Here is a 72,089-nt window from a genome sequence, read left to right as displayed (position 1 = left end):
AAATTCTAAATAATATAACAATTGATCATTAAAAAAAAAGTATTCCTGATTTTATATTCATTATCAAATTTGAAAAAATCAGTAGACAAAATATCTTTGCTTTAACAAATGTACTTTTATGAAGTCGTCCATTTGTATTTTTTTAGACACAGGAGAAACGACCATATGTATATCTTGTAGTATTATATCCGTACACTGTTCACACGCATGACTTGACTTCTCACTCTATTTATTGCAAGGAGCTTATTTTATCTCTTATGTCCCTTTTTATTCACCAGGGTGTATGTATCATGCATTAAACAGCTATATATATTTACAGATGAATGCAGCTACCCATACCGTCGTGTTGGTAAAGGATGTTATCTTATACAAAAAGATAATATATCAGGCGATGATGCTTTTGTAAGTAATTAAGTCATGTGCATAAAGACCTGTAAGGCGAAGTATAACAGCTTTGGTGGTGTAAAATGGTTAAAAACTTTATAGAAATCTACCTTTATATCGCAATTTTCAGTGATCACGAACACACTCTTCATTTTTAGAAATCATATAAGTTTGGGATAATATGCATGCAGTCTCTGTTATATTTTGAGATATCTATATGACAAATGTGTTAAATGTTTTAAACTTTGATATCATTACAGAATTTTATTTTTTTAAATGTTTATTGACCTTTATTGTTCTTATCGACTGCAAAGAGTTTGTGCTATAAGACATATACAGTCATGGAATATTATATTTTAAGGCTAAATGCTTACGACGAGGCGTCTATCTGGCGAACTTTGAAACCCTGAATGAAGCATTATTAATGGAATATGAACTAGTAAAAATGAACACAGGTAATGTATATAATGTAAAGATAGTTACTGTAATAAACTGTAAAAGGTAAACATAAAAGCAAAACGCATACTGATTGTACGCTATGAATAAAATAACAGTGTACCTCTCTCTCTCTCTCTCTCTCTCTCTCTCTCTCTCTCTCTCTCTCTCTCAATCATCCCAATCATTTATTAACATTCTAGATAAGTTTTGTAATAGAAAACCCCTAATGATGTAGTAATTTTAGAGCTTAAATAGATATAAGAAGATGTGGTATGAGTGCCAATGAGACAACTCTCCATCCAAGTCAAAATTTATAAAAGTAAATCATTATAGGTCGCAGTACGGTCTTCAACACGGAGCCTTGGCCCATACCGAACAGTAAGCTATAAAGGGCCCCAAAAAATTACTAGTGTAAAACCATTCAAACGGGAAAACCAACGGTCTCTGTAAAGTATATTTATATTTTTATTGAAATGCATAACTTACTCGTCATACCATGGAGGGAAAAGTAATGTATGACAGTCTTACTTATATTATCAACACTTTTTTGTTTAGACATATGCGCACAGAGTTAAAACAGCTTTTTTTCAGATATTCACAGTTTTGTTTATCTTAAAGGTGTACACTATTATATCGGCGGACGTAACATTAATAGATATAAGCCCGGTGGTGATTGGAGATGGATCAAGAAGGATGGGGACATGGTCAAGATGACATATTTTGCATTTGATACAGGGGAACCTAATGGATCACTCAGTGCATCGGAAGATTGCATGTTTTTCTATGCTATTAGAGGATACAGGTTCCACAATGTTCGTTGTGCAAACGCTGGTTCATATGGAGGTTATATTTGCGAAAAATAAATTTATTTATAAAATATTGAGATTGTTTTATATTTTGCTCTCCATTAGCTATCCATTTTGATATCTGTCAAATTTCTAGTCCTCAACATGTCTGGGACTGAAACTAATTTCGTTAAATAACCCAAATGACGTCTGATGAAAAATTTCATCATGACCATGAAGTCAAATAGTTAGGCTCTAGATGTCAAGTTTGGCATCAGACTTTTCGAAAAGGTACATAGTTTTTGTTAAAACAGAAGGAAAGTTCTATTTGGTGTAGTCACAATTATTTTCCTCGGTTAAGGTATCACCTAATACGACTTATAACAAATAGGTTTAACTTGTAATGAGAAACACAGCTGGTGCCTCTAGTGGAGCAGGGCCTGCGTACTTTTCTGAACCACCTGAAATCACCCAAGTTTGTGTAGTTGGTCAGCCTTGAGTTTTGGTAAAGTGCTTTTTAGACTTTTGTTTGTCTATTTATGAAAATAAGAAGATGTGGTATAATTACCAATGAGACAAATATCCACCAGAGACCAAATGACGTAGAAGGTAATAGTTATAGGTCACCGTACGGTCTTCAACAATGACCAAAACCCATACCACAAAGTCAGCTATTTGTCGTTTTTCTTTTTGTTCATGGTTTTGTCTGTCTTACTTCGACTTGTGATTTTTATTTTCCCATTGGTATCATCTGTCTCGATCTTTTTCATGTATACAATATAAACTGTATACACATTAATTGTAAAGATGAAAAACTTCTTCCAACTAATCATATAATAACATGAAAAACTATATCAAAATATAAAAGATGTACTTCTACAGCTCAGTCGGTAAGAGCGCTCACTTGCTATGTAACACAGAGGTCCCAGGTTCGAGTGCCGGAGGAGACAACGTAATGTTGTACTGAAAATCATGCTCTCCGGTTACACACACATAAATCAAAGGTTTTATTCCAATTTCAGAATATTGTTTTTCATTAAGTGCTTTTTATCGGTTAAAAGCCCATTCGATGGGTTAACAACCGCAGCAATAATACCATTTATTAAACTCCATGTCAAAATGCCAGATTTTGATTGGTTAATACGAGGGAGACAATTTTCTCTATCCCATGGCAAAAACTCTATTACCCTTCACGGAGACGCTTGCTCAAGTGTGCGCTTTAATAAATACGGATGATTGTTATGTACAAGACGGCATAGTTTATTACTTTGAAATTGAAATTTAATAGACAGTAATAACAGAACATTCAGTATAATAAATTAAATAACACATATCTGAGAGGGTGATAGAGCAGATTGTTACCCCTCGAAAAGACATTGTCAACCTTGAAAAGCGCTTCGGACGCATGAAATTATTAAACCTGTTGTTTTCAATTTTTTACATCACTGGGTCGATACCTCTGTTGGTGGACTATCAGTCCCCGAGGGTATCATCAGCTCAGTAGTCAGTACTTCGGTACTGCTATGATTTATAACAAATCTTTCTAAAATTGTCCGTTGTTATATTTTGAAATTATAAAGAAACTAAGGTTTCAACTCCCTCAGGCCACGTTGACCTTAGATGAATTTGGCTTTTTTTTTAGGTATTTTTGTCATATAGCTCTTCGACTGTTTCGGTACTTATACATCCCTCGGATTTCAAATGTTTGGCTTTGAGGTGTTCCTGATGAAGGTAAATCCAGAAAAGCGCTTCGGACGCATGAAATTATAAAACATGTTGTTTTCAATTTTTTACATCACTGGGTCGATACCTCTGTTGGTGGACTATCAGTCCCCGAGGGTATCATCAGCTCAGTAGTCAGTACTTCGGTACTGCTATGATTTATAACAAATCTTTCTAAAATTGTCCGTTGTTATATTTTGAAATTATAAAGAAACTAAGGTTTCAACTCCCTCAGGCCACGTTGACCTTAGATGAATTTGGCTTTTTTTTTAGGTATTTTTGTCATATAGCTCTTCAACTGTTTCGGTACTTATACATCCCTCGGATTTCAAATGTTTGGCTTTGAGCGTTCCCGATGATAGTAAATCCAGAAAAGCGCTTCGGACGCATGAGATTATTAAACATGTTGTTTTCAATTTTTTGGCTTCTCCTCAGTTGACAATGTTTTCTCGGGGTAACCATCTGCTCTATCACCCTCTCAGCTATGTGTTATTTATATAATGACCCTCTCCGGAATAAAGAGCTTTTTGCTTTTTTTCCAAATTCAATATTAAAAATATCTGAATAAGGTTTTATCTCCAAAGCATTAATTTTCGTTCAAATCAACTCAATAAGATTTTTTTTCAAAGGCTATCGCATGACACTCATACCTTTTATCCATGAGTGAAACAAATAACAAACAAAAGAAAAAAGAGTTCAAAATTTCAGATACAGTAAAATATGGTACTGTATTTCAATAACTTAAAATATTTCATTTTAATAAATCAATAACTTTGTGATTTGAGACTTCAAAATGATGGAATAAAAAAGAATCTTTTTTTTTAAAATTTGCCACTGATTTTAAAAGAAGTTGAAATAAATGAATTCTTTGGCACACACTTCTGAAAAAAAAATACATCATAAAACCATTTTTAACAATTTAAAACACATGCATTTTAATCCTCATATGCCCCAGTACCGTTTACAATAGATTCAAAAGAGAATGTCGTCGTTTAGCTTCTGGGCAAATGCATATTGTCAACAGAATATTCGCTATGCCTGGAGCAGATCCGGATTTAGGAAATCGTTATTGCACCCGGATATGTAGTTCAGCGAGATAAATAAGAAGGCGATGGGAAAACCATGACACGGGGATAAATATGTGTGCCGTTTGGTAAGCTAACACGGAGAAGACTTTTCGTCCAAGGTATGAAACTTTGTATTTTGAATTAATTTTTTCCTGTCATTTGAAATAGAAATGTAAAATCAAGATTCGCTTTTATATATTATATTTCAATGGTTTGATTCTCAAAACTGTTCTAGCATTTTATTCAATGTTTTAATTGCTGTAATCTTTCATAGTTGTTTCATTTCACTTAAAATGATTAATATTAAATGTGATAGAATTTGTTAAAATAATAAAAGTTACAATTGTAAAGATAAAGCATTATATATTAGATTGTTCTACAGGCAATGCGATATAAGAAACATTAAATTGTATGGACTTTTGAATTTTGTTGTTCAAAGGCAAAGTATCTAGTTATTTGTTTTCTTTACATTGACACACATACAGAGGTTTAAACTCAATGACTAAATGTAACAAGATAGACAAAAAACTATCCACACAAAAAGGTTTTGATTTTGTGAATTATACACACACTAAAAAAAGAGTATTTGAAAGTGTGATCGTTGGTGGAAAATTTACTGAGGATAACTCGTTGTATGATATATAGATCAGGTCAATTTGAATTTAATGATATATTTAGAAAATATCATATTGTTTCGATTAATAACACAAACAGTACCAATTTTGTCATTTCGAAAATAAACGTCGCCTCAGTGATGGTAAAAAAATAAATGTATCTTCGTTGAGGCGAAAATATTTGAAAATCCAAAATCAACTTAAAACGTTGAAGAGCTTATCAATAATTGTTGTTAATTGGAGATATTTAAAAAAAAAATGTTCAAGTAAAGTATTTTTTACTTGACAGTGAAAATAGTATTTTTCACTCCTTACTGATATTTTGACTATTTTTCAGATGAAGATATTGCTATTTATAGTTTTATTATGTTTCATTGTTCGGAATACACATCAACAAGGTAAAGTTTTATAATTAAGAGAAGGTGCACATTTCCAAAGTGAGATGAATCTCATATGTTATTAGAATAGAAAATGGAAACCGGGAATGTGTCAAAGAGATAACAACTCGACCAAAGAGCAGAAAACATCACAAGACCGCCAAAGGGCCTTCAACTCAGCGAGAAAATCTTGCACCCGACGGCGGTCTTTAGTTTGACCCTAAACACTAGTGTATATTAGTTCAACGAAATGGACGCCATACTAAACTCCGAATTATACCAATGAAAAAAAACAAAAAAACAATTAAAACAACCAGTCTTGAGGTGCCTGATTTTGAATAGGCACATTAATGCAGTGGGGCTAAACATGTTTTGTAAGATCTCAACAACCCCTACCCCTTATAGCTCTGTCGGATGTGGAATAAACCAACACACAGCAATACCAACATTAAAAACATCAGTTATAATAAGTCCGATCTAGAGTACACAATTATACTTACCATTATTTACACTACAGGAGAGGAAAAGGAAATGCCTCATTCCAAATTACACGAGATTAACCTTCGTGTATGTTTTGAAGCTAGCCTAAAGGTTCAGGTAGTCTGTCTTTATTTTAACATTTTATTGAAATGTTTTATATAAAACATGTTTAAGTTGCTAACATCTAAGTCATTTTGTCTGTGGTGGATAGTTGTCTCGTTGGTAATAATTATACCACATCTCCATATTTTTTTATGATATTCTTTTTTTCATAATTATGATAAATAAGAACTATGTTGCTACTTTAATTCATCTATCCTTTCCCTACGACAATATTAACTATATGTATAAGACACAAGTGTGGACATTTACATTCATCTGCACGTTGCAATTAGAAATAAATCATGCATGGGCAAAGTGTAAAAATATTCATCAAAACTGCAGGTTTAACGGAAAAAGATCATATATTTGTGTAATACATTTAAGATTTGTGTTTAACTATGTTATTGAGCGCTACTGAAGACAACGACATTTCACCTGTAAAAAACTATTTTAGGGTGCCGCCTTCCAACTTACACATATATAATAAACTAATAATGTTTTTAACCAAACGCATCACCCAAACTTGTGAGGACACAATTACGAAAATTGCACAAAAAAGGTCTTCTGGCAAGAAGGAACTGCTTATTTATCACACGCAAAAGTTTTCAAAACATTTCGGGAACTTTTATGAAAATACAATTGAAGAGAGGCGAAAGCTACCAAAGAGATATTCAAACTCATAAGTAGAAAACAAACGGACAACGCCATGGCAAAAAAAAAGACCAAAAAAAAAACAAACAACAGTATACAAAACACATCATAGAAAAATAAAGACTGAACAATAATAACCTCTACAAAAGGGGGTGATTGATATCAGGAGCCTCAGAAGGGTAAGCATATCTTGCTACTCATGTTGCATTGAAGTGAAACTAAACAGTTTTAAATCGTTGCTTTTTAGTTTGAAAAAATATTAGAATAATGAATAAATTGAAAAAGAGTATACTGAAAATAATGATCAATAAATCAATGAACTAAAGCATAGAGAAAAAATATTAAATATAGAAAGTAACTTCCCTCTATCATCTTGACCAGCAACCTCATTAAATGTGTACCACTCTAGATAATAATCTTTGGTTATCGTTTTGCCTTCTTAAAACCTTTAGAATTGTGTTTTGCAGGTAATGTTTGTAATGTGACTAGGGACATTATTTTTTTAATTGACGGATCTAACAGTATCACCGATGCGGACTTCCGACAACAGAAACATTTTGTGGCTAATATGATAGATAATTTTAAAATTGGGAAAGATTTTGTACGTGTTGGAATTGTGGTATTTAGCAGTACCATAGGTGATATTGTTCACCTTCAACCATCAAAATCAAAAGATGTATTGAAAAGTTTAGCAAACAATTTACGACATCCAAAAAAAGGGACTAATACAGCATTGGGAATTAAACGCGTTCGACAAATGATGCGAGAAGAAGGACGGTCTTTCGCGTCAAAAACGATGATCGTTGTTACCGATGGTCTATCAGCCTCACCATTTCGCACATATTTGATGACTTCTTTGGCCAAGGCGGAAGGAATTATTGTTATTGCAATTGGTGTAGGAAACCCAACATTGAAGGATGAGTTGAAAATTATTGCAAGTAACGGAGAGAAAATGTTCCAGGTGACCAGATTTCAAGATTTGGAATTGATTAAAAATGTTGTGGGAAATTCTATTTGTCAACGTAAGTATGTTTAGAATTGGTCATCAGCAATACTTTTTTGTAAAAATAGCCAGTCATATACTATATTTCATAATACACGTAAAAAATGTGCACCTGTCCTAAGTCAGGAATCTGATGTTCAGTAGTTGTCGTTTGTTGATGTGGTTCATAAGTGTTTCTCGTTTCTCGTTTTTTATATAGATTAGACCGTTGGTTTTCCCGTTTGAATGGTTTTACACTAGTAATTTTTTGGGGCCCTTTATAGCTTACTGTTCGGTGTGAGCCAAGGCTCCAGTGAAGACTGTATCCAAATACACACAGCGTATTCATGATAAATGCCAAAGATAACGACAGAAATCAAAAGGATGATCAATGTAAAAGCAATACAACTTGATGCAATTGACCAAAACAAACGAAACTTGTAACTTTAATGGAGAGATAGCAAGGATAGGGAGACAAAGGTGTCTAACTGAGTCACCAAAATCTCTTACAATAGTAAACCTTTTTTTTGATCTGACTCGGTTATTTTGATCTGAACACGTCTTAAAAGACTAAACAATACGTTTTTACGTCCTTTTAAGTCTTTCATGCTTACCCACAGCGTTGAATTCATAACTGTTCAGATGATTTGCTTGTAGTAAGTTAAGATCTGTTTTCAGACTTTTCAGTAGATGTTATTTACCTGTACAAATCAACAGCAACCGTGATTGTCTCAAAAGTTACTTAACAGTACTGAATTGACTATAATCAATTTGTTTGAACAGAACTGAATTTATTGCAGTGGAGAAGTCTTACAATTGACGTTATAATATAGTGTTCAGACTTTTCAGATAATGTTAAGGATAAAATGAACGTTTCAGACTAAAACCTGTTCACTAGTGTAACAGTAACATCACACTAGGATGTTCATTTCTTATATCTTAACTTTTTGATATTGTTGAATATTTTCTAGGCTATGCGCAAAAAGGTTTTTGACAATATTTTTCTTTATGCTAGGTTTTCGCTGTCGTGCGATCCGTTACGAAGAAAGAGAAACATTTATCATTCAGAAACGTCTCGTGATTGTGCTAATTAATCCTCATCCTGTCTGAATATGCACTGTTTGCAGTACAAAATGTGTTTTAAATGTCACCTTTTGAACTTAGTTTTTTGGTTGATTAATGACGACAGGAAAAGTGTGAATATTAAAAGAAAACGGATTATTAGGAACGTTGTAAGTCACGTGTAGTCATTACTATAAACTATATTTGTAATTAGCATGTGAAAGATAAGAATGTCAATTGAGGTAGACTTGTACACCTATTTTTGAATATTGCACAAATAAGACTGCACTCAGACACTCCTGGATTATCATTACATGACATCCTTGACTGTCACAACTTCGTTCTAAAGGGCTTTGATAAACAATTGTACGATGACACAACAGAAAACAAATATCATATATCGACATAAACTTACAACACCACTTATTAAGGATGTTCGCTCCTCTGGTTTTTGAATTTTTGCCAGATTTTTGAAATCCTCTGGTTTTATCCATGTTTTGCCATTAAATAATTTTGTCTACTGACCTCTACTTTTCTTTTCATAATTTTATTTCATATAGTTTTAAAAGCCATATTTGAAAATCTAATAAAATCCTTGTTATTTTTCATACTTTTTAAAAGAGAAAAGCTGACAATGTTAAAAGTATGAAAAATCTAGAGAGAATCATTTCCCGCCAAATTTTCAATGGCTTATATCTCAAAAACAAGCACATAGACCCTTAATTGTTTTCTGCCTCTTTAGTTCCTTTATTTATATACTAACAATTTATAACCTTCTTTTAAAAAGCTTGTTATTTTAAAACAGAGTAGCAAACATCCTTAATGCAAACATATGAACCAACAAACATCAAACCACCAAAACCTATAATGTACAAAGACAAATAAGGAAGATTACAAACGTCACCAGTGTAAAACGTCACCAGTGTCTGAGCAGAAAGTTGATGAACCAGGGTTATGTCAAAGAACGTCTCGTCCTTTTTCTAAAAAAGTTTATCGGAAGATACCAAGACCTTGCTGATAAATATTCCGTATCAACTTCACTGACGTTGTTTATCATCTTAATTACTTGTTATAGTGTTCTTTTATTTGTCTTTGTAAATTATTACCTTTACTGTTTAGTCCATTTTTTGGTAATATTCCTTTGGCGTGGCTCGGTGACAGTTGTTGTCCATTCGTTTGATGTGTTTTGTCATTTGATTTTGCCATGTGATTATAGACCTTCCGATTGAATTTTCCTCGGAGTTCAGTATTTTTGTGATTTTACTTTTTTCGGTACATATACATCCCGTCATTGTGTTATTGTGCTATGGTCAATTTTTGTATTCTTGTCTTTCATTTTTGCTTATGTGCTTTGTCTATATGCCATTTTGTTTTTCTTTGTTGACATATTTGTTTGTTTTTATAATGATTAAGATTATAACACGATGTTGACTGCTGTACCCCTATTTTTGACATTTTTACCTATCATGTCTGTTGGTTTTGTTCACACATTTTTGTCAAAATAAAGGAATTAATGCGACTTTCATACAAGTGAGAGGTTTAGCTAGCTATAAAACCAGGTTTAATCCAACATTTTCTACATAAGGAAATGCCTGTACCAAATTAGGAATATGACAGTTGTTTTCCATTCGTTTGATGTGTTTGAGCTTTTGATTTTGCCATTTGATAAGGGACTTTCCGTTTTGAATTTTCCTGGGAGTTCGGTATTTTTGTTATTTTACATTTTACCGTAAATTTCACAAAACACCTTGGGTGGTTTAAGATGCCCTAAAGAGGAAATATGTTCGACGAAAATTTATAATATAGTCAAACATAGAGGGAACGCTTCAGATAATTTAATCAGTTAAATTATTCAGGCAAATGATATGATAAATGATCTCTGTATAAACTTCAGGACTAGTATTTGGAATGATAAATAATTGAAAACATTATGGGAATATGTATGTAAAAGGCCTAAAATTTAACGGTCAACTCGTCAACAATTATCGTTGCATATAGGTAAAAACGCTGAATGGTTTAAATGAATAAAACTCTAAGAAATACATTTTTAAACTGTGAGAGAAGTAATTTTGAATGATGTTAGTGCCGAAACAATTAGTACGCGTTTGGTCTCATATTGGCACAAAAGGCTTACGAAACAATTTAAAGGTCTCGAATGTAATGGCAATTGATATTGGTGGTTGTATATTATTTTCAGTTTATAAATTATGTTATCATAAAATAATTAATTTAAGCATCCATCCGGCTAGTTTTATCAAGATTTGTTGATTCTTAATTAATTTGTGCATTTAGGTTTTTTACACTTAAATATGGATATTTAATATTGACGTTAAGGTAACAACGATGAATCATTTAACAATAACTTTCTTTTAAGATAAACGCAAAACTGTTATGAAAACATATCATTCAAAAGTAAAATAACAAAAATACTCCAATGAAAATTCAAAACGGAAAGTTCCTTAACAAATGGCAAAATCAAAAGTTCAAACAAATCAAACGAATTGAAAACAACTGTCATATTCCTGGTACAGGCATTTCCTTATGTAGAAAATGATGGATTAAATTTGGTTTTATAGCTACCTAAACCTTTCAAAATGAGACTAGAATATTCAAACTTAAAAGCAGCATACTCATGGCAAATAAACACAACACGGTGGCATCGCCTGCGCAGAAACCAAACAAATGAACAATGCAAACAATGTATTCCACTTAAAACAGCGACAAGCATCAATTTATCACATTGTATGAGACAAAATACTATCGTCATCCATCATTATATACTACAAAACACTAGACTGGTACCCCTTTGTATATCAGGATCCTGGCTAGATAATTGAATAGAACAAAACTTGACTCCAGTTCAACCTAACTTCCTCCGGAAAGAACTTTTCATTTCTCGCAAATATAACCCCTAAGCTAGCCTCCCTTTGCGCACCTAATAGAATGGAACTTATATCTTCTAGCAGCATAGAAGAACATAAATCGTGTGCCGCCTTCAATGTTCCATTTGGTTCTCTATTATCAAATACAAAGTACTTCATCTTGACCATTTCACCATCCTTCTTGAACCATCTCCAATCACCACCGGTGTTGTACATATTGACGTCGCGTGCGCCGACATATAATGCACACGTTTGAAATAGGAATAAAATAGAATTGCAAGTAGATAAAATTTGATAAGCATTTTGAATGGATCGCTTAATGTATGTCTGAACATGGTCGCTTTTAACTCTGAAATCGTTAAGCCTTCGAATCAGTTATTGCTAGGACATTTCATATGTAGTCAATACAAACTAACTTGCTCAGAAGCATTTAGGCACATGTAACCTATTTTAACTAACGCTGTATACATGAAAGAACGGGTTTGAGTTAATTCGTTAATGTAAATAGCATAAGTTACAGGCGCTTTTACGACATTATCTTCATTTAACTATGACTTATAGAAAAAACAAAGAATACGTTGTATCTATCCATGACACATCAAAAACACACAAAAAGCAAAGGAACAGCGCTTTTTTTGCCGTTTTTCATCTCAAAGTCACAGTATTGATCACAATAACAAGCATAGATTAATTTACTGAAAAAACCGTTACTTGTATGTTAGTTTATTTATTACGTTGATAGTTAACACCATATGCAATATATAGATTACCTGTGTTCTTTTTAAGGTTTCGTACTTCATTAACATTGCTTCATTTAGGGTTTCAAAGCTCGCGATGTACGCACCTCGTTGTTAGCATTTTGCATGAAAATATAAAAGATTTTGAACAAAATAACATCTAATCAAATGATAATCATTTAAAAACATGTCAATATAAAATAGTTTAATTATAATACAGGTGATTCCGCACGTGATTTGAGAAAATTGCAAAAAAGAGGTAAATATATATATATATACTTAAGAAAACAAAAGGGCGCCACCTCCGTGATTTGTTATTTTATGTTAATGCTTACATCAATATTTGTTAATAAAGAAAGGCTTTTAACTAGCTGTCAGTAACTGCGAGTACTCTCAAATCGTACTTTCTTGTTTATTTGACCTGTTGATACTAATTGTATTGCTTTTTTGTTATTTAATGTTATTCAGGGTTATATCTGGTCTATATACCATCTTTGATAAGTGTTTGGTATAACTATAAAATTTTCACTTCGTACGATGAACATCAAAATTATTTATTTTGTAAAAATATTTCCTTTCTCTATTGGTACTGTACACGTATACCTAACAACAAAATTATTTTCATTTACCTGTGTTTAAAGTTATTACAAATGGCTGATTTTATTGTTCGAGCATATTGTTTTTCTTTAATTGTTTAACATTTCTTACCGATATAACATGTTACTTTTATTATTCTACCCTTAGTTTATTTATTTTGTATTAACATTGTGTCATAGGTCAAATTTATTTGTTCAGTGTATGTTCAATGGTGCTAATATGTCCTTTGATTGAGTTAAGCTATTTCAGTTGATATTTTATAGTGTGTCTTTCTATGTTGTGATGTTACACTATTGTTTCAGAAAAAGGGTGAAGGTTTGGTACCATTAAAACGTTTAAACCCGCTGCATTTGTTTGCACCTGTCCTAAGTCAGGAATCTGATGTTCAGTAGTTGTCGTTTGTTGATGTGGTTCATAAGTGTTTCTCGTCTCTCGTTTTTTATATAGATTAGGCCGTTGGTTTTCCCGTTTGAATGGTTTTACACTAGTAATTTTTTGGGGCCCTTTATAGCTTACTTTTCGATGTGAGCCAAGGCTCCGTGTTGAAGACCGTACTGTGACCTATAATGGTTTACTTTTATAAATTTTGACTTGGATGGAGAGTTGTCTCATTGGCACTCATACCACATCTTCTTATATCTATATATAAGCATTAATTGGAAATTAATCTATAGATGACGGCCCCAAAGTTTTTAACAAAATGGTTGAGAAAAAAAGTATTAACAAAAATGTTGAACTCCAAGATAAATTCAATAAGGGGGGAGTAGATAAAAACTGACAAAAAAGTAAACGTTAGACTGTATCAACCAGCGGAATGTATGGAAAACAACTGTAACATTCCTGACTTGGTACGGAAATTTTCAGAGGAAAATAACATCTACGTTTTTTGGTCTCTGGTGGATACATTATGTAGTTGTCTCATTGGCAATCATACCGCATCTCCTTATTTTACCATAATAACAAAACAATACACAGAAAACTAAACATTGAGCAACACAAAATCCATCAAAACCCGGATGTGAACTAATGGCACCATCGTGTTACTCATTGAAAGAAAAAATACGTACGGTTACGATACAATCTAGGGTAAAAGACGGATTTGTGGTAAAGACGAATGGAACATACTCATCTGTAACACAGATATTCCATAATGGTCAACCAAAGTCTGATGTTATCAGTACACATTTTAAATGGATGACTTCAAGCATTTGAGAGACTTTGTGGAAAAGCTTTCTTGTGAGTATTATCAAGGAAATCATAAAAAGAAAATAATTGAATACAATAAATCTGCTAGAAAACGTTTTGTTAACTCAAACAAGCAGGTATAACATGTACTGAATGCTTTATTACCTACTGCTGCAATGCATAAGAAAAGGTTGAGTTAAACATCTTTAGATATGTAACTACCAGTTACTATGTTATATATTCATAGGCATACGTTCAGATGCTGCTGCTGCTGCTGCTGATGATGATGATGATACTTTTGATTCTGATTTTTATGATGATTTTAGTGATGATTCCGATGATGCTGCTGATGATGATTGGGTTGATGATGGTGATGATGATGATGATATTTTTGATACTGATTTTTATGATGATTTTGATGATGATTCTGATGATTCTGATGATGATGATTGGTATTCTGATGATGATGACAACGATGCTGCTGCTGCTGCTGCTGCTGATGATGATGATCCTTTTGATGCTTTTGATGCTTTTGATGATGATTTGGCTTTTGATGATGCTAATAATGATGATGATGACTGGTATGATGATGATGATGATGATTGGTATAATGACGACGACGACGACGACGACGACGACGACGACGATGATGATGATGATCATGATGATGATGATTATGATGATGATGATGATGATGATGATGATGATGATGTTTTTGAAAAGGTTTTTGATGATGATGATTATGATTAAAAACATTATAACCAGCAAATACTATTTTTCACACCATCATGACCATATAACTTGTATTAAAAAAAATAGATTTGGTAAAATAGTTTGTAATTCATGTTATTTTTATGAAATATGTTAAGCAGTTCAATATATCAGTTCTTCTTTTACGTTTTGTTAAATGTTCTGTGAATTGAAAAGTATATCCGCAAAAAGTTATGATTGTTCAAAGGCTTTTAATATGGATGCAAGCACATGTAAATATCGATGAACTTCCGATGAACAGTTTTAAAAAAAGGACGAGATGTTTTGTGACATAATCCTGGTTCATCAACTTTTTGCTTAGACACTGGTGACGTTTTATAAAGTCTGAGTAGCAGCTGCAAGCTCTTGAATACCGTATGAGTTGGGAAATGAATATCCTATATGCAGGTGAAGTAGGTATATTTCCTAAAACCAAGGTTCATTCAAAAGACCTGCAGTTCTTTCAATATTATCGGCCACTATGTATGGTTATCCTCATGTCATAGATTTTAAGTGTGTGTGTTGTATAAGTCAGGTTAAATATTGTATTATTATACGTTTTTTTTTACACTGTATCTTTTAGTTCTTTTTAGTTATTTATGTACAACTAAAATATACTACTTAAGGGCTTGCTTATAACTTATATTGCTCTAATTTAACTCTTATGATGTATGTGCATTTGGTTGAATGATGAACGTTGTTACAGAAACCTGTCTCTGGGGAAAATAAATCGGTTTAATACATTTTACGATTATTTTGGTCACTAGTGAACAATTTTTTATCCGAAACGATCATTTTAATCCGAACATCTCTTAAATTACTGAACAATGAATTAATTAGTCATTTAAAGTCTTTCAGTCAATTTTCAGACTTATTCACAGCGGTTAATTCAGTACTGTTTAGAAAATGCGCTTGCAGTCAATTAAGATCTGTTCGGACTATGTTCAGAGAATCTAGTAGTCGTTATTTACCTCTACTCATCAACATCATACTGAACTGCCTGAAAAGCTACTGAACAGTACTGAATTGACTGCAAATGAACTATCTGATCAGTACTGAATATACCGCAGCGGATAGGTCTGAAAAGACTGAACATGGTTAAATGATTTATTGTTTAGACTTTTCAGATGACGTTAAGATCAAAATGACCGTTCAGGCTGATATTTGTTTACTAGTGGGTATAATCTGCCTTTTTTTATGATAAGTACGATATCATTTGTTACTAGGCGAATGGTACGCTCGAGGACTGATAGTGAACAAACTATATGACCAAAACGAACCATAACAGAATAGTAAATTAACTAAAAGTCAATTTTGCCTAAGTTTCTTAACTATATACAATACGACAGTACAAACACATCTGAATATGCACCAGACTACCTTTGAATGAACGATTCAGGCCACACTTTGTGGCCAAGTTTTTACTCATAGCAAATGTATTTGCTGTAACTCGTTTAATGCCATTTTCTGTAACGAAAAAGGAAAGTAAGCTAGATACACTTACTGGAATGTGAAGATATGATTGAAGCTTTAAATTTTCTCCTGGACAACATATATGTACGTTTCGGCGATACAGTGTATCGACAGGTAGTAGATATTCCTATGGGCACTAACTGCGCCCCTTTAATAGCAGATTTATTCCTGTACTTCTATGAAACTCAGTTTATGACCAAACTCAGTAAAGACACGTCATTGTTACATTTGGTTGATACATTCAACAATACCTACCGTTATCTTGATGATATTTTTTCGTTAAATAATCCAGAGTTCTCTAAATATACTACCAAAATTTACCCAAAGGAACTTACTTTAAATAAATCTAACATAAACAGGAGTAGTTGTCCTTTTTTTAGATTTAGACATTTCATTTTTTAAAGGGAATCTCCATACAAAAATTTACGACAAAAAAGAGGATTTTTTATTCCTTATTGTTAATTTTCCCTTTTTAGACTGCGATGTTCCTTTGGCTCCATCATACGGTGTTTATATATCCTAACTCTTTCGTTATACCCGTGTGTGTAGTGATGTCATAGATTTTAACGAACGTAATCAATGCATCACTGGTAAATTATTGAGTCAGGGATTTCGTTACCATAAATTGCTTAAAGCTTTTACTGAATTCTTTCATAGATACAAAGATTTGATTAGTAAATTTGGCTGTACCTGTAGAAAACTTATTAAAAACGGTATTTCACATCATAAATTTTACGGTAATATTGTACTTAAAGCGCTGAAATCCGTGTAAACTCATCGAACCTTTAAACAAACTTATAAGTAAAGGTTATCTTACCAATGTTGTAATTAGATCTTTGAATATAGTTTACATTGGCACAAATATCGATTTTGTCATCAGCAAATTAAAACATAACTAAATTTGCATTCTTTTCAAACGGTTTTTTGAGAAGTATAAATAAACATCCACGTTCATTTTCTATATAGAGATTACTCTATCTATATATTACATTATACATATTTATACATATTTATTAACAGGTTTACTCCTAGTGCATGTAACTATTCTACTGCCTGTCGATACTTTTATTTTGGCATTGTACATGTTGCACAAGGCATCTCTTCTTTGACTGTCAATGACGTTAAAATACCAAATCCCTGGGATGTGTTTTAATTGATTTTAGTCTCTGATGCATGATTTTTTATAATTAATTGATTTTGTCCTTTAACTAGCTATCAGTAACTGCTAGTACTCTCAAATCGTACTTTCGTGTTAATTTGACCTGTTGATACAATTTGTAATGTTTTTTTGTTATTTAATCTTTACTTATTCAGTGTTATATCTAGTCTCACTATTTTTAATATATACCAAGTTTTCAGTATGACGATAAATTTTCACTTTTGTTCTCGTAATAGGAACAACAAAAATATTTATTTTGTAAAAATTATTTCCGTACTCTATGTATACCTTACAACAAAAATATACGTACGCTATTTTATTTGGCGGCATTTTGTCCAAGGTTATGGTTGTCTTTCTGATATTGTTTTAAATCTGACCCCCTTGTTTTATTAATTTTGTATTTACATTGTGTCATAGATCAAATTTATTCGTTCAGTGTATGTTCACTTGTTTTTGTTAATAAGTCTTTTGATTGAGTTAAGCCATTTCAATTGATATTTTATAGTGTATCTTTCTATGTTCATGATGTTGTGATGTTACACTATTGTTTTAGGAATAGTGAAGGTTGGCGCCTATTAAAACGGTAAAACCCGCTGCATTTGTTTGCACCTGTCCAAAGTCAGGAACCTGATGTTCAGTGGTTGTCGTTTGTTGATGTGGTTCATAAGTGTTTCTCGTTTTTCGTTTTTTTATATAGATTAGACCGTTGGTTTTCCTGTTTGAATGGTTTTACACTAGTCATTTTTGGGGCCCTTTATAGCTTGCTGTTCGGTGTGAGCCAAGGCTCCGTGTTGAAGGCCGTACTTTGATCTATAATGGTTTACTTTTACAAATTTTGACTTGGATGGAGAGTTGTCTCATTGGCACTCAAACCACATCTTCTTATATGTACTTAACGTGTTTTGGCATTATACATTTTTCATTTATAATTCCCCGCTATAAACATAACTCAGATACTAGGCTGATAATTTTTAGCGCCAGATTGGCGTTTCGACTATAAAAGACTCGTCAGTGACGCTCGAATAAAAAAGTGTTAAGGCCAAACAAAGTACGATGTTGAATAGCATTAAGTACAAATAATTTCGAAGGTTTTGTCAAATTCAACTAAGGTAATCTATTTCTCGGGTAAAAAAAATCCTTAGTGTTTCGACAATTCAAAAAGTTTTGTAAACAGTTAATTTATATATATGACAATATCAATCATAATTCACGTCAACACAGAAGTGCTGAGATATTCTATGAAAGTGTTAAATAATGGTATGATATTCTATAGTGTGTCTTTTTATGTTGTGATGTTACACTATTGTTTCAGAAAAATGGTGAAGGTTTGGTACCATTAAAACGTTTAAACCTGCTGCATTTGTTTGCACCTGTCCTAAGTCAGGAATCTGATGTTCAGTAGTTGTCGTTTGTTGATGTGGTTCATAAGTGTTTCTCGTTTCTCGTTTTTTATATAGATTAGGCCGTTGGTTTTCCCGTTTGAATGGTTTTACAACAGTAATTTTTGGGGCCCTTTATAGCTTACTGTTCGGTGTGAGCCAAGGCTCCGTGTTGAAGACCGTACTGTGACCTATAATGGTTTACTTTTATAAATTTTGACTTTTATGGAGAGTTGTCTCATTGGCACTCATACCACATCTTCTTATATCTATGATAACTTTTTCATCATATAATTTCCATGAGATATTATATGAAAGTGTTATATAATGGTTTGATAACTTTTTCATCAAATAATTTCCATGAGATATTTTACGAAAGTGTTATATAATGGTTTGATAACTTTTTCATCATATAATTTCCCTGAGATGTTTTATGAAAGTTTTATATGTTTGTAAAAATTAAAACTAAAGGTCATTAGCCGCTGCATTAACATCAAAAGTTGCTCTCTTCAAGAAATGGCTGTGCGTGTCAATGTTTTAATAAATATGATCTCGAAGGTATTAATTTTCTATAATAAACGCTTGGAAAAATGTTTAAAACTATCGCATATTCACTCAAAGGAGAAAACCGCTTTTACAAAAAGTAAAACGGACAGACATTCTTAGCAATTATAACAACGTTCTAAGCAAAAGTTCAAAGATTTGGTGGTGGAATCTTTTTCTCTAATGATTTTTATAAAATTTGCAGGAAAACTTATTCCATCTTTTCAAATGTTCTGCAAAAAGATATGTTCTTTCTATGTGACGTCCTCAGGCATGGTCGCCTTTTTTCTTGACGTCACAATAGGAAATTTAGAGGAAAAAAAAAAATTGACGACATAATTGAATTTTGACCAATCAGTAACTGAGACCAAACAAACCACACGTTGATTAAATAAAAACAATAAAAAGCAAAGGATACATCGAGTTAGAATTAGAGAAAATCATGTAATATGATATGAGAAAGAAAAAATATAAATGTAAGTTAAATTCATTTTAAGCTACTTTAAATCTGATAAAAAAAACTCCATGCATTGGCAGTTCATTTTCGTCTTTTGAGTTTGAATATCCCGTTGGTATATTCCGCCTCTCTTTTACGTGTTTCAGTACTTACTTATCCGTCTTTAGTAAAACCTCATCAAAGATACCAGGCATATGCTTGTGTACGCCAGACCCGCATTTCGTCTTCAAATGACTCATCAGTGACGATCGTATTAAAAAGTTGTAAAAATAAAGAAGTACGAAGTTGAAGAACATTAAGGGCCCAAATTCAGATAAGTTTTGCCAAATACAAATGATTTATCTAATTTTTGGATTTGATTGATTCTGATGAAGGTATATTCAGAAATGCGTATCACAATAATTGATGTTTCTTTATTTATTTACATCCAGATCGGGTAATGAAAGTTAAACTTGACTAAGAACTTAAATGTTTCTCTGTATAAAGCAGACTGCTTGAGATAGATACATTAATATATCTTATTGCCAAAATAAGTCCGACTCTATGTTTTGTTTGGGGATCTTTTTAAACACCCTATCTCTCATCTCATCAACAAAATCGTATTGAATACCAAATATGATTTCTGCAGCCGACCGCCGTGATTTCTGATTCCAATAACATAGATTCCAGTGTCATAAAATTCTTTATAAAAGATTTTTGTGTATTTATATAATCTTTTTTTAATCAATCAACTAAATTTGATTTAAAAACAAATTGCGTTTAGATCAAAATATGCAAACTAAATTATGTACATTGGAATAAACTTGTAATTTACTTCAAAACAATGATAATGATATTATACTCGTTGTAGGTATACGCTGCATTTGTTTGCACCTGTCCTAAGTCAGGAATCTGATGTTCAGTGGTTGTCGTTTGTTGATTTGGTTCATAGGTGTTTCTCGTTTCTCGTTTTTTATATAGATTAGACCGTTTGTTTTCCTGTTTGAATGGTTTTACACTAGTAATTTTTGGAGCCCTTTATAGCTTGCTGTTCGGTGTGAGCCAAGGCTCCGTGTTGAAGACCGTACTTTGGCCTATAATGGTTTACTTTTATAAATTTTGACTTTGATGGAGAGTTGTCTCATTGGCACTCATACCACATCTTCTTATATATATCTACAATTTCACTGTGTGCTACCATGATTTGAAATGACATTAACACGTTGAATGAATTAAAGAAGCTTTATTTCTCTGATTTATTCTACAATATTTCCTTTATATATTTGCCATGTATGACAATATTTTTTAAGACTAGGACTTGTTTTTATATAGAGGTTTACTGTGCGTATTGCTGTGTGTGTGTTTATTCCACACTGGCTAGATGTATAGGGGGATGGTTGAGATCTCACAGAACATGTTTAACCCCGCCGCATTTTTGCGCCTGTCCCAAGTCAGGAACGTCTGGCCTTTGCTAGTCTTGTATGGTCTTTTAATTTTAGTTTATTTATATGTTTCAGAGTTTAGTGTGACGTCCATTTTCGCTGAACCAGTATACATTATTGATTAGGGGCTAGCTGAAGCCCGCCTCCGGGTGGAGGATTTTCTCGCTGTGTTGAAGACCCATTGGTGGCCTTTGGCAGTTTTCTGCTCTTTAGTCGGGTCGTTGTTTGACACATTCATAGTTTCTATTTTATGTTCTGCATAGGTTGGCTTGGTACAGAACGTTTGCATCAACGGATGAATAAATAAGTACTAGACACTTTTGGAGCTATATGAACAAAAGGGACGCAAAAGTAAAACACGCGTAACAAACGACACAGTATATCTTCAAGCAGGACGACACATACTTAAAGTATGAAATAAAACGAGATGACTATTCAGTATTGGCTGTGTTAATTGTTGAAGGCCGTACGGTGACCTATAGTTGTTAATTTCTGTGTCATTTGGTCTCTTGTGGAGAGTTGTCTCATTGGCAATCATACCACATCCTCTTATATTTATACATAACTTTGAAGGCAGGGTCAAATTGTGCTTACACAAAAAGCTTCTCGTTAAAATCGATAACCACCGCTTAAGTAAAGAGATACTAACGCCCCCTGAAGGGTTTCATTTAGTCTTAACATAAAATTCAATTGAAATCAGCAGTTTCTGTGCGAGGTCATTACGTGTTCAAAAATCATCAAACGATTGGATGGGGGGACAATTCTAACGAAATAATTCAGTAAATAGAAACGGTTGAAGCTACATAAACAAAAGAGACTACAAAAGAATAGCCAGAACTTTCAAATGTTAATCGTGTTATAAATCATTTCAGTAGCAAAACATGATCACTGAGCTTGTGATATCATTTGGGACTAAGAGTCCACAAGCAGCTGCATAAAATTTTGCAACAGTTAAATTATAGACATGAGTTATCAAAACCATAATATTTGTTTACCGATTTAAAAATAATATGAGAGGAGGTATGATTAACAATGAGACAGCTATCCATGCTATTACAGGACACATATGTTTATAATTACTGGTCACTTTGTGTCTTTAACAATGAGCAAACCCATATAGACTGCAGTAAGCTTAACAATACTCTAGATGAAAATGTGGAACGGTTCAATAACTAACTGTTTGATTATACAAGTGAATTTTGATCAGAAGAGCAGTGTATAAAGTAGAAACAGTGTTAACAGCACGCCCGATATTGTAATCTCTTTATGGTTTCGACATACGACTGTACATGTACCTTAAGAGGATTTTGTGCGCCACCAATGTCGACAAGAAAGGACAATTGTTTAAGATATATCAGAACCCATAATGTGGATTTGATATGGCACTTCTTTTCTTTTAACAGTAAACTTTTTAATACATGCAATCTAAGCTTAAATTTGGGTGAATGATAGTGGACAGCACACATTGAGCAGGTGGAAATGAGAAAATAATCATAAGCTATAGTGTAGTCGCAACAGTTACGTAGAAGGTCAATATCAGTTTTAAAAAATCTGTTTTCATAATTAAAATCAGTGGTATAAAAAGAAAATCTAGTATTTATTTTCATTTGGGAATATCTGCAGTATTCAGTATGATAATACTGAATGTTTGTACTTGTTTTGGTTCAATGGTATGCTGGTATGAACAATTAATGTTAGGTTTGTTTAAGAAAAAAATTACACTCAATCGCATATTTAATCTTAAATAATGTATGGATTCGTATTACTTTCTTAAACGCACAACCATTTAACTATTATACCAAAGAATGTACAACATGTAATAATACTTAAAATAAGGAAAACCAGATATTTCTTATTCTAGAATCGTTATCAAATTTTCCAAAAATCAGTAGGGAAAATATCTTGCTTTAACAAATGTACATGTTCCAGTCCATTTTATTTCCTGACGGATTTTCAGTACTGACATTTAAAATAGGTTACAGATGACGTCATTTTGAGGAAATAATTATAGTGAATCTTTATTGCGAACAAAAGAATAGAGGCCAAAGTCAATTTGCTTGTTTTAAAAGGATAAAAAAACATTTGAAAAAAATCGATTAAAATATCTTTTGAATCTCAATTAAGTGAATTTGAAGAAACAATGGTTAAACAGTTTCAGGAATATGATGGCTTTAACAAAAAAATTAAATAATTTTTCCAGTGTTTTATATGATGCCTATCCCTATCCAAGGAAAAGCCAGTGAGTCACTAAATATTGAACAAAAACTGGATACAAGAGAAGCAATGACCTTTATATAATGTAATACATTAACCCTGTTCATACCCTGTTAACATGTATAACTTTTCTTCGTATTTGATACACAGAGTTTATGTTTTGTCTTATTTACCATTGTATCTACGAAAACGTTAGCATCAATTAAGCTATTCTATAATTATAGATGAGTGCAGTTACCCATACCTTTGCGTTGGTACAGGATGTCATCTTATCCAAAAAGATAATGTATCGGCTGATGATGCGTTTGTAAGTGGAACGAACACAGCCTCTTGTTTGAATCTTATTAGACTGCGAAGCTTTAATTTCACGATTTAGAAATGTATATAAATGATGTTGATATATTTACAAAAAGTACATAAATTATGTTAAATGATTTGAAAAATGTAAAGTACATGTGTTAGTTGTTTTGAAAGTTGTATATCCTTTCTTAGATTTCTCGTTGAGTACAAAATTTAATCTTTAAATCTAATTGACCTTTTCTGGTTTGAGACATATACATTCATATACAATCATATAATGATATGCTTTCAAGCTAAATGCATACGACGAGGAACATACCTAGCGAACTTTGAAACCCTGAACGAAGCGATGTTAATGAAGTATGAACTTTTAAAAATGAACACAGGTAATGTGGATAATGTAAAAAAAGTTACTGTAGGAATGAAAAAAATACAAAACAAACTTTGATTGTACACTGTAAATAAATTAATAACATTGATCATGCGTCTCTCTCGATAAATATATTAGAATACATCATTATTGAAATGCATTTATCACTCATCATATCGTGAAGGTAGCAGAAATGCATGCCAGTCTTACTCACTGCATATAAAAGCAAACGAGAATGTTGAGACATTAGCGCATAGTTAAAACAGCGTTTTCAGATATTCACTTTGAGCTTTGTTTACTTTAAGGTATTCATTATTATGTCGATGGGCGTACAATCAACAGATATAAACACAGTGGTGATTGGAAATGGATCAAAAAGGACGGAGAGACGTTCAAGATGACGTATTTCGCATTTGATACAGGAGAACCTAATTGATCACTCAGTGCCTCGGAAGATTGCATGTTTTTCTATGGTATTAGAGGATACAGGTTCCACAATGTTCGTTGCGCAATGAGTGGTTCTCTTGGAGGTTATATTTGCGACAAAATAAATTGAATTGTAAAATATCTAGATTCTTTATATTTTGCTGTCCATTCGTTATCTGCTTAGATATCTGTCAAATTTATAGTCCTCGACATGTCTTGCGATTGAAAGTTATTTCGTTAAAAAACCCAAATGACATTTCATTTTGACCGTGTTGTCAAATAGTAAGGCTCTGGATGTCCAGTATGGCATCAGACTTTTCGAAAGGGTAAACAGTCTTGTTCACACAAAAGGATAGTTCTATATACCGTAGTCAAAGTTTCTTTTCCTCGTTTATGCCATCACCTAATGCGACTTATCGTCGTATTTAACTTGCAATGAGAAACACAGCTGGTACCACTAATAAAGCAGGGTCTGCGTACCTTTCTTTTCGGTAAAGTGTTTTTTAGATTTTTGTTTGTCTATTTGTCGTTTTTCTTATTGTCCATGGGTTTGTCTGTTTTGCTTCGACTTGTGATTTTTACTTTCCCATTGGTATCATATTTCTCTTTTTTTTGTATATAATATAAACTGTATACACCTTAATTGTAAAGATGAAAAACTTCATCCAACTAATTATCAAATAACATGCAAAACTATATCAAAACATAAAGATGTACTACTACAGCTTAGTCTGTTAGAGCGCTCACTTGCAATGTAACACAGATGTCCCAGGTTCGAGTGCCAGATGATTCAATATAATTTTGTAATGAGAATCATGCTCTCCGGTTACACACTCATAAATCAAGGGTTTTATTCAAATTTCAGAATTTTGTTTTTCATTATGTGTTTTTTTTTATCGGTTAAATGCTCAAACGGTGGGTTAACAACCGCAGCAATAATGCCATATGACCCTCTCCGGAATAAAGAGCTTTGTGCTTTTTTTCTCAATTCAATATTAGAAATATCTCAGTTTGGTTTTATCTCCAAGGCATAAGTTTTGGTTCAAGTCAACTCAATAAGATTATTTTTCAAAAAACTATCGCATGACAATCATACATTTTATCAACAAGTGAAACAAATTACAAAAAAAAAAGAGAAAAGAGTTCAACATTCAATCTTTCAGATACAGTAATATATGGTACTGCATTTTAATAACTTTACTTAAAAATATTTCATTTTAACAAATCAATTACTTTGTAATTTGAGACTGACTTCAAAAAGAAGGAAAACAAAAGAATCAATTTTATTTTAATTTGCCACTGATTTTGAAAAGAAGGAAATAAAAAAGTTCCATATAACAATAACATCTTCAAAACTACTTGTACAATGAGATTAAGAATATCATTGATCGTTTATTATCAGATAAATAACCAATGTGAGTAGATTTTACACTTTGTTTCTAATTTTCAATGTAGATTAGACGAGTTTTATTGTTCACTACAGCTAATGTTTTCTTTGTCATTTCTGTTTGTTTCACCGTCAATTTTTTTTTCAGAAAAATTACTGTACCAAGTAAGGAATACGACAGCTGTTGTTTCAATTCGTTCCGTTTGTTGATAAAGTAGATCGTATGATTTTATCAGATTATTTTTCGGCCATCCACGCCACACATAGTGGCAAAACTTCTTGACAGTATATGTTGGATCCATATCACAGTATTATGATATGTTTTTGTGATTAATTTAAGTCATGGTCTTTCAATGATATTCTTAAACTCGTTGTACAGCTTTGAATCACCAATGGACAAGCAAAGTTCAAAGTTTTAAGTGGAACGCTTGATTTCTTATGACGCATAGACTCGAGTGTTAAAAATTATTTATAAATGAACTTTCTTTATTTATTGCCTGGGTTCTTTTTTCAGCAATCAATTGACTTTTGTTTAAAAAAATGCGTATGCATCATTATTTGCCAAAAAATGTGTGTATATATTGGAATCAACTAGTAGTAGACTTTTAAACAATGATAATTATAATATTATTACATTAGGTATATATACACAATTTCACTATGAACTACCATGATTTGAAATGATACATCGTAATGTTAAACAAATAGAAAACTCTTTATTTTTCTGATTTAGCCTTAAATATTTCCTTTACCTATTCACTATGTATGACCATACTTGAAAAAGAGAGGCGAAAGATACCAAAAGCTCATTCAAACTCATACGTCCAAATTAAACAGACAACGCAATGGCAAAAAAGAAAAAGACCAACATGCAAACAACAGTACACAAAACACTACATAGAAAACTTAAGACTGAGAATTACGAAACCCACCATAAAACTAAGGTGCTTCGGAAGGGTAAGCAAATCATGAAAAGGATATCAATGCAGCGCAACATACAAACCCCTTAAACCAAAAACATTGACATCATCAACATATGTTCGGATAAAGGTACACTTGGTAAAGGCAGAAAATGCAAATCAGTTGACCAATTGTATTTTAGCACAAACACCCCCGCTTGCCTTTCTAAACTATTTCAGTTGATATTTTATAGTGTGTCTTTCTATGTTGTGATGTTATACTATTGTTTCAGAAAAAGGGTGAAGGTTTGGTACCATTAAAACGTTTAAACCCGCTGCATTTGTTTGCACCTGTCCTAAGTCAGGAATCTGATGTTCAGTTGTTGTCGTTTGTTGATGTGGTTCATAAGTGTTTCTCGTTTCTCGTTTTTTATATAGATTAGACCGTTGGTTTTCCCGTTTGAATGGTTTTACACTAGTAATTTGTGGGGCCCTTTATAGCTTACTGTTCAGTGTGAGCCAAGACTCCGTGTTGAAGACCGTACTGTGACCTATAATGGTTTACTTTTATAAATTTTGACTTTGATGGAGAGTTGTCTCATTGGCACTCATATCACATCTTCTTATATCTATTTGTCGTAAATGAAATAACACTTCACATATTTCGTGCGTTGGAACAGTTTTTTAAGGTTTAACTTCAACAGGAACGCTTAAGACGAAACATTTTGAAACCCTTAGATGTATAAATACGTAGAAACGTTATGTGCTTTATAACCAAAAGGGGACAAAAAGGTAAATTTAACGCACGTAACCAAACAGTCACAGTATATCTACCAACAGAAAGACAGAGCATAAAAGAGAGCATATAGTTCTGAAATCCGTGTCAAAATGTGCTTTTGCATGGAGCTGCTTGTTAATGTAGACAAAGCTTCTGGTTCAAAACAGTACCATCCGCTTATAATGAGTAAAAAAAAAAACTTCATTATTGATTGGTTCAATAATGTCACAACATAACATGCAATGTAATCAGCAGTTTTTAGAGGTCACTATGCATTGTATGAAAAAACTATTGTTTCGGAATTATCATGACTGTAACCTTTGCTTTTCTATGATGTTAGGTTTCTGAGTTCGATTTTTGCTTTTTTTATTTTTATTTACGGCATTACCTTTGTAGGTAAGGTTTGAGATAATACAAAGACATCACAGAATACCAAAGTCATCGGTGCATGTTAATTTTCTAATCCTAAAACGTGGCCGAATGTTAAAGTTTAAATAATGAACAAAGTTTTCTATGACTAAAGATAAACGAGATACGTACCGGTGAAGATAGCACAGACATTAACAAATTAAGAAGTACACAATACAGCGCTGAACATTATATCAAATTTAAAGGAAATACGAACCTCTTATAAAGTAGAAAGTCATTAAACACGAAAACAATATGTTATAAATTTCATGCGTCCGAATCGCTTTCCTGGATTCACATTCATCAGGAACGCTCAAAGCCGAATATTTGAAAGCCAAGGATATATAAGAACCTAAACAGTTGAAGAGCTATACAAACAAAAAGGACTTCAAAAATAGCCAAATCTATATAAGGTTAACTTTGCCTGTTGGCAGAGTAAACAATAGAATTTTCTAAGAATGTGGAAGTAATTGTGTACTCATGAAACATTTGAAGCCCGGGTGTTCTTTCTCTTGAAAGGCTAAACTATATCTTAAATGGTACAAATTTTACTATTATCTAACCAGCATCTGATTAGTTGAACGGTAATAATAATAGTGTTTATGTCATTTTATAAATTTAACATGCAATTGAAGGTAAACTTGAGTGAATATAAGTAAACAGCGCACATGCGGCAGGTGAATATGATAAATTTTACCTAAACTGTAATGAAGTATCAAACGTATGTAGAAGATTGATAACAAAATTTAAACCTGTTTCCATAATTAAAATGAAATTAAATATCAGTTGTATAAAAACAAATTTTATTATCTAATTTCATATTGGATGTATCTGTGGTATTCACGATGATAATCTTCACTTACTGCTTATTTGTTATTCTTTTGATTCGATGTCGTGCTGGTATGTGAAAATATTTATTTGTTTATTTCTGCAATAAATCATATACACACACAAACACATATATATATATAAATATATACTCACATACTTATTACTAAATAATTACATATTTTCTAGATTCGTATTAACTTTATAGATTCATAATCCTTTAATTAAAATAAGACACAATGTAATAGTACTTGGAATAGGGAAAATCAATTATTCGTAATTTCATAATCATTATCAAATTTTTAGAAATCAGTAGATAAAATATTTTTGAATTAACAAATGTACTTTTATGAAGAAATAATTAATGTACAAATTGCAATGTGAATAAATAAATATAGGTCGTCGTCCATTTTTATGGTTTTGGAGTTGCAAGAGAATCGACTACTAGTATCTTTATATACCAAATGGACATAGATATGGATATGTCATACAAGTGAGATGTTCAGCTAGCTATAACCAGGTTTAATCCACCATTTACTACATAAGGAAATGCCTTGACCAAGTCAGTAATATGACAGTTGTTATCCATTTGTTTGACGAGTTTTGTCTTTTGATTTTGTCATTTGATAAGGGTCTTTCCGTTTTGAATTTTCCTTGGAGTTAAGTATTTTTGTTATTTTACGTTTTTCTTTATATAATGTAGCATTATATCCATACTCTGTTGACGTACATGACTTTTCTTTCTACTTGATAAGTAGAGTTAATTTCTCTTTTGTTTAAATTCTCCCTCATGAATTCGTCCGAATTTAAAACATTTCTATACTAAATACATGGCTAAATAAGAGACAAGTCCTAATTTAGGTTTGTTTGCTCACAGTAACTTTCTTATTTTCTCAGCGAAACAACATTTGATATCTTGTAAACATTTTACAAATTACAAAAATATACCACAATTCCATCTATATACATTCACAATGTCCTCTAAATACATATCAATACAAACATAACTGTAATATATTATGCAGAGCTTAACGTTAACTTCGTCATCAAAGTTACTGGAGCACATCGATAATAATCAAACGTAATCAGGACTTATATATGCCTATAAAACCCCACCCGTACTACCGCCCTCGAAATATTCGTGCAGAAAACAACAGTAACAACAGACCACTTCTGATTTACATACTAGCCAAACTTGTACCACAAGTCTAAAGATATAAATAGAATAGGGAAATTCCAAATATAACGGAATAGAAATAAATTTCTCTCTTTATTCACTAGGGTGTATGCATCAAACAATAAGGAATTTTCTATTTATAGATGAATGCAGTTATCCATACCGTCGGGTTGGTAAAGGATGTTATCTTATTCAAAAAGATAATATATCGGCCGATGATGCTTTTGTAAGTTTTTTAGTCTTCTACATAAAGACAGGTAAGGCGAAGATTAACAGCTGAAGCGGCATCAAATTGTTAATTCTGTATAGAAATCTACCTTCATATTGCAATTTTTGGGATCACGTACACACTCTCTTTTTAGAATCTTATAAGTTTGCGAAAATTTGCATCCACTCTTTAAAAAAAAATATTCATGCAAAATATTTTGGTATATTTACTTTAATTTAAAAAAAAACGCGTTTTGTAAGGACATGTATTAGTTGTTAACTTCTATGCTATTTGGTCTCTGGTGGAGAGTTGTCTCATTGGCCATTATACCACATCTTCTTCTTTTTGTTTTATTTTGTAAGTATTTGTTGCTGACATCCATTTTCTTGCATACATTTTCTGTTTTGCTTATGATTTGTATTCCAATAACTGTTCTGTCATCATGCTGATAAGACATATACAATTTTATATACAGTATTAGAATGCTATACTTTTAGGCTAAATGCTTACGACGAGGCACACACCTGGCGACCTTTTAAACTTTGAATGAAGCCATGTTAATGAAGTATGAACTCTTGAAAATGAACACAGGTAATGTAAATAACGTTTAAGTAGTTACTGTAATAGCAGTACTGTAGGAATAACACGTTGATAAATAGACCAAACAAATTTTGATTGTACACAGGAAATAAATAAATGACAGTGATCATGCGTCTCTCTCTCTCTCTCTTGACCTTGTTCGATTGATCGAGCGATCGATAACAAGATAAGGGTATTTAAGGATATACTTAGGTGAAATAAAAAAATCTAGAAATCAAAATTAATACTATAAGTCACAAGAGCATCAGTTAAGGAACAAAAGCAGCTAAAAATATTGATAGGTTTTTGCGCTCCTTTTCGAGATATTTAATTTTTTAAAAATGGCGTGAAAAGGCTGACTCGGACTTTTACCTTATATTTGCATTGGTATTATTTTGGTCTCAAATCGAAAGAAAAAAAATCTAGAATCTGCTTAAATTTTGGCAAATGACCTTTTATGAGCTATTGAAGCCTAATATGAAAAGAAAAATGGGGGCAAAATATTTTCCACTGTATCGCAGGAAAAAAACCAAGGAGTCCGAAAATTTGACAGAAATTCCTAAATCTCACCTAAGTACATCCTTAATTTGCGACTTAACATTAAAATACATCTCATATGCTAGTAAGACTGGCATGTGAGATGTAGTCCCTTCAAGGTGTGATGAGAGTTATATGCATTTCAATAACAATTAATAACATACCTTGAAGGGACCAGAAATACATGTCAGTCTTACTAGCATACGGGACGTATTTTATTGTTGAAACATTAGCGCTTAGTTAAAACCTCGTTTTCAGATATTCACTTGTTAGTTTTGTTTATTTTTAAGGTGTGCATTATTATGTTGGTGGACGAAACATCAACAGATATAAGCCCGGTGGTGATTGGAGATGGATCAAGAAGAACGGACAGGCGGTCAAGATGACCTACTACGCATTTGATACAAGGGAACCTAATGGATCACTCAATGCGGCGGAAGATTGCATGTTTTTCTATGCTACTAGAGGATACAGATTCCACAATGTCTGGTGCGCAATGGGTGGTTTACTTGGAGGTTATATTTGCGAAAAATAAATTGAATTATAAAATATTGAGATTTTTGTATGTTTTAGTGTCCATTCGTTATCTATTTTGAAATCGCTTAAATATGTAGCCGTCGACATGTCTGCGAACAAAACTAACTTCGTTGAATATCCCAAATGACGTACGATGAGTAATAACCTTTTAGCCTTAAAGTCTAATACCTTTGCTCCAGATGTCAAGTAATGACATTAGATGTTTTGAAAGGGTAAATAGTTCCTATTTTACTTGCAATTATTAACTCGATGGGTACCATTGTTGTAAAAAATTATCAACCTGGAGCACCTGTGATCAATCCCTGTGTCTGGTGTTTTACAGTCTTTAGTTTTCTGTGTAGTGTTTTCTAGACTGGTGTTTGTCTGATTGTCGGTTATGTTTTTGACCAAGGTGTTGTCTGTTTGTCTGTCCGTCGTTTATATTTTGGCCAAGGTGTTGTCTGTATATCTATCCGTCGTTTATGTTTTAGACAAAGGTGTTGTCTGTTTGTCAGTCCGTCGTTTATATTTTTGACCAAGGTGTTGTCTGTTTGTCTATCCGTCGTTTATGATTTTGACCAATGTGTTGTCTGTTTGTCTGTCCGTCGTTTATATTTTTGACCAATGTGTTGTCTGTTTGTCTGTCCGTTGTTTATGTTTTTGACCAAGGTGTTGTCTGTTTGTCTGTCCGTTGTTTATGTTTTTGACAAAGGTGTTGTCTTTTTGTCTGTCCGTCGTTAATGTTTTTGACCAAGGAGTTGTCTGTTTGTCTGTCCGTCGTTTATGTTTTTGACCAAGGTGTTGTCTGTTTGTCTGTACGTCGTTTATATTTTTGACCAAGGTGTTGTCTATTTGTCTGTCCGTCGTTTATATTTTTGACCAAGGTGTTGTCTGTTTGTCTATCCGTCGTTTATGTTTTTGACCAATGTGTTGTCTGTTTTTCTGTTCGTCGTTTATATTTTTGACCAAGGTGTTGTCTGTTTGTCTGTCCGTTGTTTATGTTTTTGACCAAGGTGTTGTCTTTTTGTCTGTCCGTTGTTTATGTTTTTGACCGAGGTGTTGTCTTTTTGTCTGTCCGTCGTTAATGTTTTTGACCAAGGAGTTGTCTGTTTGTCTGTCCGTCGTTTATGTTTTTGACCAAGGTGTTGTCTGTTTGTCTGTACGTCGTTTATATTTTTGACCAAGATGTTGTCTGTTTGTCTGTCCGTCGTTTATGTTTTTGACCAAAGTGTTGTCTGTTTGTCTGTCCGTCGTTTATGTTTTTGACCAACGTGTTGTTTGTTTGTCAATTCGTCGTTTATGTTTTTGACCAAGGTGTCGTTTGTATTTCTTGGACTTGTGATTTTTGATTGTCCCGTTAGTATCATCTGTCTCTTATTATGTTTACAATGTACACTGTATACCTCTTAGTTTAAAAGATGAAAAACTTCATCTAACTAAATATAAAATAACGTTTATATCTATATCACATCCATGAATAATAAAACACGTAAAAGATATTCAACTTATAATTTGTACGCCAAACTCCAAGGAAAGTTCAAAATGGGAAGTCCTTTTTCAAATGGTAAAATCAAAAGCTCAAACACGTCAAACGAATGGAAAACAGCTGCTATACTCCGGACTTGGAACAGAAATTTCCTTAAGTAGAAAATAATTAAAGGCATATATTTTCATTAAATAATGAAGGAACGAAGTCTATGTTTTCTGGGTAGTGTCTTGTCATCTGTTAATGGTCTCTTCGTGTTTTGTGGTTTATTGATAATGTAGTCTGTCGATTTTAATCATCAACCATAGTACCGCCTGTTTCAGAAGGAGGTGAAGGATATTAATCCGGCAACATTGAATGATACAGAAATTTTAAAAAATGGTCTAAGTACAACTCAATCTTAAGTCTAACATCCATGAATTAAAGAAATATCCCTACCCCTAAAAAAACAATACCCCTAAAAAAAACCCAAATCAAAATACAATCCAATCAGCTTTAAAACATAAAAAATGGAAGAAATAAAAGTAAGTAATGTTAATATATTCATTACCGTATCACAGATTGACGATGTACTTATTATTAATAATCCGTAAAAGCAGGTATTGTATTCATCGTACAACAATATAAAAGAGGGACGAAAGATACCAGAGGGACAGTCAAACTCATAGATCGAAAACAAACTGACAACGCCGTGGTCAAAAATAAAAAGACAAACAGACAAATAATAGTACAGATGACACAACATAGAAAACCAAAGACTATGCAACACGAACCCCACCAAAAACTGGGGCTGATCTCAGGTGCTCCGGAAGGGTAAGCAGATCCTGCTCAACATGTGGCACCCGTCGTGTTGCTTATATTATTACAAATCCGGTAAAAAGTCTAATTCGGTAAGTCTATAAAGAGAGAACAGTAACGATTTAACAACCATGCTTTCACGTCTTAGTTTACTTAAAATTTATTTAATGTTTTAAGGTCTCCAGAAAAATGGTTTCTCAAGTATCAAGTCAGGAATATGACAGTTGTTTTCCAATCGTTAGATGTGTTTAGGACTTTCCGTTTTGAATTTCCCTTGGAGTTCGGTATTTTTGTTATTTTACATTTTTCTCACGTGCCTTTAAGACAAATAACTGGTCAAAAGAGCAAATAATAAAATCCTAGAACTACCCTCCCCCAAAAAAAATTCAAACAAAACACAAACAAACACAAACAAACAAACAAACAAACAAACAAACAAACAAAAACAGTTTAATCAACGACAAAGTATACAAAGGTGTAGAAATAAAAAGAAATTGTTTTACATTTATTACTGCGTCTAAGATTGACAATTATTAGATTATTTACCAGTCTTAACGCAGGCGTTGTATGCATCTGTGAAAATTGATACACATCAGAAACAGAAAAAGTAATATTTAACCACCATGCTTTGATGATATGCGTTTTACTCATTGTTGAAGGCCTTCCGGCAACCTATTGTTGTTAATGTCTGTGTCATTTGGTCTCTTGTGGAGAGTTGTCTCATCGACAATCATATCACATCTTCTTATCTTTTTGTTTAAAGTCTGATGTTACTCATATTAACAAATAGTTGTTAAAAAAACTATATGTCTCGAGAGAAATGGTCACTCACGTATTTTCAAAGTGTCATAAGACTTTCCGGTTAGCAATATCTTTCGTTATCCTTCACAGGGTTAAAAACAAGCAGGTAATCATTCTTCAGTGGAATCAAACGAACCACTGGAGCATTAACTAGCTCCTTAATCTAAAAATCATATCTTACAATAAAATAAGCTTTCAAGCCAGGTAAGTTAAACTGAACTATAAATCTTATGGTTTTACTTATTTGGATAGCGATACCACGCCCCCTGTTTGGATAAAAGGTGCATTGATCCAATATTTAGATAATTTCAAAACAATTATTCTAAAATATACTTTGTAAATAACTTTTAGAATAACTTTTCCAGCTAGTATTTTTGGAACAATTTGCTTTTGACTCTTGCTCGTGATCCAGAAAGGTTGTTCTGATACATTTTTTACGATGTAGCTTACCTCCATTATAAGGTGATTAACTCAAGTTCAATTTTATTTATTTACAATGGCGTTTGTTTACACGTACACTCAGATTGGTTATTGGTATTTAACGCTACTTTTTATCGATGTTAACAATATTCGGGGGTTCAGTTTTAATTGACAGAAGAAGCCGGAGTGACCTATAAGATCCACGAAACTACGGTAAGAAAACTGACAATTCTAGGCAATAAAAATTAAAGCCAAACCAACTGTCAAATACGTCCGAACTCATAACCTCAGTGTTCACAGGTTAATAATACAGTGAATAAACTACTAAGACCACTCGGACACTGTGGTCCATTAAAATATCAAAATTCGATTAAAAAAAGTTACAACCAATAAATTAATTGGTGTAAACTATGTAATTGAACCACATATTTCATTTTACCTCAGTTCAACGTCGCCAATGCATCTTATAATGGAAAAGTAATAAAAATTAAATAAGAAAAAAAAATATTTGTCGTTTTGTAATTTGAGTTGTGTTCCATATATTAAAAAAATATCCGTTATTATTCTAAAAGAAATGACATAAAGGAACAATTCAATTGTGTTTTCTTGATATGGACGAGGACAGTTTCGCTCGCAAGGTTTATTGACAGATTGATGTGATTTTGGATGGGATTTACAGAATAAAGAAAAATTAGTAAAACAGAAAAACAAAGGGGAGATTAAAGAAAAGAATAAAGGTCAACAAAAAAGGGAAAAGCGAATAATTGGGTACCAAGATATACAGAATAGAGAATAGTTGGCAAAAGAAATCAGAAAATATGGTCCTAAAATAAAAGAAAACACCCTCCATGCAGACCCTCATATATATATATATATATATATATATATATACATACCAGAAACACGTTTGCATTAGTAAATATCCGAAAAGTTGAATCTGTCCATCTCCTCAACTTTGAACATGTTTGTTTTTCATTGATACATTATGTCATTGATATTTAGTTATTTCGTATAGAGGAAACATTTGCTTAATTACCGGTTTTGAGAAAAGGTTTTATGCACAATGTGCAAAGCAAACTGATTCGCTAATAAAATATTAGCATATGTTACAATTTATTTTTGAAACATTACTAATTTAAACATAAATATAATTTCACAAAAATAATTGCAAAAAAAGAAGATACGAATACATTTTTTTTTGTAATTCTATAAAGTAGAAAAGAGTTTAGAATGCGCGCAGATTCATTATGAAGCGCTTTAACGCTCCATACAAAATGTGCTTCAGTGAAAGCTTTAAGATCTCAATAAAATTGCAAAATGAAGTATTCGATTCTAAAATGAAGGTGAATAAATAAACTTTTACGCAAATAAAAACGAAATGCGCCTACACAGAACGACTAAATCAATCTATGGCTAACATTTTCTAATGCCCTGAAACCATGCCACAAGATATAATCGGAAGTTCGATTACAGCCTTTGAATTCGAAATGATCTGATCTGATTATCTGATTGCGGCACAACGTTTTAATGGTTTATTAACCTATTTGTTGTGCACAATTATTTTCCGGCTTGGATGATAGTAGACTAATTGATTTGTTTTGCTGTGCAGCATTTTTGGCGATTCCTGTAATCAGGTAGATTGCCAGTTTGCTATTAAAACAAATTTTCACAAGAGACCAATTGAAGATAACAGCTATAGGTTGCACTTTGTAAATACAGCTGTTTCACAAGCCATGCCTCTTTTGGGGAGATATATAATATTCATAGATATGTTAATTTGTTAACGTACTGGTTCCCAGATATGATCTCTGTGTTTCATCTCATAGAGACATAACTTGAGAATGTTACCAGTATAGAAAAAAAGGTAGCACCTAAAATTAAATTCTTAGGAGGTCCAAAAGTGGAGGTAGGGGTAGTATAGAATTTAAGTATAAGTTTAAACTCTTAGAAGTTCAGGGCATATAAATGTTGAAAATATGCCGCACAGCCCTATAATTTGACCTTTGAATAAAATAGTAGAGCAAATCAACTTTCCGTTCTGGGATATAATTTTTCACGAAACTTCCTAGTAAAAGTGGCACAGTTTTAGCCGCAAAGGGAGTTCCTATGGGAAATTGCATGGTCTCATGTGTGTCTATATTTACAGAATTGCAACCTATAGGTTACATTGTTAATGCCTTTTTAGTTTTGATTTTTGTTTAAGTTTAAGCTTTTAGCTTAATCTCTTTTTATTTCGAGCATCCACGATACAGATCATTAAGGAATTCTGCGTTAAATTTAGCACTGTTTAGACAATTCGCTTGCAGTCAATTTGACCGTAGTACATGAGTCTGAAAATTTACCGAAAAACTGATCATTACTGTTCAAATTATGTTAAGATCAAAATGAACGTTTAAGATTAGAATTCATTACTAGTGCCAGGAATGAGAAATAAACGAATAAAACAAACTTAGTACTGCACTTTAATAATCTGAGTTGTAACACTAAATTTTAGCAAAACTTCTTCCTTTAATATGATATTATCATATAAAAAAGTGTTTAAATTATAATCTACTTTTGGCAAATATAACCACCAAGCAAGTTTCCGTTTTCGCACCAGACGGCATGGAACTTGTATTTTCTAGAGGCATAGAAAAACATGCAATCCTGTGGAGCGCTATTAATTCCATTTGGTTCTCCTTTATCAAATGCAAAGTACTTCATCTGGACCATCTCTCCGTTCTTTTTTATCCATCTCCAATCACCATCTTGCTTATATCTATTGATATTTCGTCCGCCGATATAGTAGTGCACACCTTAAAAGTGAAAAAAAACTTAAAACGCCATGGCAGAAAACGAAAAAATATGTGCATAATATATAATCTATTTTAGTTCAAATTCAAATTGAGATCTTAATTTTCATAATGATTGTGCTAGAAACTCTTATATGTGACAAAAATAAACAAAAGCAACATCAATATATACTACTAGTATTTAAGTAAATATTTCAAGAGTCCCTATCCTCAAATCTATTGAATGTTTTCAAACGGAACCAAGCTTAAATACTGTAAACCAACTTATTTTCGCGGATACTTTTTTTTTCGCGTTTAGCCCTTACTAGCCCATTTCGCGGCGATTTAATTTCGCGATTTTGAAATTTACTGGTTGTAGTTAAATAAGGAAACATCCAAGTTTTACATATTCGCGACAATTTATATTCGCGTTTTTTTTCTACTCGCGAAAGTCGCGAAAATAAATCGCTCGCGAAAATTAGTTGGTTTATTGTACCTGAAATTATGATATCGGGTTGAGGAGTTATGTTATTTTATCTTTATCAGCTAAACCTATACATTGTATCGTTTTATCTATCAAACAAATCCAAACAAACTTTTTAATTAAGACTATTAATTCCACAATGAAAAAAGAAATGAATTTCATCTTCCTTTTTTTGGCATATTTGGGATAAACTATCTTCTTTTTGTAGCTAATTTGAATTAAGCACCGATTTCTGAACATAAAACAAATTTGAGCGAGAGTTCTGAAAGAGAGGCGAAAGATACCAAAGGAACATTCAAAGTCATAAGTCGAAAATAAACTGACAACACTATAGTTAAAAAAGACAAAGACAAACAGATAAACAATAGTGCACAAAACACAACATAGAAAAACTAAAGACTGAGCAACACGATGCTTTATGAATACTTCTTTACAAATTGTGGGTTAGAAATATGTTCGACCTCTATCCTTAAGATTTTTCAATCCCCCGAAACTTTGTCATATAGTCTCTTCGATCAGCTGGGTTTGAGATATAGAGGGAGAGCATTTTCTGAACTGATGGGCATGTTCTGAACTTATTGGCATGTTTATTAAACTTATTGGCCGGATCTAAACTAATTGGTATATTATGAACGTATTAGCATATTTTGAACTTATTGGCATGTTCTGAAATTATTGGCATATTCTGAACTAACAATTTTCATGAAACAATTCTTATTTATTTATTTCTAATTGTAAGTTTTTTAATTGCATAACATTACAATATATATAGAAGTATAATTTTATTTAATTTTTAAAATCATCAAGAATATCAAGCCAGCCAGCAAGGGCGAGCTGATATTCGAGCTGATTAAGTTAGTATCAAAAAATATAATGCCATTATTCCTTGTATCGGCAACTTCGTCTAAACAATACTTTTTTTGATTGAAGATATAAAATGAAATTAAATAGTAAGTAAAACTATTTTTACGCGTAGAAAACGTTTTGATAGTTGTTTAGTTGTATGAATGAAGTCGCGTGCATTTCACTGAAAAATGGAGGCGGATTGACGAGAGCACGTGAGGTTGCTCAACCGTAACGTTACGTCATTGCCTAATATTTTCGAGGTTCAGGTCCCGTATATGATGCAGAAAACATTAGGTAGTAAGATCAAAGGTAAAATATACAAACTGTCGATAAATGTATATATAAACCAGAATACCTGTGTTCATTCTTACGAGTTCGAACTGCATTAACATTGCCTCGTTGATGGTTTCAAAGTTCGCTAGGTAAGCTCCCAGTTGTAAGCATTTTGCCTGAAAAAAAGAAGTAGAAGATATTATAACTCGTAAGTCGATTACACAACTGACAATGCATTGGTAAAAAAACGAAAAACGGCCAGAAGACAAACAACAGTCTACAAAACCCAACGTACAAAATTGATGACTCTACAACATGAACCCTAACAAAAATCGGGGGGATCTTAAGTTCTCTGGAAGGGTAGGCAGATCTTAATTCGCATGAAAACATGAAATTCATCGACCGTTAAGGTTTATACATGTATGTTTGATTCCAGAAAAGTAATATCATTCGAAATTTAGAATTACTGAGAACAAACAAAACTGACAGCAGATTTGTTGTGCGTAGAATTCCATCCGAGGCAAATAAAGATAACTTCTAAAAATAATGGTTCAATTTGAAATTAATTATATACAAGAATGTCTGTTAAAATACACAAAAAAAGGAAGGTGAAACATACCAAAATGGATATTCAAACTCATACATTTTATTTTTGTAGGTCGAACACAAACTGACAACCCCGTGGCAATAAAAATATAAAAAAGGCGAAAATTCTACAAAAAAAAAAAAAACCAACACAACACATAAAAGTAAAAACTGAGCAACAAGAACACAATCTTAAAAATGCCGGTGATTTCAGGTGCTCAGGAAGGGTTGATACAAAACTATATCGTTGCATGCACAACTTCCTAAAGTCATATGTTATATAACAACATGTATAGCCGGTAACAGAATACAGAAACATAATATACCGCAGCCTTGTTCAACAGACATTTTCAGCTCTCAATTGTGGCCTTTACGATATGATGTAAGACTCGAACTTTCCAAAAATGTCTTAATCCTAGCTATGTTTAATTGCTCCTCCTCTAGCAGCTTAATTCGACATTTAAACGTCTTGTCATGATTTTTGGTGCTGGCTTGCTTGGTTGCTAAATGTTGGTGTCATCTTGAGTATTTTGAATTCTAACCAACATTTCTTATCATTAATAAAACATAACTTACAAAAGCAGCATCACCGGATACTTTATCTATTTGTATAAGATAACATCCTTTGCCCACCCGACGGTATGGAACACTGCATTCTTCTGTAAAATAAAATTGTTAACCCGATAAATAACCTCGCCATGGGTATTGAATTCTCTGAAATCTATAGACGGTAGGATAAAAAAATTGTATACCGATAAAAAAAACCTGTAGATGGATAGGTCAAGGTTAATAAAAACAGAGAGAACAGAATACAAGATACCTATGATCAACAAATTCGACATTGAGAGAGGCTAGGCACGTGAAAAGAGTTAGCATGACCTGCTGTATGTGTGAATCATTTCCAAGATGTGTGCTTCTGTCATAGATGGATCGATGGACTGGTATTCGTAAAGTGACAAATATCACATGTTTACGAGACTAGAACATCTGGCAATGCTTTGAAAATAAACGCATTCCTTGTCGTTGATCGTTAAAATAAATTATAACCCGATGATGATTCGCATTCTATGGTTACCATAAACGTGTCGTAGATACTACATGTACATTGTACTAGTATACGACAGTATAAATGAAATTCTCAGACTATTTTGAGTGAAACACTTATTGATGTTCTTAAACAACAATAAACTCATCATAGATACCAGGATTGAAATTTTGAATTTGCGCCAAACGCATGTTCAAGTAATACTTGTTTGACACTGTGCATAGACAACCCAATTGCAACAAATTCTTAATTGAACTAATATTACCTGGATGCTCAAACGTTAAGTCGTGTAATGTTAAATAGTTGGAGCACGATCATCTCATTAGGAAATATGCTTGTATAACCGCCGTTTTTTTGTTGAGATCGTGTTGCTCAGTAATTTAATTTTCTATGATGTGTTTTGTATACTGTTGGTTATCTCTTCGGTATATATTGTTTTCTGCCATGGCGTAGTCATTTCATTTTTAAATTTTGAGTCTGAAAGTCCCTGTATCTTTTGCCTCTTTTGTAGAAATTCTTATCTTACACATATGAATTCTTACCGTTTTAAAGGTTTTGTTTCAATTTCAGAATTTTGTTTTTCATTCAGAGCTATAAATTAGAAGGAAATGTACAATGAAGATAAAACATATCGGTTAAAAGTTCAAACAATGGGTTAACAACCGCAGCAATAATATCATATGAACCTCCATGGAATAAATAGCTTTGAGCTATTTTTTCCAATTCAATGTTTAAGTTTTATATCCAAGGTATTAATGTTTGTTCAAATCAACACTTTAAAGAGTTTGAAAAGACTATCGCATGATAATCATACCCTTTATCCACGAGTGAAACAAATTTAAAACAAAAGACAACAAATTTCTAACGTTCAAACGTTCAGATACAGTAATATACGGTATTTTATTTTTCATTTGTAATTGATGTCTGAAATTCAGCCCTAAAATTACAGTATTTCAATAAGACAATCCAAAACTGTATTTCCTCAAACAGTCAGCTACGTTTGATACTGTTTTTAAGTTAACATATATAATTAACCGATATATATTTACCTACATTTGTATCGGTTTGATTCTAACCTATACTGTCAATAAGTCAACGACATAAATTGACACAAATACTAAAATGAGTTTAATAACTACACTCAAGCATGATAAGAATCTGAACATTCTAGTTCACCATTTCAGAAACTAAAGGACTGTGGGAAATTTCATAGTTCGTACCATAATATAGAAATAACGTCACTGCATAGGTTGAATTTAAATTGGGTATGACGTTTTTAACCAACCACAACGTTTTGGTGTACGCTTTTGAAAATTATACACAGAGTGCATGAGATTCTGCTGCAGCGAATGCTAAATGATATGCATTTTAAAACTGCTTGTTGCATCAAAACAATTGTTCATGATACTAGTACACATACAATACTGAACTAGTTTAAGCATTGATATACGTGTTGACTTTACAGACATACAACATGTACGTGCGGTGCAAGCGTTAAAACCCGCTTGCCGTTGTACGATATAAAATTCTGGTGTTAATTTGTACGAGAGAAAACCGTTTGCGTCAAAAAATTCGTCCTTTTGCGCCATAACTCATTTGCGCTAATGCGACGTTGCCGCCACTAGTTTTAAAAATAAGTAGTATATTTTGCGCCAAAAATAAAAAATACGATTGTGCCATTTTGTTTTTATAGTAAAACAATTAATGATTCCACTTCTTCTTTTTAACCGTGTATGGGACTAGCAGTAGACTTTTTCGACGTTTACATGTATTGGTCATTGCTTCTGTATCACGTTTGTACTTTTATCATTTATTTCAAACTTTTTTTTATGTTTTCCGTTGATAAAAATAAATTATTAGGAATATAAGGTTCAAACTGTCCCAGGCAAAGTCGACTTTGAATGAATTTGGCTATTTTTAGATCCGATTTGGTCATTAAGCTCTTCCATCTTTGGCTTTTTAAATCCATGGGTTCTAGGGTTCCTGATGAAGGAAAATCCAGAAAAGCGCTTCGGACGTGCACAATTAATAGTGTTATTTTTATTTTATAGTACTGGGTCGATACTAAGTACCACTGCTTGTGTTTGTCCCAGAAAGTATCATCAACTCAGTAGTTAGTGCTTCGGTACTAATGATATATTTTTGTTACAAACTTTTTTGAATTAAGAAACTAATGTTCCAATTCCCTCAGACAAAGTTGACCATAGATGAATTTGGCTATTCTTAGATTCCTTTTTGTTCACGTGGATAGGTCTTATACATCTTTTGCTTTCAAATAGTCCCATTTTCCATTTTTTCCATAAATATTTTTGTCATTTACCCCAAGTTATTATGTACGGTAAATATATAAATATATGTAGGTAAATTGGCGCAAAAATAATTTCCTTAATTGGCGCAATTGATAGTTTTGAAAAATAATATCTGTCGCAAATGATACATCTTGAAAATAGCAATTGGCGGAAAAAGACTGATGCCATTTGAATGGTATACACTAAGGAGATGTTGTATGGTTGCCAATGAGACAACTGTCCGACAGAGTTCAAATGAAGTCCAGTTAAGCAATAATTGATCACCGTGCGGTCTTTAACAATTAACAAAACCCATACAGTATAGTCAGTAATAAAATGTCTAATTGTGAAACATTTCCAACAAAAATACCAACGTCCTGATTTATGACAAAACAACAAAGAAAACATCAATTGATAAATAGTTTGAAAATGATATTTCAGTAACTACTGCTAGAAGCTCAACAACAAATTATACGTTTATACAGCAACCACATAATTGTTATCTCAAATTCTGATTTGATTTATATTCATATCTTGTAATTGCTTCATATTTGATTATTATTTTATGTGGTTTAATTTCTTAAACATGTCATGATGCTAATAAAAGATAACACATCTACCGTGTCTATGTAAATATCAAATTCGTTTCATTTCATAGAAAAATATGCCTCATTTTTATCTAATTATAATTGGAAAATAAAATACGGAAAATCATAAGTTCCGGAATAATTCACTTACACCTTAAGATCAGTAGATTCGCTTGGACAGTAATAGGAAACAATGCGATATAGAAATAAAATTTGATTTGATGTGCGTTATCTCAACTGAACAGTAGTATACGCTAATTCCCAAGATAATATCCAATAATTCAATAGTTAGGATAAAAAGCATCATTTCCTGTCTGTTAATGTAATTTGCTGTGTCATTGATATGTTTCTTTCCAAAGCTTTAAATCTCAACGGAGGATTTTTTTGTTTGAAAACATGAAAATTGGATCTGATAAGCTCCAGAAGCGAACCATATATATATTACAAAAAGATAAGGCAGATTCCCGAGGATGAGAATTGAATTTCATGAATGCTGAGTTATATAAAATTAACGATCTTTAGAACTCTTCAATGTAGAGGAAAATAAAGCATACTATGTAATTTACAATGTATTATGCTTTGTGAGACCGATGAATTTATATCTTCTAGCGCTGAAGATTTGTACATAATAGCTTTTATATGTTTAGCTAAGCAGCGCATTTCGGAACTACGTTTTGCCTCAGATAAATCAAGCGTCCGTCGCATTGCAATGACGATGTAAATACTGCTTCGGGGTAAAACTTAACACATATCCAAAATATAGTAAATTACCAAATTTTCAACAACAAAAAAAATCTCATATAGACTTTGAAATATAATTGTTTGAAATGTTTGCTTTCAAAATGTTGTATGTGAAATTAAACATTTTTGTTAATCGCTGTGAAATAAAAACTTGGACATTTCTGTAGAACACAAAAAAAAATTAATTTTTTACAGAAATACAGAAAAGTACAATTTTGTACCCAGTCTTTGTTGTAATATCGTAACTGTCGTCACCTTTGAAATTTTAGAAATGTACCAGTTCATATCGCACATTACTATTTTTATAAGAAGCATATCTATGCAGTCTCTGTTGTAAATACTTATATAACCTACGTCAATTTTGAAATTTTAGAAATGTACAAGCGTTATTGTGTTCGATTTTAATTGTATAAATTTCAAGATTGTTATAGTTAAATCAAAATAGATTGACATATTTCATTTTACATCATAATCACACTGATGAAGGATATCTGTTATCCGTAATATTTATAGATACTTACATTTATTTTTTTCCTTTTTTTTATATTGGTGTTGATTTGTACACTTTTTAGGCGTTTATATAATTTATTTATTGTGTACATGAATCGTTACTCGTATCGATCCAGCGCCCTCGTAAGCAAGTTCGTTGACTAATATCTAGACGTTTTATATAAATATAAAACATATACTAGTAAAGGGAACGTACATAACACAAACTGCCGAAGCCGTTTATGCATTTCCTGTTTGGCCATGAGTGAAATGAGAAACCAACTTTTTGGTCAATGGAGATAATGAAGTCAAAAGAAAAAGATTTATTGTGGGAAATAAAGAATAATATTACTGTATATTGGCAATAAATTTGATAGTTAATCAAAAGCCTGGTCATATATAGAATTACTTCCTGGTTCTATAGAGAAAATTAAATCACTGTTAGAGGGTGTGGATGGGTTCCTCATTTCTGTTTTCTTTATTTCTTTTGGTAATTTTTCTCTATTACTTTATATTATACAGGTCATTTTTCTCAATTCATAATTTTATTTGCCCTTATTTTTTGTATTCTTTATTTTTTTTGTCCATTTTATGTAGGACTTGTAGATAATATAAATTAGTATTTTTTTAACTTATTTTTTCACAGATGTAGGTAATGATTCCATCTGTTATACCTGTAGTTAGTGGTACCCGATATGTGTCGATACACATATCTATAAAGAAAACAAATTCAAGATTTGTATTTTTTTGGTGTAATGATATAAACTTATCTGTAAAAGCAATAATCATGACAAAAATAATTTCAACTCCAGTGATTTCGCTAGAGTCGGTGGCTTTGACCATGCTTTTATCGCATGGATCTCAGTAAAAGCTGCACAAGTGTTGCATGAAAAAAAAATGTATCGTATCGCATCAAAATCTTGTAGCTAGTCTTATCGATATCGCACCCGGAGTATAAACCAAGCTTTAGATATGCTTTGTTCGGAAAAGAAATGTGATAAACTACAATCATCTGTCTATAAGACATTTAATTATGGTAGTTCTTGTTCTATTATACAAGGTTTTACTTTCAGACATACCGACAGGCACTTTTTGTTTCATGCTCTACTTGATAAGATAATTACCTTCAGATATATTGTCGGGCACTTTCTGTTTCAAACCGTCAACATACTTTTTAATCTCGTTTTCTAATGATAGATTTGCTTTCACATTTTCAATGTACAGTTTCAGATCCTGGTCTATTTTCAAAGCACCAAAAACCTCTTGTAATTTCATTTTAAACAATTCTGACATTTTCATTTCAATAGCTTCCGATATGTATGCTTTGATACGGTCATTGGCACTGGACATATCAATCGTTGCAACCAGAGTTCCTTTTTCGGTATCGAGTAGGGGAGCATCAACCACTTTGTCCTTTTCATTTATTGCTGAAGTCCCGGACAGAAAAATTAAGATTATTATTCCTATGAAATGCAATTGGAAAAGTAACGATTTCTCCATTTTCACTAGCGACTGCATGTTAAAAGTTACCATCCAGATCTACACTAGAATCAGGTTATTTAATCTAACTAAAGATGTTCCGATGATAAAGGAATGTTTGCCAAATTATGCAATAACTTTGAATCAGATCTTGTAAAAATAAACAAACATCCGATTATTCTAGCAATCTTTGAAATAGGAAAGATGTTGAACACGAAACTGCGTTTTTGATTGATTAGACTCGGTATGATAACATTTCTATGTAAACATTATGTTTACTTAAGAACTGTGAAAATAGGATTTATCATTGATAGTAGATATTGTTATTAAAAAAAAATAATTAAATACTAGGTGCCTTCTCACATGTTATACCACGCCACATTCTTTATATGCCTGTCCCAAGTCAGGAGCCTGTAATTTATTGATTATCTTTTATTGCTGTTTCTTATATTTGTTTTTCGTTTATTATTTTGTATAATTTGTCCTTGTGTTGTGTCCTTACAGCACAGTCCCAGGTAAGGAGTTTTCGCCACCTTCTTTATACGCCTGTCTCAAATACGGAGCCTGGAATTTAGTGGTTGTCGTTGGTAAATGTTTGTCATAATAGGTTTTTGTAAAATGTTTTGTTATAAATAAGGCCGTAAGTTTTCTTCAATTGAATTGTTTCATATTTTTCATGTCGGGGTCTTTTATAGTCGACTATACGGTATGGGGTTTTCTCATTATTGAAGGTTATCCTTATGGTTGCCTATAATTGCTAACATCCACTTCATTGTTTTGATGGATAGTTGTATCATTTGCAGTAATACCACATCTACATATTTTATGTTAAAAAATATATGAAAACTAAAAAAAGGATGGAATCAAAAATCGAAAGTCGAAGAAAATTAAACACCATGACCTTGAGGGGAAAAGTTCAAAAGACAAACAACCATTCACGAATATCACACGGAAAACTAAACAGTGAGGAACAAAGGCTCTTCTAAAAATCAGTGATTAGCTAACGATCTCTGAAAGGACATGGATTGAAGTCTTATATTGAAGTTTTATTGTGCGCATTAGTTTATTCTACATTGGCTAGAGGTAAAGGGGAGGGTTGAGATCTCACAAAACATGTTTAACCCCGCCGCATTGTCGCGCCTGTCCCAAGTCAGGAACCTCTAGCCTTTGTTAGTCTTGTATGTTTTTTTAATTTTAGTTCATTTATATGTTTCGGAGTTTAGTGTGACGTCCATTTTCACTGAACTAGTACACATTTTTGTTTAGGTGCCAGATGAAGCCCGCCACCGGGTGCGGGATTTTCTTGTTGTGTTGAAGACCCATTGATGACCTTCGGTTTTTTTCTGCTCTTTGGTCGGGTTATGGTCTCTTTGACACATGCCTTTTTTCCATTCTCAAATTTTATTAATAAAAAACATATTCAAGCATAAGAGATAAATGATTTTTTACAGCAAAATAAATGTCATGCTGTATGTTTATTGAGACCAACAATTTTATTTTGAAGAAGTGTATAAATTTCATGCGTCCGAAGCGCTTTTCTGGATTTACCTTTACCAGGAAAGCTCAAAGCCGAATATTTGAAAGCCCCGGATGTATAAGACTTTTTATTTGACTTAAGGTGGTACCCAACACCTTGACTAACATTAATTTTGCTCGTTTAATTTTCATAAAATTTTGACAAAATGTTTACCCTGACCCTTTGACAAAAATATAAAAATTTCAAAAAATTTCAACCAACCACTTTATCAGAAAAATTTCACTGGTTATATAGCAGTTTGACAAACACTAATTTTGATCATTGAGAAGCTTAATATTTCCTTAACAATACAACGTGATTAAAACGTTTAGTTGATTTTTACAGAGTTATCTCCCTGTAGTGTTAGGTACCACCTTAACTACTCTTTTGATTCGAGCGCCACACACACATGAGAATTTCTGTGGATTCATTAATTTTCGTGGGTATCAATTTTTGTGGAATGAAGAAAACTTGCATATTCGTGGATATTGGATTTCGTTGTTTTACTAACCCTGCATACAAAGCCTAAGAAAAATTTTGTAATTCGTTGAACATTTGAATTCGTGGTTCACTTGTTCCCACAATATCCACGAAAATTGGCATCCAACGAATAATAATGAATCCACAGTATGCAGACGAAACGCGCGTTTGGTTTACCAAAGTATAAGCATGGTTTCTCTGATTTCTTTATATTAATAGAAATAATTCTCAAAACAATTAGCCGAGTTATACAACGCATAAATAGACAATTTCAATATAATTTTTTTGTAAAACGTTAATAAAAAGAAATTGTTTAACTAAAAATCAGATTGTATAAAAGGTAATTCAAGAATTAAATTGTACCTTGTTTGTTAAAAACCGGTAAATAACAACGATTTACTAACTAACTTGTACGAATAACAAGACTTCCTTGTTTCTTAGCAGCTTAAGTCGTAAAATCATTCATCGACTGGTCGATAAATTATATTCCAAAAAATACTACAATATTAGGTTAATGACAGAATTGGCTTTTTTTCGTACGAGGCATACAAACGTGGGAATCGCTACGCTTTTTTGCTCTTTACTTATTCATATAAGTTTAAACATCCTTGTTCATTATCATCTTAAGTTGTAAAATAATTTATTGTTATGTCGTAAAATCACGTTTGAATGTTGCATCTACATTATTAGGTTGATGTCAAAGACTTTTTTCGTGCGAGGCTGAGAACCTTGGAAAAAGTGACGTTTTCGTACTTGGCTTTTTCAAACTAATAATCAACACAATTAGCCGAGTTGTACTATTCATAAATAGACAATTTCAATATGATCTTTGTTTTTGTAAAACTTGTAATACATTAAATTGTATACCTAACATGAGATTGTGTAAAATGTAATTCAAGAATTAAATTGTATCTTGTTTGTTAAAAACCGGTGAATCACGACGATTTTCTAACTGATGTATGCGTAATACAAAAACTTCCTTGTTCCTAAGCAGCTTAAGTAGTAAAAGTATTCATTGTAATGTCGTAAATATCATGTGAATGTTGCAAAAAAAAAAATAAAATCTGAATTATTAGTTCAATGCCATTTTTTTTTCATTTTAGGCATAACAAATTCGGAATAGCGTAACGTTTTTTGAACTTTGCTTTTTCATATATGTTGAAATGTCCTGTATCAAGTCAGGAATATGGCAGTTGTTATCAAATAGTTCGTTTCTGTGGATGTTGGCGTTTGTTTTTGTTGCACTTCAGGGTCTCTGTAGTTCCGTTGTTTTCCTCTTATAGTTGATGTGTTTCCCTCGGTTTTAGTTTGTGGCCCGGATTTGTTTACTCTCTATCGATTTGTGACTTTTGAACAGCGGTAAACTTCTGTTGCCTTTATTTGAAACATCCTTGTTCATTAGCAGCTTGAGTTGTAAAATAATTCATTGACCTGTCATAAAAATGGTCGTGTTTGTTTGTTTCTAACTTCACTTTCATCGCTTTATTCTAAATCATAGCAGGAATTGGAGAGAATAACCGACATTTGGCATTAAAACTTACAGCACACCTCGCATAGAGAAGAGTGGGGTTCGAACTCACCACCCTAAGGAAGAGCGGGATTCGAACTCACTATCCTAGAGAAGAGCGGGATTCGAACTCACCACCCTAGAGAAGAGCGGGGTCTGAACCTACTATCCTAGAGAAGAGCGGGGTTCGAACTCACCACCCTAGAGAAGAGCGAGGTTCAAACTCACAACCCCAGAGAAGAGCGGGGTCAGAACCTACCATCCTAGAGAAGAGCGGGGTTCGAACTCACCACCCTAGAGAAGAGCGGGGTTCGAACTCACCACCCTAGAGAAGAGCGGGATTCGAACTCACCACCCTAGAGAAAAGCGGAATTCGAACTCACCATCCTAAAGAAGAGCGGGATTCGAACTCACCACCCTACAGAAGAGCGGGGTTCGAACTCACCACCCTAGAGAAGACAGAATTGTGATCCCTGTAGATGAACTACGTCTCTCAATTTGTTAAGAAGGATTAAAGAAACAGTAATGCATGCTACACATCATAGAAATTTCGTGTGTTGATGTTGTGAGCATGTGCTGGTTGTAAAATGGTCACGTGTTCGCGGCAATATTTGAAATTGAATTTTTTTTTTAGTTTGTTGAAGACTCAATAGAAAGTTATTTTCTTTGTAAAGTACTAAATGTTATTTATGATTGACATCTTGTCAAAAGTTGAAAAATTGGAAAATCCGTTTCAAATTTTTATTATCGCCTTATTAACATTTAACTAAACGGGAGTGCCTCCATAAACCCAAACATTATTATAAGTAAAAATAAAGCGTTGGGCAAACAAACTCATAAACGATGGAATACCGGAAAGGACAAATGTAGCAGATATTTGATCAAAACTACTCATTAACTAAGGAATACCGAGAGGGAGAAATGTAGCATATCCAGGGTGAAATAACCTCATAAACTAAGAAATACTGAAATCGATGCATGATCAGATATTTGGTCAAATTAACTCATAAACTAAGGAATACCGGAAGCGCCACATGTAGCAGATATCTTAGACATGTATAATCTTTTTGAATCACAGGTGCAGCAGGAGGCAACTTACAATAAAAATTCAAATTCTATATGAATAATTTGATTTATAAAGGAAATAAACTCATTCTCCAATCTTTATTGTGAGATTATGAGACCTAAACTACAGTGAATGTCTGTTTATAGACAATCAATAAAATGAAGATATCTCGCAGGCAGTGTTTAAGATATCATAGACAACATTTGACTGAATTTATTCTGTTTTGTGTCGCACCAAAATTCTTTAATTACAATCAATTTAAAAATAGCTTAAAATAATAACATTTGTACATATCAACATGTATGTGTACCATTTTTTGTTGGAATAGGTATGCTTAGAGTAAATAATGGTATCCTTATATATAGCATGAATATACTTCTAAAGATACAGTTAACTGGAATGTACGTAAAAGCAGGGAGACAATATGTGTTCACTTAAAATTGTGATACCTCAAAATTCCGTTCACAAAATTTTATCTAAAAATCATATGTCATTGCTATGTATATCTACGTTCAAAAATACAATGTATAAAAAAATATTAGGAGGACTCCGAATTAATTTTTGCTCTCTAAAGCCATGATTATAAGTTGAGTGTAGTAGGAAATTAATAACTTCGATTTTGCAGCCGAAGGTCGTCACACTGTTACGTTTAATTCGTTCTTTTTACGCTTTTTTTAAGCTTTAAACTAAATCCAGATAGTTATTGATTACTACTAAGAAAATGAATCATATCACCCCATATATGTCTTAATATATACACACCAATTCATAGTAATAACACATCATTACTTAAACAAAATGCTGACAGACTTGCGATAACTTGCAATATATCCTTGATTTTCCATATTGTGTTTGGTATACTGTTGTTTTGTCTCTTTGTCGTTTCTCGAATGTTGCAATGACAATGTAAGTTCGTTTTTGACTTATGAGTTTGATGATACCTTTATTAACTTTTGCACCTCCCCCCCCCCCCCCCCTCTTGAAATGTGTCATTTAATATTAAAGACCGTTTCCTAATTCGTTTTAGATATTGTCATCATGTTGACATGAAACAAAATTGATGTTCTGTATGAGGGTCAGGATGGGGAGGTCCTTCTTTTCTGTATATTTATTTTGTTAGGTTATTTTTCTCTATTCTTTATAACTTTTGCCCATTATTCTCTATTTGTTATATTTTAGCACTTCATTTTTCTCTATTCTTTATATATTTTGCCCATTATTCTCTTTTCTGTAAACCCCCATCCACACCCTCCTGTATGGCATGGCTTATCTATTTGTTTGTGTTACTAGTATTTGAACTCAGCTGTAGGGTATATTATAAAAGCACTACTCTGTTGTTATTCTTCTCATCAATAAATATACACATATTAGGTCAACGAGCGAACTATTTTATTACTTAGTATAAAAAAAAATAATTCTTAGAAAAGATATCTTTTTTCATAGAATTTATTAATAATAGTGACAATTTTATTATTTTACACGGGTAATAAATCATAAAGCTAATCAGAATTCAAGTCAAAGATAAAATTGCTGTCAATTTTTATTGCTAATTCATTCAACAAAGAAAATTTAATTCGTTTTCCGGATGTAACCATCAAGTTCAGCCTCAGTATCAATCTATCACAATAAGAGAAAGGTTTCTAGGTTAGTTTACTAGTGCTAGTTTCATCCTGATTCAACTAACCCCGTTAGCTGTTTGATATTATCCGGGAAGCAATCGGCATATTTGATAAAGAAAATAAAAGAAGGGGATGTGGTACGATTGCCAATGAGACAACTATCGACCAGAGTTTTTTTAGTATTGTATGTATCATAATAATTATTACACCCCAGTTCTATTGTTATACTTCACAGTTTCTATTTCTGAAACAAGTGTAAATTGAATTGATCTATTGTTACGAATAACAATGGATTTTGACCACAGGGTATGACGAGCGGGGTTTCTGGAAACCCCTGCTTCTACATCCCGAAAACACAGTCCATTGTTATTCATAACAATATGAATTGTTTTCATTTAATAGCATGAACACAAGAAATTACGAATAGTGTTCACTATACAAGTTGTTTCAAGACATATTAAAAAAAAACCATATTTCAGGAAAATCCAATAGCGAAAAAAATCTTTAGCATCTATTTTGAAGAAAAAAAAATCATTTAAATACTCCTTAGCTTGAAGCTACAATTTTAATCCCATATGGCAGTGTCTTAAAAATATACATAAAAAGAACTTTTATGTAAATTATACATCTAAAAAAATAGTTTACATTTGGACTAAGTCTTAATCATAAAAATAAATTTATTAATTTTTGGATTGTTGAAGATAATGATGGCACCCAGGAGCGGATCCAACATTTTTAAAAGGTAAAAGGGGTGCCAACCATGGAGAAAGGGGGGGGGGGGGGTCCAACCATATGTCCTCATTCAAAAGAACTGATCGTAAATAAGGGGAATTCCAACGCTCGGACCCCCCCCCCCCCCCCCCCCCCCCCCACCCCCCCTTTTCCGGTCGTCCAGTTTCTAATCCAGACACACCTATTCCTCAGTATGTTCGAAATTAATGTTTGTTTGTTTAATGTTGAGTAGAGGTTGAGGGGGGGGGGGGGGGGGGAGGTGTTTTTTTTTTTTTTATAAAACCGTAAGTTACATGTAAAATAAATTTATGATTACCTTTATGGGTTATAAATATTGCGTTATCTTTAGACTCTTCTGCCAAATCCAACGCCTGACTCAAATTGCCGTCCGTCTGATACCCGTCTGTATTGACAACTGCATACAAGGAGCATGATGTATATTTTTTTGTGTTAAGAATGCACGATATGGCCAACCTTGACCTGCTGATCAATATTAGCACATGCATTTAATAGGAATATGCAAAACGGCAACTTTGACATTTGTAAAATCTACTCACTTGTCAAAGTTCGAATGGAGATCGTCAAAGTAAGGTTACTAGTTGGGTTTCATTTAAAATATAATTCTTATTAATCATGGTTTGATATTGTCAAAAAAAATGCTATCCCTTCTTTTTCATTTAATATTCAATGTAAACAAATATAGGATTTAGCATCGGGTATAAGTTAGTTATACACTTCGGGATACGGTGTGTCTGGATAAGAAACCCCTCCGGCCTCCGGCCGTCGGGGTTTCTTATCCAGACACACCTATTCCTCAGTGTATAACTATTACATCTGCTAACTTTGTTCAAAGCACAAATTAAATTTGAAAACGAAATAAAATACAAAATACAAAAAAAACCTGAGTTGTAGAAAACATTTAATGATCTAAACGAGAAGGATGCAAAACAATCCACAGTCCGTCAATCAAATAATGATGGTGTCAAAACAAATTACTACAACCTCAACAAGAAAAACTCTTGGTTCGATAGATTCCTTGCACGCAGCAACGCTCTATCACAGAAATAATAAAAGGAAACATTTTAACACTTGAATATCGTATCAACCAGGAGATATATACAACTTAAACTTTGTACTCTGTAAATTTAAACAAACTTGTAAAATGAATAACGACAAAAGACGAACAATAGTATACAAAACACAACATAAAAAAACTAAAGACTGAGCAACACGAATCCCACTAAAACCCGGGGTGATCTCAGGTTTTCCGGAACGGTAAGCAGATCTTGCACAACGTGTAGCAAATGTCAAGTTTAAAAGTAGAATAAAAAGAGGAAGGAGATTCCCAGGGTGCGACCAAAAACTCTAAGTAGATTTTAAGTAGACAGTACCATAGCATCAAACAGACAAACAGTAGTCCACATAACACCATACAGAACAAATTCCATTGTAACCCCCATGTGAACTCAGTGCCCCGGAAGGCAAATCAGTTCAAATTGAAGTGTTTAAAATTCCCAGTGGTATGGGCTGTGTTAGACTTGCTATGAGATGATCGGTTTTTTTACCCTGTGTTAAAGGCCTTACTGTGACTTTGAGATGAAGAGCAGCAATAAAAGCTTTGTTTCTTTTCTTTTTGTGCTTTTTGTTGTGCATGTACTGATTTTGTTTTTTGAATGGATACCTCATATCCTTCCTTGTCTATCATAACATTAGTTACGTGTCTTTGTTTGTTATGGGCGTTTTCCCATTCACCGGATCGTCTCAGTCATCGATCATAGTATTATTTAACAATCGTGATGTTGTCATCAGGGAATTCAGCTTTTTTGTTTAAATGTCAAATGTTGTATTAACATATATATGGAGTATTTAATACCAATTTGAGTCGGAATAACGATTTGGAAATTTCCAGGTGACGAGTACTGTTTTTCCATTATAGAAAATATAGAAATTTTAAATGACCCTTTGGCATGCGTAACCTTTCAACAATAACTATAAAAATATATTTTTAGAAAAAAAAAACGATAGTAGTACACAGAAATTTGTTAATATCCATTTTCTAAATGCTCCTCAAATAGGTATGATAATATTTTGATTTGATCAATATATATATTGTGATCCTCATTTCAATCCTTTCACTTAAATTAATTCTCGAATTAACGGTATTTGATCACGTTAGCTTAAAGTTGCTACAGATGCCTCTTCAAAAGTGAATCCAATTTCTAATGTATTTTTGTTATTTAATGTTTACTTATTCATTGTGATATCTAGTCTCACTATTTTTAATATCTATCACCATTGATAAGTGTTTAATATGACGATAAATTTGGTCTCGTACTAGGAACAACAAACTTATTAATTTTTTAAAAATTATTTCCGTACTTCATGTATACCTTACAACAAAATTATTTTTATTCACCTGTTTTATTTGGCGGCATTTTGTCCAAGGTTATGGTTGTCTTTCTGATATTGTTTTAAATCTAACCCCCTTATTTTATTAATTTTTGTATTTACATTGTGTCATTGATCAAATTTATTCATTCAGTGTATGTTCTCTTGTTTATGTTAATATGTCTTTTGATTGAGTTAAGCCATTTCAATTGATGTTTTATAGTGTGTCTTTCTATGTTGTGATGTTACACTATTGTTTCAGGTAGGGTGAAGGTTGGCGCCTATTAAAACATTTAAACACGCTGCATTTGTTTGCACCTGTCGTCCTTAGTCAGGAACCTGATGTTCAGTGGTTGTCGTTTGTTGATGTGGTTCATAAGTGTTTCTCGTTTCTCGTTTTTTATATAGATTAGACCGTTGATTTTCCTGTTTGAATGGTTTTACACTTGTCATTTTTGGGGCCCTTTATAGCTTGTTGTTCGTTGTGAGCCAAGGCCCCGTGTTGAAGGCCGTACTTTGACCTATAACGGTTTACTTTTACAAATTGTGACCTGGATGGAGAGTTGTCTCATTGGCACTCATACCACATCTTCTTGTATCTACAAATTTCTTATGAGGAGTACGGTGTTTTTTCCTTCCAGTCTATTTGAGATATCCCATGATTTTTCAGACAATAAAATTAAATAACACGCTGAAATAAATAAATTCATTTTAATAAGACATGATAAAATGTCGCCAGCACAGTAGTAAGCACTTCTGTGTTGATATTAAGATATTGATATTGTCTTATTTATAGATTAACGGTTTACAGAAACTTTGAAATATAGGTGTTTATTAACTTATTGTTTTGATTAGTTTTACGTAATCATATTAATTAGCAAATTTGGTAAACGAGCGATTAATGAGGGTATATAATTCCTGGGACTACTATGTAGTCTCAGATAATAATGTAGGTTTATAAAAAAAAATGAAAACAACACGTTAATAATTTCATGTGTCCGAATCGCTTTTCTAGATTTACCTTCATCAGGAACGCTCAAAAACAAATATTTGAAAGCCAAGAATGTATAATAACGGAACAGTTGAGGGGCTATAAGACCAAAAGGACCTAATAAACTAGCCATATCAATCTCAGGTCAACTTTGCCTGAGAGAGTTTAAACCTTACTTCTTCTACATTTCATTAGACAACAACACACAGAACGAATTGGAGAAGACGTTACTAAGTTGTAAATCTTGTATCTGATCCATTTTTCATTTTAAACAATAAAACATGTTTAAACTTAAACTATACAAAACGTCAAATGCGTATAATTGTATATTAATTCCGTGGACATATTTCTGAACGAATACTCGAGTATTGCTCATTAAATCTTGGTTTATGTTCAATCTTTTGTCAGTAAAATACCTTTGTGTTCAAGCTCACGGCAATGATTTTTTGTTGTTCAAATATTCCTTATTTCTATGTATTACTATTATACAATATCTTGTTTTTTTTTTTTTTTTGATTTTGTGAAAAAAACATACACATATAATTTAATTCATACAAAAAGATTGTAAAGCTTGAATTATTGTGTCGATACCTATTTATTGGTAAACACTATGTTGCTGTCTAGATGCCTGATGTTTTTGTGTTGTTGGGCGAATGTCTCATTTATGGATACCGCGACATTTGCACAATTGCACGCTTAAAAATGAATATAACTTTATAATAAATATGGTTTTGTCTATTTCAATCGAGTTGAGAGCGATTTTATTGAGAATGTCCTGTTACTAATTTACTTTTCTGTGTTTTTCGACTGTTTGCTGCTCTGTTTCAAAACAAAAAAAGTTTTTAAAAACTGTTATCACTTGAAAGAATATAAATAACGAAACTTGAAAATTTAACGTAATATGACTTTTTCTATTTTGTATCTTATTAATTTAACATTTTCACATTTTTCCTTAAAAAACTACGAGAAAAAACAACCATTTTTTAAGATTTTCAAAAATAACTTTTATTCTATATATAGTAAAATTATGAAAAGAAAAAATAGGGGTCATCGGATAGAATTGTAAATGGCACTGAATGTATAAAACCAGAGTATTCATTCCGAAAATCTGACAAAATGTCAAAATGAAGATCAGCGAGCATCCTTTATGGCTATATGTATGTTGCAGCTATTTTTCTACGACAAAATAGTTTTACATTGTTCTATTGTTTGTTCTCCTCCTTTTCGATTTTTGTGTATATGTCTAAATGAAGGAAAGCAGATTAGGTTAAAAAATGAAAATAATATTAATTCTTTGCAACAATTGTAATAAATCAAACTATTAAAGACCTTAGCGGAGATTTGAAAGAACAACAGTTTTTGTTAATGAAGTCTATATTAAAAAAGAATGAATACGAAATAAGATAAATGATATTCATTTTAAAATAAACCAACAGGTTTGAAATTTGTTTTAGAGGATGAGAAATTATATTTCAGTGATTAAGACATCAAATCTATTGAAGGATATTAATGAAGAAGTTTATGAAAAATACTAAAGAATTAACAAACAATTAAGGAAAAGAACTTTAAATTTATATTGGTGTTATTATTAGAAATGAGAAATATATGGCTGCTGTGAAGAAGATTAATGTATTGCAAAGTATGAAGCCATTGGGTTTGAATGAATAGAAATGAAAAATCATTCCGACAATGATAAAGAATTCTACATGCTCTTTGAACGTGATACAATGACCTCTGCATATTTACATTTGTTCGATAGGTGTCAAATTTCCTTTTACGACAATAACCTTTTATTTAAACAAACCATAAAAGCTTTACATTTCACCACTGAAAATAATGAGATATGAAAATTACACAACCCTCGGGGTTTCCTCGCACAACAACTTATCCCCAATGACGTTTGTCGAGTTAAAATTCCGTGCCAGTGGCATTATTGGAAAATTGAAGTTATGGTAATTGATGCATTATGGTGTCGAAAAGCTGTAGGATAATGACAAATCTCTTGTGGAAACATGTGTGATTGACTGTGATTCATTTCTGAGGTTTGATGGATGTCAGATAAATGGTTAAGGGTTAAAACCCGAGAGCCAACTAGACGATGAAATCTCAGTGCAAGAAAGACATCGAGAACATGATTGTGACAATGACCGATCTTTTTCAGGGAAATAAAATGAAATCAAGAATACGGAATAGTAACTGTCACAGACTTCGAAGTAGTTAAAACTTTTCCAGAACTTGTATCTACAGATTTTGCTTTTTTTTAAGGTGGTAACAAACACCTTGACTAAAATTAATTTGGCTCGTTTAATTTTCATAACATTTTGGCAAAATATTTACTTTGACCCTTTGACAAAAATATAAAAATTTTAAAAATCTGAAACAACACACTTTATCGGAAAGATTTCATTGGATATATAGCAGTTTGACAAACACTAATTTCGAGAATTGAGAAGCTTAATACTTTATTAACAATAGAACGTGATTAAAACGTTCAGCTGATTTTTACAGAGTTATTTCCCTTTAGTGTTATGTACAACCTTAACATCAAATGTTGTATTTATTCATGTAAATAAACTTTATTATGAAACACTCATGCATTCAGCTGTATTGAACACCATGTAAAATACATCACTTTTTTACGCTTTTGTGTTGAAATGAAAATATCATTGATGCATTATATTGGTCTGTTAATTTACTTTTTATAAAAGTTGAGTATTTTGATATATCAAGTTTTTCTATCCTCCCCAGGCCCGAGTTTGGCACATCTTTTTCGAACTAAAGAATTTTTATGCTCTTCAACCTTTTAGTTGAAATGTTGCCTTTAAAGTGTTCCAAGCTCAGCTGATGAGTCTTATGTGCACAAAACTCGTGTATTACGTGTAAAATTTCGATGTTTTTTGGGGTTTTTTTGTGTGAATAATTTCAAATGAGCAAACAGTGTCATTAAAAAGAATGGTAAACGTTTGATAAGTGCTTTTAAAATTAATCAAAGCTTGAAAATAATTTGCGAACGCACTGTTTGTTTAAATAATTAGGTGTGTCAAAACACGATCTTGTTACTTAAAACAAAGATTACAGTATTTTATGATTCATTTTAAACTTTTTATTGATATAAAAATAAGGAGATGTGGTATAGTTGCCAATGAGACAACTATCCATCAGATTTCCAATGAAGTTGATATGCACAATTATATATCACCGTACGGCCTTCAACAACGAGAAAAACTCATACCTTATAGTCGGCTATAAAAAGTCCGACATGAAAAATATGAAACAATTCAATTGAGAAAAATGTATCGTAACTAGATATCAACAGCATGCCTACAAACTATATGCTGGGATCGCAAATGCTTTGACATCCACACACTGATGGAATATACCAGTTCCAAGAAATCATTTATGAAGTGATTGTTTTTGGTTTGCATTTATATTTCAGAAAATCTTTTTGCAGCGTCATTGTAAGAAGGTAAAAGGGAACTGATAGCAACGAATTCTTTTTGACATCATTATAACACCATTTTCAATAAATGTAGAATTATATTACCGTAGGACAAAAAAAACTTATTGTTAACGAAAACCGTGCAAAAAATAGGAGATTTTTTAAAGCACACCTGTATGCGCGAGGTTTTCTTACTTGACCGTAATAAGATTCTGTGCTTTTATTCTCCATTGTCAAAAAGTGCATATTGTGTTTTAGGATTATTTGTAATTTTGAGTCCTCAATGCTCTTCAACTTTGTACTTTATTTGCCCTTTTCAACTTTTTTTATTCTAGCGTATCTGATGAGTCTTTTGTAGATGACACGCGGGTCTGGCGTAAAAGTATAAATCTGGTATTTATAATGAGTTTATTGTATGTAACTTTGATTGCCTGTTGGTAGATGCATTCCTTGATCGTCTGTCCCGTTGTTCAAAATGTCAAAGGCCGTAAGGTATTCTGTACATTTGCAGATGTTCATTTACTTAACGATTTAGTTAGTTTTATTATAAGTAATTACACGTTTTATTTTATATCAAATGAAAATAACAGTAATATTTTATGAATTTTTATAAATGAAGATATTTTGTTGAAATTCAACATTATTTGACACTAATGTCATTTGATTCTAGACTAAACAAACTGTAGTACCGTCTTCCATTACATGGATATATCTAACAATAATTACACAGTAAAGGTTCGGTGAACGCATTTTAGAGCAATATAGATAGGAGATTCACATTTATTCTTCCTAGTAAATTTATAGTCAACAATGTAATGCTGGTGATGAATTATTTCAATGTCCATTAATCGTATTTTGATATAGCTATGATGTACTGAATGCACACATTTGTTTACGAAGATGTAGAATTTGATTCTATTTAATGAGTATAAAAACGAGACCAAACAGCAAATTTACTAATTTTAAAATACTATTGAAAACTAAATATCTGATTAACAAATCACTTAATTGGAATAAACTATATAATTATACAATACTGATTTTTTTTTTGCGCGTCACGTGTTCCTAGTCTGACCTCCATTATGTACACTGGAGACTTAGAGTTGTTAAAGCCAAATGTATATAACAGGTTTATCAGCATTAACCGAACAATAGTTGACGGACAAATTTGAAAATTGAAATCATATATTCTAGTTTGAAGCTGTCCATCAGTGTCAATGTAAAAGAAAATATCAAGATATGAAGCAGATCCTTCTAGCTTTGGTAGGATACATAATGTCAAGTTCACTGGAGATATATGAGATGCAAGTTCATGACTTTAAACAGGGAATGTGTATCAACGATTCCCATTTTTTGTAGAAAAGCTCTGCTTAATCATCAAATGTTGCCAATTATAACAGTACCCAAATGGTTAAGTAAATGAAATTTGCGCATATACAGACCAGCTCACGGCCGTTTAAAATTGGAACAACGATCCATTTAAAAACAAAAAAGAACGGAGGTAGAGAAGGCAATAACAATAGCTCAAAAATGCTCGCTTAAACAAACTTTGCTTAATAGATATATAACAGTGTAGAAAAAAGCACAAGTTCGAGTAACAGTCTTCTCTATACATGTCTAAATTAACATTAAACGAAAACAACAGTAAAAGACTATGAACTTTTGACGAAGGATTATTAAACAACTTTACGATATTTAAGTGAAATTCAACATTATTGGACGATTACGCCGGCCAAAATGGTCATTTGATGCCAGACGAAGAAACAATTTGTATTGCCGTCATCCATTACATGGAGACATTTGAAAATAATTCCACAGTAGGGGTTCGGTAAACGCCTTTTATGGCAATATAACAAGGATATTCACATCAATTCCTTCTAGTCAATTTATAGCCAGCCATTTGATTCTGTGGATGAATTTTAACAATGTCCATTAATCGTATTTTGATATAGCTATGATGAATTTAATACACGAATGTGTTTATACTAAAATGTAGAATTTCTTTTTATTTAACGAGTCTGTTAATAAGAGCAACACGCAAATTTACTGAGTTTAGAATATGAATATTTGATTTACAACAAAATGAATAAGATTGAACTGTTGAAAATTTATTTTCACGATAAGAGATACTGTAATTATGTAAAGCTTATTTTCGTGCGCGTCACGTGTTTTTTTTTACCTTCAATTTGTACACTTGAGACTGAAATTTGTTAAAGCTTTTGATTACAGGTTTATGAGCATCAAAACGAAAAGAAAGAATTGACAGGTAGACTTCTATCAATCTCCGGTCTACGAACATATAAAAGTATACGACAGAAAAAAGCAAACATTCTAGTTTCGATAGCATCCTTAATCACCAAGTTTTCTGCGATATATAAGAATGAAACACTCACTGAGATGTGGGTTATTGAGTGTCAGAAGTTCGTCAATATATATGAAATGGACATTAGACATGTAAAAAAACTTAAACAAGATTCCTTTTTTTTTTATATTTCTAAGAAGAATCTGTATGAAATATGCTTCATATATGTACAAATACAAGTCGGTCGTAGGGGCTCACAATTAGTACCCATTGGAATACAGACTGTCTGTTGAAATATCAATTCACTTAATTCAATAAATATATATGCTGTCGACCAAAAAGTCAAGATATCCTTATTGTTGTTGGAATCATTGTTGTTCTTCAGAAGTAAGATTTTAAATAACCAAAAAAAACAGCTTTTATCTACTATTTCTATTTTTTGTTGAAAAAGCTCTGATTAATTAGACAGGGAAGTGGATCTCTCAATTGAGCAATGAGAAAAGTAGAAAAATCTAAAGTTTTGGTATAATTGCGAAGTTGTAAATGTCGTGATTAAAGATTCTGGCATGATTAAAAATGACGCATATTTTCTCTGATAGGACAAAAATGAATCACAATGAAAATGCGCGCTAATTTTCAAGTTAATGTGATCCAAACTTCCTAGTAAATTATAATAATCAACAAACGTACGGACAGACGGACAAGAAAAATTTAATGCCTTGATGATATCGTTCGCAGGTCATAAAAAGACAAACATAGGAATGACAGAAAGAAGAAATGTCGAAATAACTAAATTGAATACAAAAGATTGAGCCACAAACACATCACGGAAACCGGGTTGCTTCGAAAGTCTTCTTTTCTTTCTGTTCATCAGGCGCAAAGCAAATATCTAGTAATTTTGAATTTATACTCAAGACTACAACAGTCTTAAGGTTACCATCACGAATTGGTGGATAGACAAAATGTGTAGTTTCAATTTAAGAGAGACATGCATTAGATTTTTCAGATTTTTAAATACTAGAACGATTTGTGGTATTTAAGTACCGATTGTATCATATCTCCTAGTAGATCTTTTCAACAATTGTCTACACCTACAATTGAGAACGACTACGACAGGTGAGATATGAAGGGTCGTCTCAAAAATGAAATTTAGAAAATATTATTGATTGTATATGATTATTTTGATTGCCAATGAGAACTATCCAACATGACGCATATAAAAGCATGTGTTGTGAACCGTACCTTATTTTGTTTATTAAATATTTGCTTATCAAAATTAAAATTTCTTGTGAATTGACTATGAAGAAAAAGAAGGACTTCAATGCTTCATTTCTTTTACACGTTGGAAAATTTAAAAAAACAAACCTGTATTTGTAGAAGAATGATGTTTAATTAAAATAAATCATTGTTTTATGTCTGTCGACTAGGACGGTACATGTTTTTGCAATGTCTGTTAATTTTGGCTTCGGATGCCTCAATGTACTCATTACTTCCCGGGAAACGGATGCCGTAGCTGACCAGAGAGAGAGGAGGAAGCTGATGAATTGCCTCGCCTTTAAGAACCTCATTCGCGAGAATCAGCTGGAGTACAATAAATTCACAACAAAATAGATACCAAGATTTTGAAAGGCCCTTGGTGTCTCTTCTTATTCAGATTCAGATTCAAATCGTAATCTTTTTTGTTTTTTTCGTTTTCTTGCTATTTTTATGACTTCCGCAGTAGGAAATAAAATTACACAATGCAACATATAAAACAGACATTCAGATTGACACATGGTCTGTATTTTGGTTAAAGACCCCCATCTCCAACCCCAAGGAAAAAGAGGAAAAAAGAAAAAAAAGTTACTATCTTTGATTGAATAAACAGGAAAAAAATATGAGAGCGAAGCATAATGTCAAAATATTAAATTGTAAACTAAAAAGTCTATCGTGACAAAACTTACCAATCGTAATGACCTACTTGTTCAGTAATTGTTTCATGCGTATAAAACATGCAGCGGGATTTTACTAGTATAATTGGATCTAAACCTGCCCTATGTATGGTCAGAGATGAAATTTAAAAAAACCATTCTGCATGGAAAAAAAAGAATAAAAGAGTAGAAAACAAAAAGCTATGTCCTGAAAAGGGGCAGGGTAAACAGTTTTCGCTTCTTGCAAGACACACGAAGGTAATTTTTCGGAAACAGGGAAAGGAATCTACGACAAAGGGATAAGTTATGTTGTCTTTCGGGACACGGACAACCTATAACGGTCAATCAGTCCTAAAAGACACTGCAATGACAACAAGCTCTGTTGAGATATAAATATCATACGCATACTTGTCGAAATGCGCATGTGGCGCGGACTTAAAAAAATGGTGCCGTTGATGTTTCCAGTTCATTAAGGAAACACATCATCTTTAACATGGTATCGTGAAGCGGAGTAGTCCCTCGTAACTAAATTATCGATGTAACCTTTTCTGTTGACCTTAAAACCAGTAGGCGTTTACCCTCCCAAAATTTAATATGTTCAACAAGTAACGTGAAGATCGGTTTAGAAACACAAACTTTAGCGGACGGACGGACAGTCCTGTTAAAATATAAAGATAAGGAGATGTGGTATGACTGCCAATGAGACAACTATCCACCAAAGTTGTAATAAAGTGAATGTAAGCAATTATAGGCAACCGTAAGGCCTTCAACAATGAGAAAAACCCATACCGTATAGTCGGCTATAAAAGGCCGCTACATTAAAAATATGACACAATTCAATTGATAAAACTAACTTCCTAATCTATATCAAAACAATTACTGTAATTAAAACAAATATGACAGTCATGAACCAACGACAACCACTGAACTACAGGTTCCTGACTTGGGACAAGCAAACAAATAATGTGTCAGGGTTTAACATGTTTGTGAGCGTTTTTTTCCTAACAAAATATTCTGATCCGCAATTTGATGAAAAATAATATTGTGGTGAAGCGGTTGAAAAAAAAATATTTTGAATCCAGAATTTCCCTATACCTTATAGTGTTAAATTTTGAAAAAAATAATTTGATTGAGAGCGTCGAAAAACTAAAAAAAATGTACCCCCCTCTAAAGTTAAATGGTTGTTCCTTAAATACTCACATAAAATTTAACCAAAAAAAACTTAAGAAGGCAGCTAACAATTTAAAATAATTGCAGTAATCATTTCCTTGAAAGTTTAATAAATTCAACGTTAAATGTTGTATAAATAAATGTAATTATAATATCAAACAAAAGAGAAAGGTATTATTCATATTTGTTTGAAATATGTTCTTTCGTCAAAATAGTGCAAAATCGATAAATCGAAGTTGTAAACATAAAACTATTCATGAATGATTTTTCATTTTGAGACGACCACTTCATTTTACCTGTAAACTGTAGGTATTTGTCGGTGTCGAGAGTTGTTGAAAAGGTCTATTATGACATTGAATCTAAGTAATTGTGATAGATGTATACACATCAATAGAAGCTTATCCCATCGACGTACCTAGTTTCGCATCTATCTAATGTCATGCGATTCCCCGAATTGTTTTCTGGTGTTTTGTATATTTAAAATGGATTTACGAGGTTCGAACATTAATTAACTACTGTTGTCTATTATTTACAACCACGAGGGTAACAGCGACCATGTAGTCAGCACTTCTGTATTGACACGAATTATCATTGATATGGTCATAATTATATAAATTGATTGTGTACAAAATTTCTTGAAATACTAAGGATTTTCTACCCCAGGAATAGATTACCATACCTGTCTTTGCAAAATCCTTTCGGAATATTAGGTCTCCAATGCTATCCAACTTCGTACTTTATTTGGCTTTTTTAGATTTTTTTATTTCTTACGTGACTGGTGAAATTTATAAAGACGAAACGCGCGCCTGGCGTACAAAATTTAAAACCTGGTGATGAGTTTATATACATTCAAACGGTGTTATGATGATATCTATATCAATCTATGGAAGGCGTCAGTCTGCTGTCTAAATATATGAACTATAATCAAGAGTCTGTTCATAAATTTCGTAACATTACTTTCTTTAATTTGAAAACTTTCTTGACTCTCTGACTAATAGAAAATTATATTTTTATCGATCTTTGAATTAGATAAAAAGAAATGATTTTTTATAACCAAATTATACTGACAACATGCTACAGTCTCACCATCAAGTCGCCATCAAATAGTGGGTGTGATAAAATATAGTATGAATCAATAATGTTAGAGTGTTAGAGTACTGTTAATATACTTGCTCTTGAGATAAGAAATGTTAAGTTGATATTTTATTTCCAGAAAATATAACTACCTGATATACCATTCATGGTATTTTCGTTGTGTTGAAAGTGAAGGTTTATCAGACGTACGCGAAACTAGAAATATTAAATTTTTTTTGCGCTTTAAAGTAATGGCATAAAATTTCTTCCGATGAAAAATATATTACGATCAAGTTTTGAAAACAAAATTTTTAAGGCAGAAGGTATATTATATACGTTATCTTGTAATAATTGAACATATTGAGATTTGGGGATTCAACCGTTGACAATGAAATGGAGCATTACATTATAATTGCATCAAAATCATCTGCCCTATTTCCATTGCAAATATTACATTCGCAGCATCCAAGGGAACTACAATTCTTAGCGGTAGTTTAAATCTAAATAAGATCTGAAACGCTGAAACATTAATTCTTAAAGCATTTAAAACAATCTTTCAGATTTTAAAAATGTTAGAATCTTTAACAGCATTCTAATATAAGATAAGGAGACGTGGTTTGGTTTCCAATTAGACAATTCTCCACCAGAAACAAAATTACTTAGAAGTAAAACAACTATAGGTCACAGTTCAGACATTTTTCTATTAGTCACTAAAGATCTTCTCGGTCATATTGCTGTTTATCCAGTACTTTTGTCCTCTATATTCATATTATGAAACAGATGACTCTACAGACACATCGATTGATGCACGCAAGTAGTTATCTTATGTCTAGTTATGTTAACGTCGGCTTTTGTCTACGGTTTAGACCTCAGACGGAACACTTATATCTGTGCTTTGTTCTTTATTCGCATTTCATGGCCGTGTACATGTACTTCGCATATAACTGAACACGAATTATTTTTGTAGGGTAGATTTCTTGGAGAAAATTTTTACCACTATAAAGGCGAAAATTATACCTATGCGAACATGTTACGATAAACGGTAATTGACCACTGTTGAAATTTCCTGAAATTGAATAAAAAACTTAACATGATGAATGTTCGTTCCTTCAATGACAAATTTAAAAAAAAATTAAATGACCTTCACAATGCCCCCTTACGTACTGTATTCAATAATTACTCAATAATAATGATAAATATAATAAAATTAGTTACTATTTTTTTCTTTTCCTTCGAATAGTTATATTTAGCTTTTTCTCTCTCTCTCCAAAGAAAGTAAATGACATATATACTAACCGATATTTTGTTCCAATACATTTGTACCTAAAAATTGTAGTAAGGAATTGATCAGGTCATTGTCCTCCTTAGTAAGGTCATTTTCCTATCGTATGAGGAAATTATACATTGTACTCGTGTCTGTTAATCTTATATTATATTCGCTTATTCTTGCGTGTTAATATTTCTGATTTACAGCACAACTATTAATCACTAGTTCCAATATCAGTATTTAACCTCTAACATTAATCGTAGACTCACAATCACTAGATTATTTACAGGACATAACAATTACCAAATGGGAAACAATAGCGTTTATTCTACATTTATTACTTAGCTTTCAGCCGGACAGCAAATCCCTGGTTTGTACGTTAAAACACTGGATTTATCATTCTGTAATCAAGCGGAGACCATTTTATTGAAAACAAAGTCATCCAATGTAGCTGCGCAGAAAATGAAAGACCTGAAAACGACAACCTGCTAGACAATCGTGAATTTGTGAAATTTTATAAAACCAAAAATAACATGTTCGGTATACTTGATATCATAAGTTTTAAAATTCAATGAAAACCGTAAAATGTAAACGTTATATCTGGTTTAAAAAAATCATACCTTTAATTTTCAGTGTTTGGAATTGCCACCTTTCAACTTCAACTGCCATTTATTTTGGTAAACAGAAATTTATGGTAACATGCTGTTACCACTTGTTATTTACAAAAAAGTGCAATTTCAATTTACATTTTAATTTTAGTTAGAAGTAAAATAACAAAAATACCGAACTCCGAGGAAAATTCAAATTGGAACGACCTTTATCAAATGTGGTAGGACATACAAGGAATTCCTATTATTTTGTCTCAAAATGTGTCTGATATTTACGAAAACAGCTCAGAAAAAAACCTTTCCTATTTTAGAAAGACTGTCAACTTGTCATTGAAATGAATAAAAAATTTTCAATAAAATGTTATTTTTAGTTTCCCTTTTTCAGCCTCAATCGGGTTGTTCAGTTCAGAAACATAAGCATTCACTTATTCAACGTTTGTTCTAGATTTTTGATTTTTGAATAGTTTGGCCCCAAGCATCACTGAAGAGACATTAATTGTCGAAATGTGCATCCGATGTAGTAAAATTGGTACTATTTATGTTATATTGATTTCAGGTTCTAATAAAAAATTCTCCATTATTCCACATATATAGATGTTATATATAAGACCCGTAAAAACTGGTATACCATATATAATTATTTGCACATACTTTGGCCTTTTTTTACGCTTTGAGGAAATTAACATTGATATTTCCATATATTCCAGTACAGCATACAAAAGAAGATGCACATGAGAAGTACATGAAATGCATATTTTGTTTCGACAGTATACAATGGTATATGGGCATATTTCTTTATTGGATGTTTTGCAAAATTTAGTTATTTGATAAACATGCTTGGGGGTTCGGTTTTTAAAAGTTGACAGATACTTGATAGGTGTCACACCAAGAATTCATCCTGATACTATAGACATTGACAAACACTGTATTTTCATATATGTGTGATTAAAAGTAATTTGACATTTCTGATGGATTAAGAAAGTGAAAAAAAAGTAATAAGGATATAAAGCTTTCAGAGCCTGGTGATTGAAATATTGATTATATTTAATATCTTTGATACCAATGGAGACTGTTAAGTCTTTAATGTTTGAAAAGTATCCATGTCTAGGTGAAACTCAATATCTCTCAAGTCCTGACAAGTTTCAATGCTTGAACAGAAACCCCAAAACAGTCTTTGTTATGAGCTCCTATTTCTGAAATGAGATATCGCACATCAGTCTCTGTAAATAAAGTCTTGTTAATATTTTTATTACTTTACTATATCGCCTCCTATATACATAAGTGTTATGATTTAATATGAAATACATGTACTTAACTTCATTTAAGGATAAAACATGATTCTTTTAAGAATAATTGGGGATATTTCATTGAAAAAAGTGACCTATCAAAAGAAGAAACAAAACAGACATTCTGTAATCCTTTCTCCGCACTGCTTAGATCCTGATTCTGCGATCACCCTCAGTTTTCGGTTGGGTTCGTGTTTCTATGTTGTGTTTTGTGTACTGTTGTTTGTGTTTTCTAGTTATCAGTTTCAACGTCCCTTTGGTATCTTTTGCCTCTCTTTTTGACACTTGACAGGTGCCTCCATGCCAATGATTTTTTACAATTTTCATGTTATGTTTTCATTATTTAAGATTGACTACAACTTACAAATAAATGTTAAGATATTATGGATGAAAAACACTGTTTGTGATTAGCTTTCTAGTGAACGTGTTATCCTTCAAGTTATCTCCCGTTGGTCACCAGTTTTATTGAATTGACATAAGTTCAGTTTATTTGGTCAGTTTTTCTGCAAGAGGCATTTCCTGTACATAACACCCGGAGGTATAATCCTGAGAGAAGACTTTATAGGTAATCTCACTGACTGTATCACTCTGCTCAGCCATTAAAAAATTGCATATTTGTGACGTCAAATAACTTGACCCTGACATATCAACGACCTCATAATGAATGAACCGACGGTGATAAGTTTGACCCGAACTTATCAAGTCATCTTCCGGTTTGCTGGTGAAACAAGGAAAACACTTGTTTCTACCATGAAAAAACACAAACACAACCCGATAAATCGATTAACTTGTTGTCTGCATATTCATATTGTAAAATGTCAGCTGCTCGACACTATATGAATCCTTTGTGCTCACTCGACAAAAAACTTCATATAGTGACTCACAGCTGATGTTTTACAATATCAATATGCAGACAACCTAATAATCGGTACGTATAAATATGATTAACTTGGGTTTCATTCCTTTTGCATATTTATGCAAATGAAATATGTTTAAATTAATCAGGAGATTTCATCCCAGTTAAATATAGGTGGATAGACAAAATGTGTCATTGTCTCAATTTAAGAGAGACATGCGTTACCATTACGTGTGACATTTCAAATTTTATTTATTAACTTGAGTGGCACGTCTTTCATATTTGCCAACCGCTAGGAAACTCTGCACTTTCAGCATTACTAGTATATGAACAACGTAGTGAAAGCGTAAACATACAGAAACCTGCCGTATCAAATGGTATATTTTATAAAGCATGGGAACTACATAAAAGATATTAGCACCACCGTGTTTAGGGCGTCATTACCTTTGCTAAAAATCCATTTTTTTAACAGAAAATCACGGGACCAAAATAATAAAATCAACGCCATTATTAGATTTAGCATAACCAAATGGATAAACTATAGCGTATAATATTTAATAAGTCTGCACCATCTTTAACTAAGCGCCTTGGTAATTCAATTGTCACGTGTGTGCATCATTTAAAAGTTGTTTCTTTTAAATACAAATAAAAAAGAAGTGGTTGTCTAAAATCTATTTGACTCTAAGAATATCGTCACTTAATTGCTGTTTTTTTAAATTATGTGTAATTGTTCGCAGTTTCTATTTCTAATTTCTTTTATCATATAATTATTATTATCATGACAAAATATTAATAGTATAATATGAAATAAGTGTACATTAAGGATTGTTTCGTATATGTATTTCATTCAACTGAACAGATACATACATGTGTAACATACAGAAAAACAACCAAAAGTAAAATAGAAACAA

At 32.3% G+C, this 72,089-nt stretch overlaps 3 protein-coding genes and 1 long non-coding RNA gene across 4 annotated transcripts in view; 3 read left to right on the top strand and 1 right to left on the bottom strand.

The window, feature by feature from the left end:
• LOC127718505 (uncharacterized) overlaps positions 1 to 1,705 on the top strand; it is a 2,049-nt gene extending 344 nt beyond the window's left edge. The window contains exons 2-4 of the mRNA XM_052224557.1: positions 320 to 402; positions 746 to 839; positions 1,441 to 1,705. Coding sequence (XP_052080517.1) covers positions 320 to 402; positions 746 to 839; positions 1,441 to 1,685 — 422 coding nt within the window. The 3' untranslated portion in view covers positions 1,686 to 1,705. The remainder of the gene's footprint in view (positions 1 to 319; positions 403 to 745; positions 840 to 1,440) is intronic.
• A 2,666-nt stretch (positions 1,706 to 4,371) lies between these two features.
• Positions 4,372 to 7,656, top strand: LOC127719165 (cartilage matrix protein-like). Its single transcript, XM_052225187.1, has 3 exons — positions 4,372 to 4,515; positions 5,348 to 5,408; positions 7,088 to 7,656. Exons 2-3 carry the CDS (start codon positions 5,348 to 5,350, stop codon positions 7,654 to 7,656), a joined length of 630 nt encoding a protein of 209 aa, XP_052081147.1. The 5' UTR covers positions 4,372 to 4,515.
• A 21,197-nt stretch (positions 7,657 to 28,853) lies between these two features.
• LOC127718510 (uncharacterized) lies at positions 28,854 to 31,907 on the top strand. Its single transcript, XR_007989865.1, has 4 exons — positions 28,854 to 28,929; positions 30,178 to 30,260; positions 30,740 to 30,833; positions 31,649 to 31,907. It is a non-coding gene; the product is annotated as an uncharacterized LOC127718510 (long non-coding RNA).
• A 5,916-nt stretch (positions 31,908 to 37,823) lies between these two features.
• LOC127718501 (uncharacterized) lies at positions 37,824 to 47,188 on the bottom strand. The gene is made up of 4 exons (XM_052224554.1): positions 46,613 to 47,188; positions 40,915 to 40,997; positions 39,836 to 39,929; positions 37,824 to 38,174 (listed from the first exon to the last, which is right to left on the bottom strand). The coding sequence occupies exons 1-4, from the start codon at positions 47,019 to 47,021 to the stop codon at positions 37,930 to 37,932; spliced, it is 831 nt and encodes a 276-aa protein (XP_052080514.1). The 5' UTR covers positions 47,022 to 47,188; the 3' UTR covers positions 37,824 to 37,929.
• Positions 47,189 to 72,089: the final 24,901 nt, after the last annotated feature.

The sequence above is a fragment of the Mytilus californianus genome, unplaced genomic scaffold, assembly GCF_021869535.1.
Source record: "Mytilus californianus isolate M0D057914Y unplaced genomic scaffold, xbMytCali1.0.p SCAF_10, whole genome shotgun sequence".
Lineage (NCBI taxonomy): Eukaryota > Metazoa > Mollusca > Bivalvia > Mytilida > Mytilidae > Mytilus > Mytilus californianus.
Note: the sequence above shows the minus strand (reverse complement) of the source record. Positions and strands in the feature narration are given on the sequence as shown.

Coding starts and splice junctions, on each gene's coding strand:
- LOC127718501 (XM_052224554.1), bottom strand. CDS start 47,021: ATGGTAACTTTTAACATGCAGTCGCTAGTGAAAATGGAGAAATCGTTA. Junction 39,930..40,914: donor TATCCGGTGATGCTGCTTTT/GTAAGTTATGTT, acceptor TCTTTTTTTCAG/GCAAAATGCTTACAACTGGG. Junction 38,175..39,835: donor ACTCGTAAGAATGAACACAG/GTATTCTGGTTT, acceptor TTCACTTTTAAG/GTGTGCACTACTATATCGGC.
- LOC127719165 (XM_052225187.1), top strand. CDS start 5,348: ATGAAGATATTGCTATTTATAGTTTTATTATGTTTCATTGTTCGGAAT. Junction 5,409..7,087: donor TCGGAATACACATCAACAAG/GTAAAGTTTTAT, acceptor TGTGTTTTGCAG/GTAATGTTTGTAATGTGACT.